Source organism: Gnatocerus cornutus, chromosome 4 (genome assembly GCF_029298725.1).
Source record: "Gnatocerus cornutus isolate USDA-ARS CGAHR chromosome 4, icGnaCorn1.1, whole genome shotgun sequence".
Taxonomy (NCBI): domain Eukaryota; kingdom Metazoa; phylum Arthropoda; class Insecta; order Coleoptera; family Tenebrionidae; genus Gnatocerus; species Gnatocerus cornutus.
Window position 1 is genome coordinate 10,030,721 of NC_142236.1, and position 72,089 is coordinate 10,102,809.

General features: G+C 33.6%; 1 long non-coding RNA gene and 2 pseudogenes across 2 annotated transcripts; 1 reads left to right on the forward strand and 2 right to left on the reverse strand.

The window, feature by feature from the left end:
- Positions 1 to 15,684: 15,684 nt before the first annotated feature.
- On the forward strand, positions 15,685 to 16,945 carry LOC148176389 (uncharacterized). Its single transcript, XR_015769958.1, has 3 exons — positions 15,685 to 15,706; positions 15,770 to 16,436; positions 16,489 to 16,945. It is a non-coding gene; the product is annotated as an uncharacterized LOC148176389 (long non-coding RNA).
- Positions 16,946 to 38,441: 21,496 nt separating this feature from the next.
- Positions 38,442 to 39,356, reverse strand: LOC148176390 (uncharacterized; annotated as a pseudogene). Its single transcript, XR_015769987.1, has 2 exons — positions 39,283 to 39,356; positions 38,442 to 39,232 (listed from the first exon to the last, which is right to left on the reverse strand). The product of XR_015769987.1 is annotated as an uncharacterized LOC148176390 (transcript).
- Positions 39,357 to 45,913: 6,557 nt separating this feature from the next.
- Positions 45,914 to 46,986, reverse strand: LOC148176391 (uncharacterized; annotated as a pseudogene).
- Positions 46,987 to 72,089: the final 25,103 nt, after the last annotated feature.

Genomic DNA, 72,089 nt, shown 5'->3' on the forward strand with positions numbered 1-72,089 from the left:
CGATGTTGCCAAGATCATATTTAGACCGCACTAAAATAGTGCACTTTTTAGTTTGATGATGGAGAATACACTATTCTTGATACCACACTGATTTTCTCGTACTAAAAATTTAGTGCACTAAAGTGTGATTTTTTTTTAGTGTGATTTTGAAAATCGCACCCCATATCCTTTTTATTTCGATCAAGTTTAGATCAAAAAAGCATGTTTTCCGACTCACGGAAACGAGAAAATTTGTTATCAACAATTTTGCAAAAGTGGAGTTGTTCGCAATTCTTCTTGTTTTATCAGAATGAGTAAGTGTGAATCTCTTCCAACAGACGTAGATAAAGCAGCAACAAATTGTAGTTTTATCACTTCTACCAGAAAAATCAAGAATTAAGTATGAACAAGCATATGCTCGTTTACGCGAATGGTGTAATGCGAAAAAAATTCAGAACGAAACGAATGAGAAAGTACTGCTAGCTTATTTCGAGAATTTGTCCAAACGCTACAAGCCTTCAAGTCTTTGGGCGTATTATTCAATGATACGAGCAACTATATCTATAAAGAAAAATGTGGACATAAGTAAATACATTCAGCTGGTGGCGTTTCTGAAAAGAAAATCCGAAGAATATAAACCGAATAAAATCTAATATTTTGACTAAGCAAGATATAACAAAATTTTTACAGAAAGCGAAAGATGAAACATGGCGATTAAGGCAAGTGTCAAGACATTTTTCTTATGGAGAATCCCATGGAAAGTATCGTCTAAATATTCTTATTTTTAAATTTTTTTCTTATTCTCAACTGCTTGTATTTACATTTTCCTCTAAAACTAAGAAACAAACATTGGAAAAAACATTTAATTTAAAAGTTAAAGTACTTGAAAATTCGATAATTTGGGGTAGTTTTACTAATAGAAGTTTATGGGTGGGATTTTGTTTCTGCAACGATACGAGGTACGATATGATGACTTTCAAATCGCTCAATTAATCAAAGCACGGATATTTTTCAATTTTTTTTTGAATTCTATCAATTTATGATAACAATAAATGATTACAATATCAAATGTTGCTTGTTTCTGAACACAAGTAGTATTTTGTAATTAATTTGATTCTACCTCACATCGTAATCGTACCTCTACGATGTCAGCTACGATGTGAGGTTAGAATACATAAATATTATACCACTTTTGCTGAGAAATAAGTAACATTAGATGCTGTCAGGATATTACCTTATCATAAATTCTTACATTAAAGCAAATACAAGAAAATTTTGAAAAAGAAATGCATTTTGAGTAATTTGGTGTTTTGAAGGTCATCGTATCGTACCTCGTATTGTTGCAGAAACAAAATCATACCCTATGTCCGATTTTTGTGAATTTTTAAACTAAGACTTAGTAAAGAACACTTTCAAAAACACTTTCCCGTTAAGTTTAGGTAAATAATTTAGGTCATAGATTTATAAATATTTAAGAAAACTATTTTGAAGGTTGTGCTAATTTTGGGACTTGGAGGTGTGCATGTAGGAAAGAAGAACTAACTTACGTGTACGATAGTAACGTAAAAGACGAAAGAAATGTTTTCTGCATTAAAATACCCAATACGAAAACCAAGATTTCCGCGTTAATTTGTTATAACTTCTGGAGATATTGAAGGAATCAATTTAGTAGAAATAGTTTGAAAATACATAGCACTGCGTCCATCAAGCTGCGATCATGAAAGGTTCTTTGTTGGATATAAAAATGGCAAATGCATAAAACAGGCAGTGGGTATCAACACAATTGGTGCCATGCCAAAAATGTTGCATCTTTTTTAAAACTACCTAATGTAAAAGATTACACCAAACACTGTTTTCGGAGATCATCAACTTCGTTGCTTGCAAATTCAGGAGTGGATATTTTAACAGTCAAAAGACATGGAGGCTGGAAAAGTAACACGGTGGCTGAAGGATATATTGAAACGTCATTTGAAAATAAGAAACAAATTGCTACCAAAATTCTGGGAGTAAAGAATATACAGATGGATGCTTCAAGCAGTAATTTTGAGATCAACAAAATGGAACGAATTGTCCTCTTCTGTAATAAGTTTGTCAAAATGCAAACATGTTGTTAATGTGTACAATAAGTAATGTAAATAGTCCTAAATAATTATTCTTTAATAAAAGTTTTCATGGTAATTTGTCTAAAAAGTCCAAATGTTCTTATCCCACTGCGTGTGGTAATAAAGCTCTTATCTCACTAAAAATGAGTGGGATAAGTGACAATTACCTTACAGTCGCAGATAAACACATTAAATCATTCATTAATAGTACCTAAAAACAAACGATCGCGGAAAAAAGTAACTCAACTTACCAACTTACCAGTTATTTACAAAACACTTTGTATCTTGGGTACTGAACAACTTTTAGCACAACAACCACTTGAAGCCTCTGTAGAACCACATTTTAGTATGTTCTGTTAAAAGGTAAAAAGGTAAAAGTATATATCTATTATATTAATAATTCTATCAACATTCAGCTCAATTCTTAAAAGTAAACTTAATTACCAGGATAATGGAAATATCAATAATCTACATTTATACAGGACTGTCCGGAAAGTGGCGCACCACCTTGAAAGGGGGTAATTGGGTGGTCCTCCAGAGTACCAAAAAAATGTTAAAAAAAATTACAGACTCTATGTTTTCGCAGGAAGACCAAAAGAAAATTAGGAAAATAGCAACATTGCTGAACTTTTCCTCCAATAATTTAAGTTTCTAGTATTCAAAGCCATAGTAACGTTGCTGTTGTATTGTTGGCGTTAGTCAGGTCGGCTCATGAACGAGTAATGTAACTATGGATTCAAGTGAACGATGCCACACTGATGGAGATTGTTGATTCAAAAACCTTGTTAACAGTTTTTAGGCATTTCTTGCAAGATTTTTCCGATTTTCTTTGCACCATGCCTTTACGCAAAATGTCCTTTAGGTAACAAATTCATTTAAACGTAAAATTATTGCACAGAAATTTTTAATCCATCATATCTCGAAAACTTGAAGACATAGATTTTTTTTAACATTTTTCCGGTGATCTATGGCATTGTCCGATGATACAGTTTCACGGTGGTGCGCGACTTTCCGGACACCTTTATATGTAAATGTAATAAAGTTAAAATATTTATCTTCTGGTATATTACAATGGTAACATTAACGATCCCAATGTTAGTTCGATAATCACTCTGGTGTCCCAGAACTCGCGCCCCAGGGAGATAAAACTTATGGAGACAACAATACTGAACCAAAATATCGTAACAAAAAATTTTACCTCAAAAAAATAATCGAGGTTAGACGAAAAAATAGTAGCCAATCTTGCTTCTGAACAGAATTTAAAAATAAACTGTGTTTATTTTTTGTCTGTGCTCCTAAGGTTACAATCGGGCCAAATTTTTGGTTTGTACACAAAATTTGACAAAACTCATGAGTTAGAATTTTACCACTTGGGAATATTTTTCAATTTATAAGTCGCATGCATTATTTTGTCAAAACTTAACAGCTCGAAGCAACGGTGACAGTGACAATGAAAATTGTTTGAAATCTGACTTTATTTACGATTTACTACAAATTTGGACAATAATAGTATATTTTTAGTCCTGAGCATATCTGGTTCAATCTTGAATTTATCATTTTGATCAAGGGATGTAATTCTAATTTTCATCTAGTGACCTTAACTTTGGCCTAATGACGGATCATTGCGGTCCTTAATCTATCTAGTAACTTTAGAAATGCGATTCTAGGGACGCTTGCAGAGTTCTGCGTTGGAACTAGTTTTGTCAGTTTGGGCTTATGAACTACAGCATTTTCCGCGAGTGATAATCAGCCAAAATTTTTTTTTTATCGTTTCATAATTAATAACGATTTTAGGCCGGGACCCTAGTGTTGGCGGGCCCTGTATTATACAATCATATTTGATCTTGCTCAAATTCTTTCAAATAAGGAGTGAGAAATTGCCATAACTAAGATTCTCTTCAATCTATTCCAGGCTTTAAAGTGTTAAAAACTGACACGATTAGGTTAGATTCAACTACAGCCCCCGTGACATTGGGGGTTTCATTACACCCAACCTAAAGTCACAATATTAAGACAGGAAGAGCTTTTCATGTAACGAACAACATTGATAATTTGTCTCTAAATTTGTGGAAAGTCATAAATAATTTCTGGTTTCTGTCAGGTTGACGTAATTGTCAATATTTCAGATATCAACAACAAATCCAATAAGAGTAAAAATGTTACTAGGTGGAGCAGTTCTATACACAATTTCGTGTACAGTCCCAAAATTTGGGCATGTGTTGAAGTTTGGAGCACAGATTCAGTTAAAATATGGTGTAAGAATAGGAAGGAACATTAAAGCCGATTCTCAAAATTTGACTGATTTGTGTTGTCTATTTCTAATTTTGTTTCTTATTAATAAGTGACCTAAAGAAAATCCCCTTCATTGTTTTTTTGAAGAATTTTGTATCTTGCTCGGTTTTCCTTAAAAAATGGAATTTTCAGTTTTTAATTAATGAAAGTCAAATTGTCAAATTTTTAAAACTTGGCAATGTTTTCTTCAAAAACCGAAAAACAAAAAATTGAGTCGTATGGATGGGAATTGAGGTATCATTGAACAAAACTAGAAACTGTGACATTGCTGTTCTGTTAAACATTAATTTAAAAATTCGATCAATTTTTCCAAGGCTGCTAGAAACGACGTCTTGAATATTATATAAAAATATGGGCATAGAAATTGTGCCACTTGAATAATAAATATTCTAATTTTAGTAAACTTTTCTTGAAACTATTCCAAAGTATTTATCTTGTCATTATCCTGGAAATGTTTATGAATTTTTCGTAATTATGTAGGTAGTTGCTTTGTGACCACAGATAATATTACAGCCGCTTCTAATACTCAAATAATTGTAATAGAATATGGAGGGTCGGCATTAGACTACAGTTTTTATCTAACCTACAATGTTTTTTCTAGATTTAATCTACGTAAGAATCTGTCGCTTCTTAACGATTAATATCTTTCAAATCAAATATATACGATTTTTTCTAGTCTCAACTAAAATATTAATGGCTTTCTTTGTTTTGGTCTAAGGATACTTATTTTTGAGCAAATTTGATCTTCAATATTTGATCCAATACAGTACTGTATACAGCACTCTAGTATACGTAAATTTATCAGAATTACTCGTCTTCAACTTCTTTGTTTTGTAGAGTACAGTTTGTGCTTTATATCAACCACTTGCAGAAAGAATTGTCAAGACGCACATAAGACACATACAGGTTTGGCAATTGAAAGATGCTCCAAGAAGAATAGGGAGAATGCAAAAAATGTAACCTATATGTTTTTGTACCAAATTTTGTAGAATATTGTTCAAATGACGCAGTGGTGGACAAATTTTTGAAAAATATATGACGGTTTTGCCAAAATTGGCTAAAGATATTTAAATATTCAGGCGGGACCTAAAACACTTTTTCATTGGTTTGACGTCACATCTCAGCTGCACGCTCCGCCCACTGAGAGAATTCCGTATGCAAAACATTTGTTTAACAGCGTTGCAATTTATAGTTGTTTTTCAAAAGAATTTATACACAATGGAAACGGGATTTCAAAAAGCCGCCACACAAAATTTGAGACACGTAGATGTGCAAATGATATGGGATTTTTTATCAAGAAATCCTAACATTGCGGTGAAAGTGTCGCGGTAACTACATCTTTCTTTAACTTGATATGTCAGTTTACAATGAATGGTTGGATTTTTATTATGCAAGAGAAATACAATTATAATTATTATGTTGATGTTTCTTATTCAACCGATATACTTTCACATTTTTATTCACATTTATCGCATTTACCGCATTTAACGATAATTTCTACGAATACACAGTCAGATTTATTATTTCTTTCTCTCTCATGACACCTTTGTAGAAAAAATAAGGTTTTTACATTTTGATCTATTCTGATTTGATTGAATTTTATTTATGTATAATAACCATCTATTTTTTTCTATATTCGGAAAAGATTCGTATGGAGAATACGCTCTCCGTCATCGCAAGAAAATTTTTAATTCAATAATTTGGTAGAAATTAAATAGGTGGTTTACTGCATTGGATTTTTTATAATCAGACCAAATTAATAACAATAACTGATCCAAAGCTTTTGTTGTTTTATTAATTTTTAAGTTCTATACAATCCTTTATACAGTATGTCCCCAGATTGAGTTCACAAGAAAGAAAAGTTTTACATTTTACAAAAAATGACAACGGCATAACATTTTTACTTAATAAACAGAAAAATCTGCACTTAAAATTTCAAAAGTATTAGTTTGTACTCTTAAAATCAATTTGTTCATCTTTTTATTTATGGAATTTTCTAATCGTAAGTACATAATAGCAGGCTGAGAATTCAAAATATCAAATAGTGCATTAAAGACTAAAGGAAAATTTACTCAATAATGGGTAAGTATTTAAAACTCGGATAATAAATGCAGTTGCATCCGATAAAATACAAAACAGTCGAATTACGAGTTAGAATTATTGAGCTATGTGATGCTGAAAGAGGTGTGGGTTAATCAAATATTTAAAATTGGTTTAAATTAAGGAATAAATTTTATTCTTTTGGCATTTGTGTAAGACGTCAAAAATTGAGACGAAGGTAACAACATTAATGTGAATAAACCTCCCCGCTAACATATGTTTTACTTGACCTTGACTGATTGGTTCCCTTCAACTTATTTGAGGGAAATATCTTTAGTATGCTGGTGGTCGTGATTACGAGCGCTTGGGCGTCAGGGTCGTACTGGCCCATTACGGAGTTGTTAGCTCTACGTCGTTCTGAGCAAGTGTATTCCTCAGTGTTAACCCTTTCCTTCAGGGGCTTTGGCCCCTGGCAGACTCGTGTAAGTTGGAATGGCAGAGCGAGTATAATTCACTATGCTATAAAACCCTTGGCAGACATCTAGATGTAATTCTTGAGCACTGGATCTCCCTTAGTACATGGGTGTGATGGGGATGTGCCCCATCATCTTGGTGGCTGGAACTCTCACACACTTCGTGAGTTGATGCCGCGGGCTGTATATCCCCGAACTATACACCTTTCAGCGACTACGTCGTTAACAAGGAGGTCATCTCCAGAGGGTTGACAGATGGCAACAGTTCGAGCCTAGCATCGCCTGGGGCAAGGGGGTGGGACACCCCTGGTGAGTGTACTTTTCTTTCCTATCCATAATTACAGATAAACAGGTGTTGTTATCTTTTGTTTCGAGTCAATCAATGTGGGCCCAATTCTGGTGGGTCCGGTCCTGACTAAATGTACCGATAGGGTGGTTCAGATGTCTGGTGAGTCGATTAGTAGTTTTGATTGGCCATAGCTAGTACCTGTTAATTAATTTGCGATAATCAACGACATCGAGACCAGTAATGGTCTCACATTTGTTGCAAAATAAAAATAAAAAAGTTCTTTGTTAGTTTTTGTTTTCGATTTTAGAAACACATTCTGATAAGTGTTAATTTAAGCAAAAACCGTGATTTATGTGTAAAATTAAAAATAAAGTTTTTTTTTCCTTTTGCAAATTCAATCCGGGGACATACTGTAGACTACTTTATAGTCGCAACTAAATTGGTAAATTTCTTCGAATAGTTTTTTCGTTAGGCCAATAGATTTTTTTATTAAAACCCCCAACGCTTCAAGTCTTTGAGAAAATGTACAATTGGCAGTTGTTTCGGATATAACAAAAGTCTTCAGTTTAAGCAAAAAATTCATTGTTTTTAAGTTTGTATAAAGCACTTTAATAAATGAAGTCAGTGTATGTAGCATGTGGACTAGAGTTAAAGTCAATCAAAAAATGTAACACCTGCATGTATCATAGATAATAACATAATTAATTACAATAAATTTAAAATATTAGACTTTATAGAAACATCAGACATCAAACATCTCGCGGCCGAAAACCATTTTTTTTCTTCTTATTGTCTTAAGGAACTGTTATAAATATTTTTTCGGGTGCATTAATACTAGCACTTTTACATCCTGGCACAAAACACCACTTCTTTGACCCCATTTTCAATTATAAAGACGGAAATCGAATTAGAGTAATACAAACGCACGGCTCCGCTAAGACGTCACAAAGCTAGCCTCGCTGATAGGTATGTTTTCCAATATTGCTCGACTCGGACTTTTAAAAACGCTTAAAAAATTATAAACAATTTTTTTGCAATTTTTTCATTAGCGACATCATGTTATACGACATGAAAACTATCGATTTTCGTCAAAATTCAAAAATGTGCATTCTCCCTATTCAAAGCAAAGTCAACAAAACGCTTTTTCGGATTACTTTTTATACGATTTTCGCAGTTTTAAGTGAACTATTATTCGTTATCGCATTAGCTTTACCAACCGAGGACGACCAAAAATTCCTGTTTTATATCTCTTTTTTTTTGCTCATTTTGGAAAATGGGCCCAAACTGTATTATGGTGGATAAAGGTAGCAGTTTTACCAATAATCATTTGCTTTGCCATGGGAACACCAGTTTTGACTATTTTTTTACTACGTGTGTCATTTAAGTTTGCGAACGGAAATGCACGTTTATAAAATTTTGAACTTTAATGCGCTTAATAGTGAAAACCAGCAAGAGATTTTAGAAATGCTGACTGATCTTGTTAAGAAGCACAGTCACATCTGCAAGTACAAAAAACAGCGGTTTTTCCGTCGACCGTTCGTTAATAGAGGGCACTATTTTTGGTTTATTAATGATCCTCATTAATAAACAATTTTTCTGTCCTTCTAGTGGCTACATAAGACATTTTATGCCGCTGCGCAATGGACAGTGAATCGTAAGTAATTTTTTCGCATTTTGTTCTGTAATAGTCACTTTAATGAAATCAAAATCGTTTAGTAGTTTGCTACTTTACACTATAGCAACAAATTTGGGTGATCTAATACAAATGAAAAATTCTCAAAAATTATTGTGAACATATTTTTTTTGTAATACAAATTTAATTTTTTTTTATCGAAATATTTAAGAAATGATACAATTTCGGTAAAGCACATTATACTAAAAATGAATTTGCATATAGAATTCAAAAATGCAATAAAGTATAGGGTTTTTCATTTAAAATAAGCAAGTTGACTGCTACTTCCGGCATAATGGGAAGTGTCACGTTAATGTAAATCTATTTATTCGATTCGACTTATCTCTTTAGTTTTGTTCCCAAAATTTTAAATTGTTATCATTAGTATTTTCTGAGAAAAATGTTTACAACAGTTAAGGGCTAATAAAACCCTAACGTTAAGATCTGTTATTTGCCGATCGTTGCATACAAAGAAATTTATTGAATCAAATCTTGGAGTTGACAAAAATTATCAAAAATACAATTCATTTCCAAACACTAAATTTCGTCAAATAATTTAATTAAAATTAATTAAAAGTTTAATCATCGCCCTGATGATGATAACATTGCTATCGAAACGCACGTCAAAATTTTTTGACAAAATTTGGTGTTTGGGAATAAATAGTACTTTTGATAATGACCATTGCATAAACAACAACAATATTTTCCGAGAATTGAGACATTGATAACAACTTTTTTCTTTTTTTTTTCAAAACGGTCGATTCAAAGTAAAATTGGGAAAAACACTAAACTTATTATTCTCCAAACTAGCCTACTCGTCACACACTAGCCTACTAATGGTCACACATTAATTATTGAATATTTTCTTGTTACTGTGTGTACATAATCAGCTAACTCTAAATATATATATACAGGGTGGCCCATCTAAGACTTTCGGGCTCAATATCTTTGTCATTTATGAACGGATTTTTCTAAAATTTAAAATATAATTTCTTGAATAGGTAAGGATGATGTGACATTACCATCGTCATCCTTGTCTTAAAAATGTTAATTTTACTTGTCTTATTTTAAATTTTAATTAGTTAAGATTTATGTCATTTTATAAAACATCAATAATTATCCGAGTGTGCCAAAACTCAACCGTCTAGCTAGTCAAGTTGCCGAGAAAAAGAGAAAAAAGACCCTCAACATTTCCAAAAGATGCAAAATCATAGTCGGCTATGAAAAAAATAATTTCCCACGCCCAATTTTGGACATCCCTGCGTTCGGTCTGTCAATAATCGCTGACGTCAGTGACGTTCTTGACATTTGTAATATTTCTCATTTGAGGTTATGTTTACTTTTGAGCATGATGATGAAAATCATTGATTTAAACTTGCGCAGAACGATTTATCTCGATCTTTTGAAATTGGAAACTAATCACAATGCATCAGGCAACGTTTTGGTGCAAAAAATGCGTAGGCACAAGGAAATGTGAGTAAAAAAACTTGTTGAAAGTTGGTTATCACCAGAAAAATGATTGCAGATTGGTTTGCTATGAGGTGCAACTAGAATTCACGACTTCTTTAGAAATGTCACTGGTTTATTGGAAATGGAAATTCAGTGACACGTATGCAGTGAAGCGATTTGACTCATTTATGATTGCATTTACGTTAAAACAGTTATTTCAATTATGATGGAGACAGAATTAGCTGATTTCATCCTTTTTCGGCAAACTTCTTTACTGCGCTTATAAAATGTATGGTACTAGATACTTTTAACATTTTTCTTTTGTTTAATAATGTCATTAATCCAAAGTAGATTAAGCTCGAAGCTCCAATATGTGAACTGCCGTAGTCAAATAGTCAAAATTGGTTCACAATACGTATGCAATCTAGGACGTAGTGCTGCTATCGAAAAATGCTGGTGCAGTCGGTATAGTTGGTATGCAAAAGTAACGAAGAATGCTGTATCGTTGAGTGGCTTAGAACCTACAACAGCAACGGCAAAGACAAGCTTACCCATGTCAAAACGGAGTTTTTTGGTATTTAGTAGCTATGCGACTAATAAATTCGTATGTTTCAATTATGATTTGTAGAAACAAAGTCGAATCGACAAATGTAGGCACAATTCTGCATACTTTCAAGACCGCCATGCTAAAAGGTGTTATCATGAAAGTTTTTTCAAGTCCAAATTGGTCGTACAGTACCATTAATATTCCGTTTCGAAAGATTAGCAAATGAAACTTTGAATAGGAAACCAACTAATGATACCAAGACGTATAAGTAATATGGAAATCAGAAACATGTACTTACCGACAACTAAGCGGTTTTGGATCACCAAAAACGCATAATAGTGAGTTAGATTTTCTAAGGTCATTGCAAATTGTAGGAACACTGTTTACATCTGATATTTCAGATTCGTGTTTTCGAACTGAATATGCATGATGTTGCGAGTTGTATTTGTTGCTTCAACAAACCTTGCGAACTACCTAACGATCTAGGACCACTATACCCCCTCTATTATCATATGAAAAATGTGCTTGCACGGTATCAAGACAATTTCTCACTAAGAAAGAATAACGAGTCAAAGAAGTAGTGCAAGAAAAAAATGAAACCAAATGACAATGAACATCATTTATAACTGCGTTCTAATGAAAATTGCACACATGATATTTCTAACAAAGTATCGTCGGTCGACTCTTTCTATGGGATAATTTTTTAAACGACCAATTAACTTTATAGCATTGTAACATTCATTAATAACTTGGACGAGTGAAAAAAAGACGAACAAGACTGAAAGCAACACACTGAAAATGATGCAGTACTTCAACACGAACTGTTACTTTAAATGTTGAACCTGTTCTTTCTCATTGAACCGCCAAAAGATGCAAACATGTAAAGGACTCTTATTGACGCCCTATCGTACCCTGCTGCAAGCATTAAGAACGATTGCAGAACGTTCTGGACGGTGTTGTTGACCACCATGAACGACTATGCCACTTGGATTCTTCTAACATGGGTGGATATGTTTGACGGACAGTAACCAAGCTGCTAAAAGTGCAAAACCCTGCTTGTTGATGAATTCGATGAAGAGTCGCCGCAACATTACATGGTAAGTGTTCAGCGAAGGAAAATGACTAGTATCATCGAAGCAATTGTTCCAGTTGAAAGCGACAAGCGATTTGCTCGAACCAAGGGGCCTCAAATTCATTCTTCGCCATCACAGAACATATCCAAAAACTTATGCTGCCCCTAATTGTTTGAGTCCATTTCGTTACAAGAAAGTTCAAGAAATGAGTTGCTAGTAAAAAAAAGCCAAATCTCATCGCATCGCCAACAAGCAAAATGACAGTGACCAAACGCTTACAATATTCCAGCATTATTTGCACTTGTTATAAATGTTCAAAGTACAGACACATGTTGTAACAGTGTAAATATCTGATACATTTGTAAATTTTTGTACATTCGTTCATTACTATTGTAGAAAATATGGTGTTACATTGCTATAATTGTCACTGGTATAGTTTATTCACTGTTAAAACTTTGTACCTTACAATAAAATACCTTGTAACAAATTATTTGTTAATCAAAGTAAAGTAGTTTCCTGAAAAAGGACGAAATCTTGTGATCATCTAATTCTGTCTTCATCATAAATGAGATTACTGTTTTAACGCAAATGCAATCATAAATGAGTCAAATCGCTTCACTGCATACGTGTCACTGAATTTCCATTTCCAATAAACCTGTGACAGTGCTAAAGAAGTCGTAAATACTAGTTGCACCTCATAACGAACCATTCTGCAATCATTTTTCTGGCGACGACCAACTTTCAACAAGTTTTTCGCTCACATTTCCTTGTGCCTATGAAATTTTTGCACCAAAACGCTGTCTGATGCATTGTGATTAGTTTTCAATTTCAAAAGATCGGGATAAATCGTTCTGCGCAAGTTTAAATGAATGATATTCATCATCATGCTTAAAAGTAAACATAACCTCAAACGAGAAATATCACAAATGTCGAGAAACGATGCTAGGTTCAATGCATTGTGATTAGTTACTAAAAGATCGAGATAAAAAATCGTGAATGTGCATGTTTAAATCAATAGTCCTCATCATAATGCTCAAAAATAAACATAACCTCAAATGAATGTCACAAATGTCATGAATGTCACGGATTCATCAACAAGTCAGGGATGTCCAAAATCTAAACTTGCTGTAGAAGTCAATTGTTTCATAGCCGACTATCAGTTAGTATCTTTTGGAAATGTTGAGGTCCTTTTTTGTCTTTTTCTCGGCAACTTGACTTGCTAGACGGTTGATTTTTGGCACACGCGTATAATTATTGCTGTTTTATAAAATGACATAACTTTTAACTAATTAAAATTTAAAATAAGACAAGTAAAATTAACATTTTTAAGACAAGGATGACGCTGGTAATGTCACATCATCCTTACCTATTCAAGAAATTATATTTTAAATTTTGGAAAAATCCGTTCATAAATAACAAAGATATTGAGCCCGAAAGTCTTAGATGGGCCACCTGTATATACAGGGTCCGGCAACACTTGTGTCCACCCCCAAAATCGTCTTTAATTTTAAAAAGAAAATTTTGAAAATTTGCATACGCTTACAGTTGACAAAGCTCTAGAAGCTGACGCAAAAATTTGTTTTTTATCACTTATCGTTTTGGCGTCGCGACGCCTTAAAAATCTAATGTTTAGGTAATTGTGAGGTTTTGTGATATCAACCTATAATTTAATTTTTTTTCAATATAAATGTGTTAAAAATATCTCAGTTGATATTTTAGATTTAATGTGAATTGTATTCAAAATGTGAGGAAAAAGTAGTGTTTTATCAAGTTAGTTTCCAATTTCATTACGTCAAAATTGGGAACTACGTTTACACCGGTCTGTCAACATCTTGTGTCACAAATGACATCTATCCTTTGGTTCGTTTTAGATGGTAACAAAAGTCTTACTTGGTGAAACTGTCGCTTTGTCGATGTTAATTAACGATTTCTGGTGTCCATAAAGTGCAACATGCCCGAGTTAATCAAAATTCACCTTCATATGAGTGAATGAAGTGACTTGTGAAATTTTGGTGTAAACGTAGTTTGTCACTGCACCGTCAAAATGTTGAAAACTAACTTGATAAAACAGCGTTTTTTTCGCAAATTTTAAACACCATTTGCAGTAGATTTAAAATAAAAACTCAAATATTTGTATTACAGTTATGTTGAAAAAAAATTGAATTCGTTAATATTACCGCAAAAACTCAAAAATCGCTAAAAATTATACTTTTTAGGCGTCGCGACGTCAAACAAACCGTGATATCAAAACAAATTTTTGTGTCAGCTTCTAGAGCTTTGTCAACTATAAGCGTATGCAAATTTTCAAAATTTTATCTTTAAAATTAAAGACGATTTTAGGGGTGGACACAAGTGTTGCCGGACCCTGTATATATATATATACAGGGTGGCCCATCTAAGACTTTCGGGCTCAATATCTTTGTCATTTATGAACGGATTTTTCTAAAATTTAAAATATAATTTCTTGAATAGGTAAGGATGATGTGACATTACCAGCGTCATCCTTGTCTTAAAAATGTTAATTTTACTTGTCTTATTTTAAATTTTAATTAGTTAAGATTTATGTCATTTTATAAAACATCAATAATTATCCGAGTGTGCCAAAACTCAACCGTCTAGCTAGTCAAGTTGCCGAGAAAAAGAGAAAAAAGACCCTCAACATTTCCAAAAGATGCAAAATCATAGTCGGCTATGAAAAAAATAATTTCCCACGCCCAATTTTGGACATCCCTGCGTTCGGTCTGTCAATAATCGCTGACGTCAGTGACGTTCTTGACATTTGTAATATTTCTCATTTGAGGTTATGTTTACTTTTGAGCATGATGATGAAAATCATTGATTTAAACTTGCGCAGAACGATTTATCTCGATCTTTTGAAATTGGAAACTAATCACAATGCATCAGGCAACGTTTTGGTGCAAAAAATGCGTAGGCACAAGGAAATGTGAGTAAAAAAACTTGTTGAAAGTTGGTTATCACCAGAAAAATGATTGCAGATTGGTTTGCTATGAGGTGCAACTAGAATTCACGACTTCTTTAGAAATGTCACTGGTTTATTGGAAATGGAAATTCACTGACACGTATGCAGTGAAGCGATTTGACTCATTTATGATTGCATTTACGTTGAAACAGTTATTTCAATTATGATGGAGACAGAATTAGCTGATTTCATCCTTTTTCGGCAAACTTCTTTACTGCGCCTATAAAATGTAGGGTACTAGATACTTTTAACATTTTTCTTTTGTTTAATCATGTCATTAATCCAAAGTAGATTAAGCTCGAAGCTCCAATATGTGAACTGCCGTAGTCAAGAAGTCAAAATTGGTTCACAATACGTATGAAATCTAGGACGTAGTGCTGCTATCGAAAAATGCTGGTGCAGTCGGTATAGTTGGTATGCAAAAGTAACGAAGAATGCTGTATCGTTGAGTGGCTTAGAACCTACAAGAGCAACGGCAAAGACAAGCTTACCCATGTCAAAACGGAGTTTTGTGGTATTTAGTGGCTATGCGACTAATAAATTCGTATGTTTCAATTATGATTTGTAGAAACAAAGTCGAATCGACAAATGTAGGTACAATTCTGCACACTTTCAAGACCGCCATGCTAAAAGGTGTTATCATGAAAGTTTTTTCAAGTCCAAATTGGTCGTACAGTACCATTAATATTTGAATAGGAAACTTTGAATAGGAAACCAACTAATGATACCAAGACGTATAAGTAATATGGAAATCAGATACATGTACTTACCGACAACTAAGCGGTTTAGGATCACCAAAAACGCATAATAGTGAGTTACATTTTCTAAGGTCATTGCAAATTGTAGGAACACTGTTTACATCTGATATTTCAGATTCGTGTTTTTGAACTGAATATGGTGCATGATGTTGCGAGTTGTATTTGTTGCTTCAACAAACCTTGCGAACTACCTAACGATCTAGGACCACTATACCCCTTCTATTATCATATGAAAAATGTGCTTGCACGGTATCAAGACAATTTCTCACTAAGAAAGAATAACGAGTCAAAGAAGTAGTGCAAGAAAAAAATGAAACAAAATGACAATGAACATCATTTATAACTGCGTTCTAATGAAAATTGCACACATGATATTTCTAACAAAGTATCGTCGGTCGACTCTTTCAATGGGATAATTCTTTAAACAACCAATTAATAACTTGGACGAGTGAAAAAAGACGAACAAGACTGAAAGCAACACACTGAAAATGATACTTCAACACGGACTGTTACTTTCAATATTGAACCTGTTTTTTCTCAATGAACCGCCAAAAGATGCAAACATGTAAAGGACTCTTATTGACACCCTATCGTACCCTGCTGCAAGCATTAAGAACGATTGCAGAACGTTCTGGACGGTGTTGTTGACCACCATGAACGACTATGCCACTTGGATTCTTCTAACATGGGTGGATATGTTTGACAGACAGTAACCAAGCTGCTAAAAGTCCAAAACCCTGCTTGTTGATGAATTCGATGAAGAGTCGCCGCAACATTACATGGTAAGTGTTCAGCGAAGGAAAATGACTAGTATCATCGATGCATATGTTCCAGTTGAAAGCGACAAGCGATTTGCTCGGACCAAGGGGCCTCAAATTCATTCTTCGCCATCACAGAACATATCCAAAAACTTATACTGCCCCTAATTGTTTGTGTCCATTTCGTTACAAGAAAGTTCAAGAAATGAGTTGCTAGTAAAAAAAAGCCAAATCTCATCGCATCGCCAACAAGCAAAATGCCAGTGACCAAACGCTTACAATATTCCAGCATTATTTGCACTTGTTATAAATGTTCAAAGTACAGAGACATGTTGTAACAGTGTAAATATCTGATACATTTGTAAATTTTTGTACATTCGTTCATTACTATTGTAGAAAATATGGTGTTACATTGCCATAATTGTCACTGGTATAGTTTATTCACTGTTAAAACTTTGTACCTTACAATAAAATACCTTGTAACAAATTATTTGTTAATCAAAGTAAAGTAGTTTCCTGAAAAAGGACGAAATCTTGTGATCATCTAATTCTGTCTTCATCATAAATGAGATTACTGTTTTAACGCAAATGCAATCATAAATGAGTCAAATCGCTTCACTGCATACGTGTCACTGAATTTCCATTTCCAATAAACCTGTGACAGTGCTAAAGAAGTCGTAAATACTAGTTGCACCTCATAACGAACCATTCTGCAATCATTTTTCTGGTGACGACCAACTTTCAACAAGTTTTTCGCTCACATTTCCTTGTGCCTATGAAATTTTTGCACCAAAACGCTGTCTGATGCATTGTGATTAGTTTTCAATTTCAAAAGATCGGGATAAATCGTTCTGCGCAAGTTTAAATGAATGATATTCATCATCATGCTTAAAAGTAAACATAACCTCAAACGAGAAATATCACAAATGTCGAGAAACGATGCTCGGTTCAACGCATTGTGATTAGTTACTAAAAGATCGAGATAAAAAATCGTGAATGTGCATGTTTAAATCAATAGTCCTCATCATAATGCTCAAAAATAAACATAACCTCAAATGAATGTCACAAATGTCATGAATGTCACGGATTCATCAACAAGTCAGGGATGTCCAAACTCTAAACTCGCTGTAGAAGTCAATTGTTTCATAGCCGACTATCAGTTAGTATCTTTTGGAAATGTTGAGGTCCTTTTTTGTCTTTTTCTCGGCAACTTGACTTGCTAGACGGTTGATTTTTGGCACACGCGTATAATTATTGCTGTTTTATAAAATGACATAACTTTTAACTAATTAAAATTTAAAATAAGACAAGTAAAATTAACATTTTTAAGACAAGGATGACGCTGGTAATGTCACATCATCCTTACCTATTCAAGAAATTATATTTTAAATTTTGGAAAAATCCGTTCATAAATAACAAAGATATTGAGCCCGAAAGTCTTAGATGGGCCACCCTGTATATATCAGTGCGGTGACAAAATGTAGTCGTATTCGTAGAAAAAGTATAGTACGCAACGCGAAGGTAAGGCCAATTACGCACTGGTGAATTGCTTCACTGCGTGCGAAATTGGCTACTTACCATTCTTGTTGCGTAATATACTATAATAAGACTTTTAAACTAAACTTTCAGACATAAGGAGCTTATTATTGCCATCGAAAATTAATTCATAGTCCAGGTCGTTCATTCAGAAATAATTTATTCTCATTATCCTGGTAATTTTCCCAAATTAAATTAAACTACTTCTAGTCGTCTCTGATCGACAAACAGATTTACATTTTTTGTTACCTTTAGAGTTCAGACAATTTCTGTCGATGATGGAAGGTAGAGTGCCACAATTTTTCAAAAAAACATACTAATAGAACATTTTATTTTATTCAGAACCAACACATATGAAAATCTGCCAGTTCCTCACAGTTGACATCTTTTACGTCAAATTGTTTCGTTATTTAGTAATCTTAACTAAAATATTAATGGTTTTGTCAACTTTGCTTCAAGGATACATTTTTTTGGTCAAATTCAATATGCAATATATGATCTAAAAAAGTACGATTTACTGCACCATATTATACGTAAGTTGATGGAATTTACACATAATAATAATAATTTTACTTCTACGCTGCAGCAGAGTGTCAAAAAAGCAAATCACACTGACTGCTCAGGGGTACTAAAGTAATATTTAAGTCGGTTAAAAGTGGCTTGTGAAAAGTTGGTGTAAACGTAGTTTGCCACTGCGCCGTCATAATTTTGATAACTAACTTGGTAAAACAGCGTTTTTTTTTAAGTAATTTGCAGTAGATTTAAAATAAAAACTCAAATATATGTATCACAGTTATGTTGAAAAAAATTGGAGTTTCAGAATATTTCCGTAAAAACTTCAAACGTCCTAGACGTCGCAACGCCAAACTAACCGTCATAAAAAAAACATTTTTTGCGTCATTCTAAAACTTCGTCAACTATGAGCGTTTTGCAAATTTTCAAAATTTTATCTTTAAAGTTAAAGACAATTTTGGGGGTGGACACACGTGTTGCCAGATCCTGTATAAGAAGATTCGAAAATTGGAAGTGACATTGTCAAAGAATTGCCATATGTGTCAGATCAACATTTTTAATTCAATGTATTTTTGGATGGTTTATCGGTCAAAAAACTTTTTACAAATCTCGCACTAAAAAATTTTTACGATTCTCCAGCAATTGCCACAAATTTTACTTAGAAATAACCGATATCTTTCTTTGTAGTACTATTTGGCACTTTCCATTTGAAGTGCAGTTTTCAAGAACCAGTACAGTTAAGAAAACGTTCAGTTTGTAGGTTAAGGTAAACAAATTTCATTTTGACAAATTGACGATACCCCTCTTCTTTAAAACGCCCCAATTAGTACCAACTTTATTAAATTTTACTAACACAATACAATATAATGCTCACTCATGTTTCATGTATATTCGTTGATACTAAAATAGGGGCTTCGCTGTGAATTGAAATAAGGTATACTGTGATGATGGGATTTGGGTACCAAAAATAACTGAAGCCAAGTTCACGGGAAAGTTCTATTGACACTTTCATTTACACACATTTCGGCATTATCAATACATTAATTCTGAACACAATGACTCTGACTATCTATACATTTTACAGCAACTATTTATACAAACAAATTGAGTAGAATCAGCAGATTCACCTGAAATAACCATTACCATATATGCAAGTATTTCGCTAAAGGTAATGGGTATTGAACTCATTACTCAATTGCATTCTCAGCAATTGGTAGAGGTAACTGTCCGCATTGTTGGACTTTACACTATTAGCAAATTTAATATATTTTACCATTACAATACATTTTGGTTTTTCAATTAGTAAATATCTAGAAACACAATTGTTTACATTTTTTATTAAACGAATTCCATTGTCAAAAACATGTTGGACAACGCTTTGTTTAGTGTTTAGTTCAATCATCGCTTTGATGATGGTAGCCTTGCTACCTAAACGGACGTCAGTATTGTTTGACAACCTCTGGTGTGTGGGAAAAAGAGTACATTTTTAGTGTAGTGAATATGTTTCGGTCAAACAATTTTTTTTTATAACACTAAGATACAGAAGCTGACCAGTTCGGTAGAAACTTTTATTCCCAATCAGTTAATAATACATAAGTTTACACCAAGCTCTTCTATCTGCTATTACGGTGATTAACTGTACTCTATTTTTGTTCTGTTCATCATATTCTCGTGCAAGTGCTGCTTCCATGTTTTCCATTTCTGTCATACTTTCCCAACATTTCTTCTCAATTGTGCTTTGCAAATCCTCGACAATCCGTTGGCATTTTCAATAACTGAGTTTTTCTTTGATTTCTGCTTCAGTAACCTATAGAATTTTAACAATATGTAACATATATGTATAGTAACAAATCGAGTTGTGTACAATAATTAAGAAATAATGTACCCGTCTAGATAAGATAAACCTTTGAAGGACTTTCTCAGCGACCGCCATTTTGTTGTGTTGCCGTCAAGACTTTTTGGGATCCAAGACTGCAATTAGATTGCCGTTTGCTAAGTCAAGTAGTGGAAGCAGTTGATGATCTCTCCTGAACTTCTATGAACAGAAAAATTTTGATTTTCATGGCCTCCTCAGTTTAGGAAAAATTAGAATTGACGTACGAAAAATAGTGTCAAACTATAAAAAACAAAAACTTCGTACTTTAGCTTCTAAAAACTTGGTAACTTGACGTCTACATAAATGTAATTTGTTAAAAAAGTTGTTACAATTAACCATGCTTTTCACTTATTCGTGCGACCTATCCCTTATATGTATCTAGGTACTTTAACTTTTAAATTAGAATCAATAAGTTTAGTTTAGTTAATCTGTTTGTGTGAACATGCCACGGCTGTGACATGGGAAGGACACCCTTTCAACAAGAATACTAAGTGATTTATTTCTGCGGTTTACACAATACTTCTGACGATTGCAGACATTTGATTGGCAGAAAACGATCACATGTCAATTTAATATGACGTTAAGAATTAAATCAAAATTAAAGATTTAATTTAACTTCTGTAAATGATTTATTTATTGTTCGACGTTAATTTCATTATTTCTTCGATTTGTTAAACTTTTTTTTTATTTATTCGTCTGCCTGTGTTCAGTAACTTGACTACGACTTAAAAATAAGTTACTTTGCTACCTTATCGACTCCAGCTCTCTCGAAAAGCATAATACCCTCGGAACGGTGTCATCTGTCGTTGATTTTAGTTTTTTTTAAGCGACAAAGTACAGAGAAAAACTTTAACTAAGTATATCAAATATTCATGTTTGATAAAAATTTTTATTCGAACATTAGAAACTCATTACGTCTCCATTATTCAGAGCAAGATCGAAAGACTTAGGGTGAGTCGTGGCTCAAGTTCTGAAGAAACGAGTCCAGTTATGGAAGGTATTGCTAATTTTTGTTTGCATTAACTACTCACTTATTTCAGAGTGTAATTTCATGAAAATTTGCCGATTCTTAACGGTTGGAATTTTTGAAATGAAATATTCCCGATTTTTACTCTCTGCAGTGAAAATCATCTTGCTAGTGTCACTTTTGATTCAAATGTACTTATTTTTGTTCTAGTTTGACCTTCAATATTTTGTTCAGTACAGCACTATATACTTTACCATTTTATATGTAAGTTGTAAGTTGCAAAATTTTGGGTTTTTATCTAGAGAATGTTTTTCAGTGTACAATGTGTTTATTTTCTAAATCACTCACTGACAAGATGATAACCAGAGAATTACCACATTTACAGTTGTGGAAATTTGAAGACGCGCCTATAAGGATTAAAAAAAAACTTAGAAAACACACTTTTCGGGTTTTGATTTACATGATTTTTTGCGTCACGTGTGGGGTGCTATTTGCAGTAGCATTGATTATACCGACGAGAGATGATCAACAGTTTATTTATTTCTTCTATCTGATTTCTATTTGTTTTGGAAAATGGGTACTTATTAAAAAGTTTTTTAGTATGCCCTCACTTCCAAATAATTTTAGGCTGATATTGCAATTTGGTCAGGCAAAACAGTTATACTACCAATATGTATTTACGTCGGAATTACCATTCCAGTTTTTAGTATTTTTTATATCCTTGAGTATGGAAATTTACAAGTAAAAATGCTACTTCATTTTGCCCGAGCGTTAGACTCTGGATACAAAATCTTCGAAGATTCTATATACCAAAAATGTGTTGAAAACAACTTAATTCAATTTGCAAAGTACCACATTCTACTTTCAAAGTATGTGAATCCACGCTCTTTATTTTTTATATCAGTTTGTTTAGACATACGCAGACAATCTTACGACACACTGAAAGTTTTGTACTCCCTTTCTACATCATTGGTATAATTGATGTGGCCAATGTTGCTCTATTCTACTTTGCGGTAAGTTAGCAGAATAGTGTGGCAAGTTTTTCTTACAAAGTATTCTAGTTTGATGGTTCTGTGTCGACACAATATTTCCGCCTAATAACTTTAAGCATGGTCGCTGTCTTAACGGTAGGAGGATTCGCCGAAGTCGGACAAAGAATCGAAAACATTGTATGTTTGAAATGGTACTGTTTCTTCTACTTAAATTTTTCAAAGTCTGTCGAAATTGTAGAAGGATTAAATGAGGTTAAATGGTACCACTGGAATGAAAAAAATAAGATGATATACTTGATTTGCCTGATGAATGCAGCACGAGTGCTTAAAATTAAATGTTCAGCTAATATTTCACCCAACTATAACATGGCACTACTAGTAAACTTTTACCATATTGTGTAATTTTTACTAATTTTTTTTTTTAGTGCATACGTTCATTTTCTTCGGCCTTTTCTGTCTTTTATAATCTGAAGAAGAACTGATTAGGATCATGTTTAATTGTTTGATGTAGTTATTAGACATAGTATATTAGATAGTAAACGCCGACACGTCCTAAAGCATCCCTAAAGCTAATGCGAGTTGTGCTATGAGGTTTCGGCGTGATAGCTGTAGGTACATAATGTATTTTACCTTTAAGAAAAAAATATTAAGCGTCTCTTAGTTGAAATGATCATTGTAACTTTTAGTAATGGCGTATTTTAAAATAAGAAGTAACTAATTTTTACAGAACCACAAAGGAACACTTCAAACTTCACTGCAAATATTAAGTAGTTTACTTTAGAACGTAAAATTTATGCGTTTTCTTGTAGAATTATAGAGCACTCTCCTGCACCATGTTTCATAAAAATAAAAGTTTGTTAAGATGTGTTTTTGTTTCATTATCAGTACGGTCTCAAATCACTGCGCCAAAAGAATATCTGCACTATTTCTGGGGGTGTCAGAACACACAGAAATCTATCTAACGCAAAAAAATATGTAAAAAGATCAATAATTATTGATATTTGTATTATAAATGAGAGAAATTTCGTGTTGAACCGACAGTTTTACCCACAGACCTCGGTTTTTCCGACCGTTTTGTTCCAACTGTTGAAACCGTCGTTCAAAACCGTCGTGCAAGAACGAGATTTGTGGGGCCCTTTAATGGTATTTGTGGTATAAGTGAATAAAAAAGTTGATAAAAAAGAATTTCATCGAACGAAAAAACAGTTACAAAAAAAAACATATAAGATTTTAATCAAGTTAATTTCGCAACTAATTTGACAATTGCTGACATTTGATTGACAAATAATGTTGAGTATTTAACCCTTTAAGGGCCGATTGCAGAAACGCTGATTAAACAACAGACTATAAAATCTTGGATTAAATTTAGTCCTAAACTATATTTTGATCCAATGGCAAAAACGTGGTTTATAGATGAGATTATAGAGAGAAATATCTTGACCCCTTAGGGCCTTATCGCGTAGCGCTCCCCCACCTTCGAGAGGGTGGCAATCTTAACCCCTTTCCACAACTTTCAACTTTTTTAAAAAAACTTTAATTTACTCCGATGAGATTCCGATTTCTTATATCCAGTTTACACCCTCCAACTGTCAGAGGGTAGAGGTGTACTTGTTTAAACAATATAAATGAAATGCACCTTGTGAAATTGCAGGTTGCATTCTAAAAATTTTTATTGAATTTATGGCCATTGTGTTCTTGACTATGGACCAGTATTTTTTAAAAGTAATTACTTTATATGAGATTTTTCAGGAGAATACGTTAAAATCGATATTTTATCTGAAACTGCAGAATGCCCGCTTTTGCCGTTTAACTTTATGCAAACATTCTCGAGGTTTTCTTTAAATTTTCCTTAGGCCCGATTGCAGAAACACGGATTAAATTTTTATTCAAGACTAAAGCTTTAATCTACGATTATACGTCAAATTCGATTGCAGAATAATATTTTTCTATTTCGCGTTCATAATGAAGATATTTCGATACGCGTTTGAGCTTATTTCGGTATCGTAATAGACCAATCCCGTGCCAATATTTCCAGGAACTTATATTTTTCTTAGGTTTGCAGCAGACAAACCGTCAACCTGCCGTCAACGTTGACAATTTAGATTTTGGTTTTGATAAACCATGATAATTCGGGGTAAACCCAACTCATCGAAAACCAGTTCGTCAATTCGTAACTGACATACATCCACAATGGAAACAGTCATTTCGTATGCTATAACAAACAACTCATCTCATACCCAACTTGTCACTATGCTTATTTTGTCTGTTAGTTTTTTTGCGTAGGCAACACATTTTACTTTTCACAAACAACCACTTCTCTAAAGTGATAATAAAATATTTATAATATAAATATTTATAAATATAAATATTTATAATTTATAACATTATTTACATTAATGGCTGGAATTGCTTATGTTCTTGTAATACTAAATAAATTCACAATATACAAAACACCTCTACATTCTAGGCACAGCTTATCCCTTGTTAATATTTTTTAGGTGTCTAGTATTGGTAGTTATGATAACGTTCTATTAGTAGTTCAACAGTTTAGTTTCTTACCTGGATTACAATGCCGATCAAGAGCTGTACCACTTTATTTTGGCCGTCACTGTAATACCAACTTACGGTATGAAACTTACTGGTTTTGGTTTTCAATTTTAGGATCAGGAAAGAACAAAATAGTCTAGGAAATTATTATAAGCATCCAACTCCCCAAAACTTTCCAACAGTTCTTGCGCCAACAAGTCAAATGCATCTAAAATTTTCTCTGGTGGAACAAATGACAGCGCGCAAACGGATTTTAGTATTGTCCTAAAGTCTTCATCATTTCTGTACATCTGCACCATTCCCAGTTCTGCAACTTTTCGCCAGATCGCTTGAGAGAAATGAAAAAATCAACCATGTATATTTATATCGGGAATCAATCTTTTAAAAACATTAATCACCGCTACTTCAAAATCGATTATTACATTTCTTGGTCTTACTGTTGGGCGAATTAAGTCTACCTTTGCCAAAACATTTAGTAAAGCTCTTTCATATGTTGGTTCATTCTTGTTAGGCAAAAATGCGTAGACAAAAGGGACTGTTTTGTTTTTAAAAACCCCATGAATCACCCATAACTGGTACCAAAAATTTGGAGCGCTTTTAAACGTACCATCAACAATCCAAGTATTACATTCAATCAAACGGCTTACATCCGTTGTGCAGCCAAATATTATTATGCGGTTTGCATCTTCGATTCCACTATCGCTAAGAATAAAATTTTCTTCAGCTGCTGTTTATGTAGTGCGCAGACTTGCTGGTATATTAACTTCTGCCAAAGAATGCGGCACAAGTGGAATGGCACCAACCCGTTTGCGTTTCCGGCTGACAGTCTTTTGTAAATTTTTTAATTCTGGCAAGTGAACTTTTACTCCACCGGGTATTCCTTCTAAGCAACTATTTACAAGATCTCGGGGTGTATTACCATTGGTAACAGCTCTTTCTTTGATCGTGCACTTGATCGTGTTACCTTTGTTGGAGATGGGGCATGATTGTGTGTTTTCCCAATTAAAACATTATCAGCTCCATCAGTACTAACAGTTCCCTTACACTTCAAACAGGTTTCATCACACCTCCAATAAATTTTACCATCAGGGCCATCTTTTACTTTATTATAAGAATATTGTTGGAAGATTAATTTTCTGCCGCCTCTTTGCGTTTTAATAAAAGTCGCCATGTTAATGTCACTATAACAGTAATTTTAGTATTTATATTAGGAATATTATTGACTAATTTACCTGTTAACGAATAGGCTACAATGTGTCGACTAGGATAGGTTATTATTCGGACCGTTATAGTTCCACCAAGTTGGTCTGAGCCACCATAAAATCATAAAAATTTGAGTGCTACCACAACTGGACAGCTTGTGGTATTTTTATATTTATGACGAAACAGCTGCCCTAGCCTGGGATGGTGTTCTTATCGCAGGGTGCAAATTTGGGTAAATAAACCCTCATTATATGCACTTGAAAACCTATTCAAGGTGTCCCGTTGCGGTTGTCCGCAAATTTTTATGATTTTATGGTGGCTCAGACGAACTTGGTGGAACTATACGTCTGTTGTACAATTCGCGCCTCTATTAAGTGTCGTTCGACTAGAAGTATTTCGATGAGTTGGGTCAGAGCCAACTATAGCTTACGAGCCTACGCCTAGGAATCGTGACGTCACATCAGTGGCCGTACCGCGCTTCGAAAAATGCATTGGTTTAAAGGGAAAGACGCCGTCCGTACTTCATAAAAAGGCCTCTAAAAACTTCCCACTTGTAAAACTTTTGTAAAATTTTATAAATTATGTTGTGATTTATAATGACAACAGCAAATTTTAAGAAAACAAGCATTTATTCAATCATACATACAATATATAAACCATATTTAAATGAGAAACCAATACACTAGAGCAGATTTTAACAAATCTTTCATCAAAATGTTTAATACACACAACACTACTCTTGTTAGGTACAAAGTTTTTTCTATTTATACACTGTATCCACTTATCTTTCAGAAGTTTATTCTTTGGAAATTGAAAAATCGACACTTTTTCACTTTTATTGTAATTACTTCTACAATTAGGTACACAGCAACTATTTGGCATTTTGATTAAAAAGGTATTACACCTATTATATGTATGTAGACAACAGAATAAGAAAATCAGTTAATTTACAACTTTGGTCACACACCTTGTCTGCCCTTTCGAAATGAAGCAAGTACTAAAAACATTTTCATGAACATGGGAGTATTTATAAAACCCAGAGAAAATGATGGAAAGGGGTATTTTGTCATATTCTGGGAAAAACATTGAAGAAAGAAATTCCGAGATCCTTCTCAACCCAAAAAGTCAGAAAAAGAAGTAAATCTTTAATATTATTCCGAGAAGATTTAATGTAAACATGAATGCTGAATACGTTTCCAGAAATAGAGAAAAATCTGGTCACATTTTTTTCCATTTTTTGTAGAACTAGGAAATAAAATTTTTAGATAGGCATAAAAAAGCTTTGGGTCGATGGTCGATGTCCTTTTTAAGAAAAATACAATGGTTTTTGTATTTCATGATTGAAAGGGTGCAAAGTACCTAACAGTACCTAAATATGGGGCTGTTTGTTCCCGCTTGACCTGCCCTAAATCCGGCACTGCTGTTTAAATTTCAACTTTCAGCATTTATTACACAAAAAAATTATTTGTAAGGTTTCTAGGAAAATCAAGCTTTTAAAACTATTAACCGTGTCCGCCCCAGTAAAAAGTTACAAAAAAAGAAGTAATTCCGTAATATTTTGAGAAGAACATTTAATGATCAGATTCTAAGAACATCCCAAAAATTGTCATTCCAAGCAAAACGCAATTTACAATGTCCAAGTTTGTTAAAATGAAGAAAAAAGACATCTCATTCCCATATTTCCATAAGCCGCAATGGTGACCGTTCGGCCACTGTGCTGACGTCACATCGGGTCTCCGGCCGCTAGGCGTAGGCGTAAGCTATAGTTGGCTCTGGTTGGGTGCATTCGAAAAGGGTCGTAGAGAGTATGTCTAGTAGACGTTTTGGGTGTATATTATTTGTCATTCGACGAACAGTCTTTCGACTAGTTGGGTACAACTCAAATCCGATCAATACACCATTATTTCTTGTTGTACTTGGCTTAATAATTCATCGGAGAAAAACTCTTTGGATGCAAAAGAACTATCATCATCATGATCAACATCTTCGCTCTCTTGGCTCCCTTGCGCTCCGATAAACTCAAAACGTCACACCTGTCAATCTGACTGAAATTGGATTTGGCTACTTCGAATTTTTTCCCGGACATTTTGCAAATGCCAACTACCCTAAAATTCCCTAGATTTCGAAATCAAGTTTTTTCGTTTAAAATAAGGCGAAATAGAAAAAAAAGCGTATGATACTTGTTCATAATGCATTTTGCCGCACTTACTACTTTACGAGACTCCTCGCTGCGCTCGTCGTGCCTTAAAGACGTGCGTGCGGCAAAATGTTCATTATGAAACGCGTTTCATAATATACTATTTAAACATTGATAATAAACTTTTTTTCGATTTTCTTTTTCGGGAATGGTTTCAAAAAACATTCAAATAACACCTACAAAATTACAGATGCCCACTACAATCGATCTTCATATGAAGCACAAACGCTTTTCAGTTTTCATTAAAAGCCAATTCCACAATTTCAACGAATACTTTCGGGAAAGCTTACAGTTTACCAAACGCTCTAGTGCGGTTATGGCTTTGACTTTTTAAATCGTTTACAGCCACTTTACCGCAAACCCCCATAAACATAATAACGCTCAAGTGGTTGGGTTTCATCTGCCTTGAAATAAACCGTAATAAATATTTTTACCCAGCTGGTCAGTTTTACAAATCGAAACAATGAAATTCCTCAAAGTAGCTAGCGTTAATTATTCTGATAGAGCAGTTATTTGAAACTTTAGGTACAATTACAATTATTCTTAATCCTACAAATACAGAAAAAATTCATAAAATGAATAATTTATCTAAAGCGATGAATGATTATCAATTATCATTAATTTTTGAAACTATCTTATTTTTGACGTCTATTTATTGATTGTTATATTTAATAGAGCTGACCGTTGTTTTTTTGGCCGCAAATTTGGACCGTTACAATTTCTTAAAAATAAGTTTGACGATATTATAAATCTAATTAAATGTACAAACGATGTCACACTTAAATTAGTATTGACGTGTGGAAAAATACGCTGTATTTACAACACTAATATTCATTATAATATAATTATTATTATTACTCTCTTAACGACCGACCGAACGTGTACTTGACCCAACTGTAGTCTTCATCTAAGAAGTAACGAGTACCGTCAAGAAAAGTATTCCAACACACTTTTCAGTAAATAATTGCTTTTTTTTTCAAACGTCATAAAAGTGGCACATTATCTAGCTCGATTGTCGGGGTATAAGTTTCACTTATATGCTTAAGCAAAACACAGCACTTTATATGCTTGGGCTTCACCGTAACCATTGAAATGTTTCCATTGCACTATGATTCTGCATGAATTTAATGTTTTTAAAGTAAAATTGAATAATTTTTTACAGTTTGCAAAAAAAATTCGTATATGCCATTCAGAGCAAAAATGGCTTTGTGTGCTTAGCCAGTTAATGCCTGCCTCACTACGTTTGGCAAACAGGCTCAGCACACAAAGCTTCATTTTTACTCTTAATAACATAATATACTAATTTTCAGACCGAAAATGCATAAAAATTTGTCCATTCTTAACATTTTAAATCTATCATTTGAAATATGTTCACCTATAGCTTTCCTGCATTAATCACAATGATATGGGTTTGTTCACGTGGGCGGTGTTAAACCAAACGTACAAAATGACAACAAAAAAATAATTTATTCCTAAACACCAAAATTCGTCAAAAGATGCTGACACGCGTTTCGATAGCAATGCCACTATAATCAGAGCTATATTTAAACTAAAAACGAACAAATAAATTTTCCTCATACAGGGTGTTTTTAAAATACACTATAAAAAATTAAACACTGTCTTTCGCAGCCTTAAGGAACTCAATTGACTATTTTTTATATTTTTTAACGATATAAGAGAAAACACCTTTAACCGCTTACTTGGAACGCTACTGATGAAAATATCCACTTAAAAGAACAAAGCGTGAACTGTTGTTAAGCAATCAAGACTAAATTCTTTAATCCAGTGGCGAACTGGAAATTTTGATTAAATATTTGATTAATTTTATCTCGAAAACGAAAAGACTTCTACCTACAACATTTTTGTCAATTGATTCTACTTGTCTTCACCAACTACCGTGTTTTGTTTAATAGTGTATATCAAAAACAGCCTGTATACTAAAACCGTGTCGACTCGTCCCCTTTGGCGCAGGTAGAGGTTGTCTGAGTTCATTATTTCATTTTTGTTCCTAAATATTTCTAGACTTTCATAAATGTCTAGAAATTTACAATTATATACATTTTTAATTAAACGAAGACAACTTTCATCAATGTGGTTTGGCAACGCTTGATTTTTCGAACCTTCCAAATTTGAGATGAGTTTGATGCTCTTTGAACCATTTTAAAATTGACCTTCTTGTTTGCCCAATATATTTTTGATCTCAATCTTTACAGTTAATTACTTACTTGTTCTTACTTGTCTTTAGAATTACCTAGAAGACTTTGGAGGCTTGGACCCGAAGTAAAAACTACTTTGAGATCCAAACCCTGGAAAATTCTTTCCAGTCTCTTTGTCACTGAAGGTGAGTAAGGCATGGTGACAAAAGAAGTCTTCTCAGGTGTTTTCTGAAAAGTAGAACATTTATTGACCAATTTCTTAAATCTAAATTTTCTAATTATTTTTGTTTAGGAATAAATTGTATTTTTGATAATTTTTCTCAACACCAAGAATTGATCCAATTCATTTCTTTGAAAATGACAACATACTGGATAAACTGTTGTATTGAAAACGTGGGTTATTAGATATAACCTACTCGAAATATCGGCAGGTTTTCGTAACCCACTTATAACATAAAATAGTTTCATGAATCATTAGAAACGATTTAAATGTATTTCCATTACCTAATAATGGTTAGAGTTCGTATTGATCCAATTTCTCTAGACATATGTTTTTTAGTTTTGAATAATAAACAACTTAAGACATGAAAGGTTTTTCAAGTTGCTACTTATTTTCAATTTTCACCAACTAAACTGTTTTAGAGTCAAATTGCATGAAGATTTGTCGTTTTCTAACAAAAGAAATTTTTGAGATGAAATACAATCAAGGCTTTCTCCTCTTCATTAAAATCGGAATAGTGTTGTCACTTTTGATACAAGGATTCCTCTTTTTATACCATTTTGATCTTCAGTATTTAGTTCACTACAGTACCATCTACTCTACTCTTTTATACGTAAGTCGCTGATTTGTTACTCTTTATTTACTATGTTTTTCAGTGTACAATTTGTATGTTATATCAACCAGTAGATCAAACTCACTCAACAATATATTTAAATCAGATATTGTTGTACAAATTAGAAGAAGCACCTCAAAAGATTCAAAAGAAAGTAAAGAAAACTGCTTTTTGGATTACGATTTACATGATCGTGTTGATTTTCTGTGGTATGCTGTTAACTCTTGCCATCATTATACCGACGGAAGATGATGAAAATTTTATCTATTTATTCCCACTAGTAAACGCTAGTTTTGGAAAAGGGGTATTTATCAATTGTTAATAACACTAGTCAACAAATTTTGGAAAAAAATTGCTAATTGTGGAGACGTGGAATAGTTTCTTGATTTTTAATTTGAAGTCCGTTTTGCTCTATCAGGTCAGAGTTCACAGATGTTCTTGAAAATAATTTTTTAGGCGACTTAAACTGCAAATGAAATTTTTAGGCCTTAAGGGTGGAACACCGTAAAGCAAAATTTCAGTTTCCGTAACTATGCAACCCAACTTGCAGTCGAACTGACACCTGTCAATTATCAATAAGGGTGCAAATCCTTTGTAAAAATTTTCTTTTGGAATGTTGTTTTGGGATCCAAATTTCCTACCTAAAACTGCCCTGTCCCGCACCCACCATTGAACACAATAGAGTAAATGCTGTAAAAAATCTTTAACTAGCCGCAAGTGTGTCCTTCAATGCCAGATGTTTGTATCTCTTTGGCTTTTAAATAACTACGAAAGATTTGATGTGTTATTGAATACATAATAGATATTTTGCGAGCTGAGAATTACATACATATAAGGTTCTCATACTTACATCGTGACCTGAGACCTATAAGGTTCTAACTAACATTTGCATTAAATTGATCAGTGATATCTTTTTAATTTATTAAGCATTTATTTGACAAAATGGCTTGATCTATTTAAGTCATTTTGGCTTGTTAAAATATTAACTCACTTCTTTTTTATACATGATAGAAAATGTTTAAAAAAAATCGCAAAACTGACAATTTAAATTTTCACAAAAAATCACTTAGGGCCAGTTTCATAATCAAAATAAAGGAGGCTTTAATTTAAAAGGCAACTTTTAATTTAAAATTGAGTTTCATAATCACACTTTAAATTTAAAGTTGACTTAAAGGACACTTTAACTTAAAGGCTCAATTTCGACTCGTTAAATATCTAAAGCTTCGTTACCTAATGTCATTGCTGACAGAAAAATGAATCGAATATGGAGTTCGTCGAGTAGTTCATCTTCTGACGAAGAATTTATAGTCAAAAGACGAAAAGTTTATAAGAAACGGCGAAATTGTTTTATAGAAATTGATGATATTGATTTTTTTGAAAGATTTCGCTTAACGAAGCCAACCGTCCAAAATTTATTAAATATGATAAAACCTCAAATTGCTTTACCTACAAACAAGTAAGTAGTATTATCTTTAGTGCCTGGACATAAGACAAACTATTTATGTGTTTTGATCTTGCAGAGGTGGTGCAATAGACCCCATAATCCAGTTGTTACTCACTTTGCGATTTTATGCTACAGGGAATATGTTACTAACAGTTGCAGATTTTGTTGGCGTTTCAAAATCGTCAGCTTCTCGAATTGTTAAAAGAGTTTCGGATGCAATAGCGCAATTAAGTCCCAGGTATATCGTAATGAGTAATGATCACAGAGATATGGAACACACCGCCGAGGAGTTTTATGCTATAGCAAGTTTTCCAAAAGTTATTGGAGCTATAGATGGCACTCTCATTAGGATTGATTCACCTGGTGGTGACGACGCTGAAATCTATAGGTGTAGAAAGGACTTTTTTGCTTTAAATGTACAAGCTGTGGGTGATGCCAATTTAAAATTTAAAGATATAGTTGCAAGATGGCCAGGATCAGCGCATGATCAAACCATTTTGAACAACAGTCGATTAAAAAGAAACTTTGAAACTGGATTGTATGGGAGATATCTACTGATTGGTGATAGCGGTTATACACTGAAACCTTATTTAATGACAAAATTGCTTAATGTAACTACTCAACCCGAAAATTTGTATAATGAGTCTATTATTCGTACACGTTGTGTAATTGAACGTCTTTTCGGTGTATGGAAACGCAGATTTCCTATACTTAAATTTGGAATGCGAGTAAAATTAGATACTGTGATGTCAATAATTGTTGCTACAGCAGTTTTACAAAATATTGCTGTAGAAATGAACGATTGGTTTCCGCAAGAGTGGTTTGACGAGATTGAAAATGATGATGCTGAAGATGGTGAGCCAAATAACGACAATGAAAATAATGACATAACAGGACGACGTTTGAGACAATTATTAATAAATGAACACTTTGCTAGACTTTAGTATTAATTACACATAAAAATTGTTAATTGTAGTATAATTAATAACTTTATTATTAATTAAATTAAGAATTTCATATAACATTTTAACATTTTATTTTGACAATAACTGCTGCTCTTTTAATAGAAAATCTAAATCCAACAACTTCATTTTTTTAGTATGTTCTTCTTGGTCTCTCTTTTCCTTTGATTGTCGAATTTCACTTTCTTCCTTAAACATTTTTTTAAGCAATTCCGTCTTTCTTTGGTAGTACTTTTCCTTCGAAAAAAATGCTGGTTTGTCAGTAGCTTTTAATTTTTTGTGGATTGACTTTCTTAAATTTTGTGGTACATATTTACTTCAGTTGATCGTTTTTGTCTCAGTAAAAGTACGATTTCCAGAAATTACTGAATTCTGGAGTTCTTCTTTTCTTTCTGCGTCTGCTATAAAAACATCGCTTTCCATCAAGTTTTCTTGCGGCACATCTAGAGTAACTAAATTCTCAACATTGTCATGCTCAACAACATCATTATCATTAATTACTGCAACATTAGCTGGAGGAACATTATCTGCGCTATCAGCATCACTATCGAAATTTGACATGATACCAACTACAGTTTTTTTGTTAATAATGCGAAGAATCGCCTCACTTACGGGATCTACCATGTTATTACTTGATGGTCCGCCACCGGTACCTTTAAATGTGGTTCTTGCTTCAGCGGCCTGTTTCCTGGCTTTCGATTTTAAATTATCGTATTTTCCTTTTAATTGATCTACGGTTCTCAATGATTCACTCTTGGCGTTAAATTTTTCCGCGATTTTCCGCCAAGCTTCTTCTTTTTCGGTATTTGTTATTTTGTTGCTTACTTTACATTCTATAATGTGTTTATATGGTTCAATACAGTTGGTGAAGCTTAGTTCTTCCTCTTTTGAGAAATTAGAAGAGCGTTTTCTCCGTTTAGCTTCCGACATCTTCTCCCAAATGATAATACCACCATAATACTGACAAATGATATTTATTTGACATAAAATTCAAATTTTGACGGCTAATATTTAAAAGTCAGTGCAGCCAACCGTTACTAAAGGGACGTTATCTAACGAGACAACTAATAATAATTATGAAACAAAAAAAATTAAAGTCTATTTTAAAAGCAACTTTAAACTAAAGTTTCCTTTAACTAAAGTGGCTTTAGGCTTCTGATTATGAAACTGGGCCTTAGAACCTTATAGTTCTCAGATCGCGAATTATGTAACCAGTGGGATAGAGACATCATTATAATTATGAGTGTGGTGAGTTACTGTTAGCCCGAGTCATGTAAAAGCACGAGATTATAAGACCGCTATTCTTCGTGTAAGATACAACGTTTTATCTGCGACTTCATATTAAATTTGCCTACTTTTTTAATTCAAAATAACAATTGCAAAATTTAAAGAAAATTGTTACATCAACTCTAGGTGTTGACAAAAACTATCAAAAATACAATTTATTCCCACCAAATTTCGTCAAAAAATGAGTTTAATTATCGCTCTGATTGCTATCGAAACGCGTGCCAGAATTTTTTGACGAAATTTGGTGTTTAGAAATAAATTCGACAAATAAACTATCTTTCGAATTGCAAATTTTAGTTATTAAAGTTATACGGACTACGGTAAAAACAATAGTATACAATGTACATGTTGAAATAAATGATATGTTTCTATCTACCAGAGAAATTCCTGACAGTAAAAGACGGGTTTTTGTTAAAATTATCACAATCAGATCCAGTTACGATTGAAAAAATTATTCGTACTTAACTAGCGAAAAAGCAAGTAATTTTGCAAGATTTGCAAAATGAGAGATTCAACCAATTCAACGACATTCAGACCATTTTTAGTAAACTACAGAAATGGTGTTAAAATGAAAGGATAAAAATTTTATTTTCGAATAAATTTGGAAACATGTGGTGTAAAAATTGACATAATTTCGAAACAAGAAAAACATTAAAATTTGTATTATCAATTTTATGCATTTTCATATTAAGAGCCGGTTTACAAAATAATTTAAATAAAATTAAGTTAACTTGTTGACTCGAAACCCATGAAGTAAAAATTGTATTTGAAAACTCGGATTCTTTTATGACAGGATGGGTCTCTTCACTGCAGGCATAAAGGGACAGACACCCCATGAAGAGTATTAAGTACTTAACTGCATATCGTAAATCATGCATCCAGAAGAATGTTGAGTTGCCTATCTTCGTAAAAATTGCCCTATTTTGTGATGGACTTTTTTCAGAATAACTAAAAAAGTTGCGACTTTTAAGAAAAAACGGCTTCGTACCATAATGTAAAATAAAAGTTGCTACAACCTCGGCATTTTTTTAAAACGGTACGGCTTATAACTTCTTCTGAAAATGGATTTTAGAATTTAAACGTTTTATTTTTTATAAAAACAATAAACAACTTTTTTCAAAAACCGGCTTTGTACCCTAAAACAAAAGTGTTTCAGCAACTTATTCATATTTCGTTCACCATTCCAACTCATAGGATGTGACCGCAATTTGGATTTTCGTTTTGCATTGCCAAGCGGTATTCTGCCCTTTACGGTGCGGGACCCTTAAAAGCGGCCTAAAAGTGAGTCTTTTCTGGCTGCAAACATTTTCGGCCGATCTATGGTAGCGCCATCTATCCATAGTTTTGCATATTACATTACGATACCGACATTACCCTCAATTTTATAATTATTTGGGTAAAATCAAATCGACAAAGTGCTGTAAAGTACAGCAAAGACGTGTTGAATTATTGAAAATGAACATGTCTAGCAGTGCTCCTGCAACAACATTAAAAAACACATTAAACCTAATTCATACAAATTGTGAAACTACACGTGCTGAAACTGCAAATGTAAATAAGGAAAATATGAACTTTTCTGAAGGATTCATAAATATTTACAATTATTCAGTTGTTATAATTGATTAAATCAATAAATCATAAATACAAATTAATTAACTTGTAAATTTAATGATGTCGCCTAAAAAATCTTGTGTGTAACACGGCCAAAAAGTGTCTTTTTGCCCTTGCCTTCTTTCTGGCCTCGGCTGACGCCTCGGCCATTAAAAAAAGGCTCGGCCAAAAAAGAAACATTTTTTAGCCTTGGTACACAAATAGCTATTTTGGGTGCCAATATACAAACAAATTTTTCAGTTGTCTTTTGAAAAGTTGCAAAGTTAAGCTAATAAGGTTTGAAACGACCTATAAAACTTATCGCTAGGGTTATTATTTCACACGATATTTTTGAAAAACTGATTTGTCGTAAAAATGTCTGTTTTAATTGCAATTTTTCATAAAAAGCATATAACTCAAGAATTTAAATTATTGTAATTGGAAAGACTGAGATCTTGCCTTTTAGTCGCGTGGACAAATTTATTGATATTTCTTATTTAAGTTCAAAAGTCACAAAAGTCAAAACGAAAAACAGTGAGAAGTTTTTCAAAAAATTTTTTTTTTATTAAATAATCGAAATTGTAATTTCTAGACACTTAAATAATTTAATTTTCAAATGAGTTTAATGCTAACAGAATAACATATTTTAGAAGACTTCTTGAAGGTGAAGAGTTGTTAATTTTTTTATGAACCAGTTCTGACCTGATGGCGCAAAACTGACTTGACAAAATTTATTGTCTAGTGTTGTATCTAATTTAAGAGTACAATATTACTTTCAATTAATTTTAGGCCGACATTGTAATTTGGTGTTGGAAAATCGTCATGTTACCTGCAATTTTTTATACCATTTTTTATTTCGTTTCCCACATCGCCTTACAACAAGAAATGCTAATTCATCAGATCAATAGTTTAAACTCTTCATCGAAACTTTTCGGTAACTGTACGTACCAAAGAACGATTACCAGAAAATTAGTGCAATTTGTTAAGTATCACGTCCAATTTTCCACGTACGACAATCTTCTATTTGTTTTACTTCAATCTATTTGTAAGATTTTTTTCAGTCAACTCTTCAAACTTTTGAGAACAAGCAGAAATTTGGTACTTCCTTTCCAAATTGTCGGTACAATCGAAGTGGTTAATGTCGCTCTATTTTATTTTGCGGTGAGTTTTTGGAACCATATTTCAACTTTTATTCGAATATTCTTAGTTTGATGGCACCTTATCTTCACAATATTTTCGTCTAGTAACAATAGCTTTAGTGGTTTTCTTCACATTAGGAGGATTTGCAGTCAGCGGTCAGATGGTAGAAGATACTGAACGGTTGAAATAGTACTTTTTTTTCTATTTTTATTTTTCAAAGTCTGTAAAAATTTTAGAAACATTGCATCGAGTCCAATAGTACCACTGGAATGAAACAAATAAGAAAATCTATTTGATTTGTATAATAAATGCATCTTCTTTGTTTAAAATAAAGTTTTCTGAAAATATTTCAGTTAACTACAACATGGCAGTCCAAGTGAATTGTGAAAATTCTTTTTTTCACTAGTAGTAATTAAAGTGGAGATTATTTACCGATTTTTATATTGAAAAGCTGCGTTTTATCACCTAGGTTAAAAATGATTATGACATTTGGCACATTATTAACCTTGGTTAAAAAAGTACAAAAAATAAAGTTATGCCTTTAAAAAACCTCCAATTGCAAAACTTAGAGATAGTTTAACCTAGTAGAATGTGTATCGTTTCCATCTATTATTTCAAATGTGATTCCAAAATTGCGGTAACAGAATTTTTAAGACTTTCGTAAATGCCTTTCACTTGGGGATTTTAATTAAAGCAGGTTGGCAGTGCACGTGATTGGTTTGACATTTGATTTGACAGATTATGTGTGCTGATCATGCAGACTTGACTAATTCAAGATGTAATGAACAAACTTAATAAATTTAATAATTCAACACAACAGGATTATATTTATACATTATTTATAATAAATGTTGATAGTGCTGTGATGGCAGATCAACTTAACGCCGGTATTTAACGATGTTGTATTTTCCGAGTTCAACGATGTGCCAGCTGGAAGGTTGATTTCACGAACACTGTGAAAAATTGTCTCAGTTTCTGGTGTCGATGTGGATGGCATGGAGTTAGCATATACAGCATCTTCTGTTGTCGATGTAGATGGCGTGGGATTCTCGTATACAGCAGCTTCTGCTGCTGATGTGGAAGGTGTTACTTGTTGAACCATACCGGCAATTCTTTTTTTCTCCTCAAGGGACTCCTCAATATAGCCCTCCGCTACTGTTGCGGACTTCCACCCTCCATGGCGCTTCAATGAGAGAAGATCTCCTCCATTTTCTACTAGTATTGTGGCTGAAGTGCGTCGGAACGAGTGACCTGTGTAACTCGCAGCATTTGAGAGTTTAAGAAAGGAAGCTATTATTTTTGGCATTTTACTAATAGTATTGTGGCCTATGTTTTGTTTGGTGGGTTTACCTCCTCGAAAGCCAATGAACACCTTTGGCATGTCTGGCACAGGTCTATATCTCATTCGCTGTATTCATCCATAATGGGTCTGTTATTACAAATTTTCGAGAGCTGCCATTTTTTGAATTAGGAATGTTGATTATAATTATATCATCCCGTATGTCGACATCACTCATATGCATGTTACAGAGTTCGTCTGTGCGGCAAGCTCCAGCAACTCCAATGGTTAGAACCGCCTATGGTAAAGAGGATTATTGAAGTTTGCTATAAACTATTGGATAGTTACCTTGGTTGATAAAAAAGCTACATCTGGAGCGTCTCTTAGAAATGTCGAGATTTCATTTCTAGAAAACACAGAGGATTTTTTTCGGTGTGTAGTTACCATTTTGCCTTTTTAGGAACGTTATTACTTTAGGAAATTTTGCGATATTGACTTGTTCGTTCAATAATATTGTTGATTTCAACATGGAATACAAAGCCCACAAACTTGAAGACATTTTTGTTCGTGCTTGTACCTCCATAAACACCAGCATAACACTTTCTGTCGTTTTGAAAACGCTATTTTCCCTGCACCAATGTTGGTAGTTTTCATACGCTTTTAAATAAGTTTTTCTGGATTTTTCTGGAAGCAAACTGGACTCCAGGGTCTTCGCCTGTTCTTTAATTTTAGGAGGAGTACAGGTAATTACATCACTCATCTTGAAAAAATGTTGAAAGATTTGCCAGACGATTGACAAAATTAAGCTGAAAATTGTTGATTTGTAAGTCACTCTTGACTTCTACTTCATCCGCATTATATTATTATACATAACATGTTCCTTACCTTAAGTTTTGATGAATCGTAGCACCAGTAATAAGTATTTTTAATGCGCAATAAATATTTTTTTAGAGAAACGTCAATTAAAACAAAAGAAGTATTTCAAGCGACTAATTTCTAATTTCTCATTTCTCCTGATACAAGGTCTTAGTGAAAAGGTGTGTTTCTTAAATAATATTAAAATATTATTAGTTGTAACAAACTTGAAAAAGGCATGAAGGTTTTTGTGGAAAACTTCTACTAGTGAAAAAAATAGTATATCCACCTTGATTGAGATGGCAATTATAACCCTCGCGTCTTATAAAACCTCGGTGCTGCGCACCTCGGTTTTATAACCTTGACGCTCGGGTTAATAATTAAAGTCATCTCAACCTTGGTAGATAATATACTATTTACTAAGCGTTCATTGAGGCTTTTGTTTTAGATGGTACATGCATTTTTCTCAGCTGTGTCCGTCTTGTACAGGTTGAAAAAGAATTGAATGCTGGAATAGTTTTTTAGATTCTAAACGCATCCAAAATCTACAACTTTTTTCGATTGGCGACAAATGTCAGTATCAATTTGAACGATATTGAAAACACGATTGCAGCCGTGAGGATTTGAATTTAAGTGGCACTACGCCTAGTGTGCAACATAGTTTCCAAACTGTAACAAACTTTCCTAGGGCACGGAAATTATTTTTATGTGTAAAAAATGGGTGTAAAGTGTAAATTAGGAAAAATAGCATAAAAAACTCGTTTGATAAAACTTAAAACACTCGTCCTTTCCAGCACTCGAGCTAGAAGCCTGGACTCGTGTTTTAATAAACTCGTTTTTATCCAAATTTTCCTTATGTGCATAATAATAATTTCGAATCTACTAAAGCATCCGATGTGGAAATGGCTGTAACCGCATTCAAAGTAAACGCGAAAATAGCTTTTCTACTTTGCGTTAACAATATTTTCAACGCTTTCAACGCGTCTGCGTTTCACAATAAAGACAATTGTTTTTATTATACAAAGTGTTTATAAATGTTTCTAGCATCAAGGGGAGCTTTGGAATTCCTGTCATGCGCTATTTTGCCGCGTTGTTTTCTCATAGTGTATATAACTATGTTCACAATTATTTCAAATGCCACTTACGTCTACGACTTTTCAGTTACGGTTTTGTGTCAAAATTTTAGATTTTCAGCCTTCAAACCACAACTTGAACAGTTTGTTTTCAAAACTAACTTTGTTCAATGATTGAGGTTAACTTCAAATGTCAGTTGAAAAAACAAAACCCACATTTGTAACGAGCGGCAAATTTATTTGACATTTCATAGCCACCCTTGATGCTAGAAACATTTATAAACACCTTGTAGCACGCAAAACAGTAACGTTTTTGGTTATGTTGTCTATGCCGACACGCGAACGTTGAACCAAAATCTCAATGATGATCATCATCATGATTATGAACATGTGGGTTTAGCGAAAATGAACCAGAAGAAAGACAAACGTTATAATACCTAATTTTGCAAAATTAAGCAGAAAACGACAGTGATTATTTAAATTGAAATATTTTCTTTGAAATTTTTTTTACCAACCGAACTTGTCAAAAATTCCTAATCGAAAATAATTTCTTTCAAATGCATTTTTTAAATTTATTTACAAAGTAGGAAAAATAGTATATTACACTCATTTCATACGACGACTTGTAGCACTTATTCGATTTAGTCAAAATTTATTCGGGCTACAATACTCGCGTACTCGCCTAATAAAATATGTGTAATAATGTACTATTGTTATAACAACAAATTATATTTAAGAAACGAATGTTATAAGTGGAAAGAACGAGTATTGTAATTTTTCCTATAATATTTGATTATCAAATCCATTTTTTTGTATATGTTGCTATGGTATGGTAATGAAGCTATTAACGCAATCCAAGCAAATACGGCAATAGCACTGTTACCACAGTAAATTACGAAATAGTAATCTTTGAAAAGCGAAGCCAAAGAAATGAATCATCTCTGCTGATTTTGTTGAAAAATTAGGAATAAGTAAAATTTAGTGCAAACGTTCTGGCACACTCTGTATAATAAATATCTTGTAGCAACTTCTTATACAGAACCGTGCAAACACAAAAGCAAACGGCAGCTTTACGGCGGAGAGCATTTAGGGCGAAGTAAGGATTCTTTTAAATTTCCAAAACCAGGCAGATAAAAGGTATTGGGCGCCACTGCGGTTTAACACTATCAGCAACCCCCGCAGAAGGTCACTGAAATAAGACTGAATTAAATGAAAATTACTAAAACAAAAATTGTCTATTAATGTACTCTACATGGTTGGTTAAATTCTGACTAAATCGAGATAATGTAAAATTGCTAAAGTCAGGACATCTGTGAAGCAGGTCCTGATCGAACAATTTATCTAGTAACTAAAGATTCAGATCTGTACCTTTTACAAAATGAAAATAAAATGAAAATACACAAAAGACACGAGCTTAACGATACGGCATGTGTCGCTCACTCACATGTCGGTAAGGGCATTAAAACTGCCTACCAACTCGCCCTTCTAAGTCGATAGGAATTACAAGTACAGGTAATTTAATCTCAAAAGGCGTCGGTGCAACTTAGCTTGACTTGAGGTTCTTGAACGCAAAACTAAAGGGTACCACTTATCTTTGGTGTTGCCTGGATCGCTGGCAATGGGCCGAGGACGACGGCATCCGCAAAAAGGATCGGGACACCCGAAAAGTTGGATGATATTCCTATGTCCTCATGGCGTTCAATGGAATTGGAATTTCAAGCGGTATGGCGACTAATATTGGTATTCTCCCAAAGCAACGTGAAATTCGGGTGGAAAGTTGTAGCACTTCCACTAGCTGAAATTCTGAGGCGGTAACATGTGGTTGATCCGCTGCCTCAAGGCGGCCACAATAGAAAAATAATTCCTAACACGGATACAATGCTTGATAAACGGAATAAGCGGTAATTAAACAAAAATTTATCTCATACTGACAAAACTAACGTTTCAGTTTTTGAGATGATAGCTCTACTCTGGCTACGATGTTATCGCCGTGATGTTTTATGATCCCAAGCATCTGAAGAAGTCCCTAAAGTACTTCATTATTGATTATGCTCTTCTTCACCGGCAAATTTTGAAATGCTACACCATATTAATATACAGGTGTCTCTGAACTCGCGCTCCAGAGAGCAAGAGAGGGTGCCGGCAGCAATATCGATGGTAAATCCCGGGAGCTTATTTTTGAGGTGGAGTAGGCAACGAGAGTGTATTGTTCATATGACCAATGGACATATGTGTCCATAGTTACCAATTTTCAAATTTTGTTTAGCTTCGAAATTGGCTACCGTTTTTTCGTCTTAACTCGATTATTTTGTAAGCTAAAAAATTTTTGTTTTGAAATTTTGGTTCAGAATTGTCTTTATAAGCCCTTTCTTTCTGGGGCGCGAGTTCTGGGACACTTGTATATAAAAAATACTCTTAATTCAAACAAATAATTATGTATTTCGATTGTCCCATTTAAACATAATTAAATTGACTGTCACGAAAATGTGAATATTTTATTTTAATTTCTCGAATTTCAATTTCACATCATTTGTTGATTTTGAAAAAGATGTCATATAAACTCATTATAGACCACTATGTTTATGAAAATGTAAAAAGTTTTAAAATACATACAATAGAATTATGTTTTATTTATTCTTCTTTTTCTTTCTCATTGAAACCTATTGTAAATCACATTTTCAGCACATTTTGTTGCTAACACAAAGCGTTATCATGAACGCAAAACAAAGCAATCTTGTCTTTTGATTTATAAAATCAAATTCCTTGATACAGCCGGGGACACAAAATCAAAGTCATTTTTCTGACATTTCAAAAATTTGAGTGTAATTTGCGCATTATTATCATCAAAGTATTGACATGTTGTTAATTATCAATTATCATGACTGCAATATGCCGATAAAACTAGAATTGTCTCTTTTAGTACAGATCAATATGATCTACAGTCAGATCCTTGCAATATTGGCAATACCGAAAATTCTAGCTATGTAGTTTGGGACACGGAATTTTAAACGACTTGTCATTTAAATTTCATAATTATGGATTGAAGAAGAAAAGTTTAATGCCAAAATTAAAGATTTCTGTGCAATAATTATAGGTTCAAATGAATTTGTTAACAAGATTTTTGAATTAACAATCTTGATCAGTGTGGCATCGTTCACTTGAAACCATAGTTACATTACTACTCGTTCATGAGCCGATCTGACTAACGCCAACAAAACAACAGCAACTACTATGGCTTTCAATACTCGAAATTTAAATTATTGGGGGAACAGTTCAGCAATGTTGCCATTTTCCAAATTTTCTTTTAGTGCTCCTGCGAAAACAGATCAATAATTGGTTGTCCACATATGGAAAACATGGAGGCAGTCAAGAACTATACAGAGATGTGACGATACATGAAATCACACATTGGAAAAGAAATTGCCAGGCAGCATGTGTGTATAGGGTCGTTTACAAAATCAAGAATAGGACGGAAATCAGCATTCCACTTCCAGATAATGAAGAAGATTTTAAAAAAATGTTTAGTCGTATTACTAAAATGGTTCTTGGAATGCTTGTGGTCGAAAAAAAATTAGATCCACTTGCAGCCAAGATTTTACAATTAATACACTTAGAAGACAGAGCCTTACAATCCTGTACAGAATGATCGGAGGAACAGCGCGGACAAGTTATGTCCTTTTTACAGTTTTTTGTTATTTTGTCCATAGTGTTCGTTGAGGTCTACGATTGATTGCTGAATGATTTTCCATCTGTTTACTTACCGTTGGCTTCGTTCTGCTAGTCTTTACGATCACTTCCATTCTTTGTTTTGATTCGGATAACCCCAAATTTTCACCTGTCAAGGGGTCACCTTCTCGATGACGAAATGTGACGTAGAACCGAAGAAGCGATAGCAGCCATTCTGGTTCCGGTAGATCACTTGCGGTTTAGATTTCGAGTCATACGGTACTCCAAAGTTTTTCGATATTTTTGAGTTTTGAGAGTGACTTAGTGGCCTTTTTGACTTGATTGCTACGTTGCTATCTGGATGGGTCACTAAGATTCCTGGAGGAGAGCGGGATTTGTCGGGGCTCGAGATCGAATAAATCCACCGCGAGGTGAACCACGTGGAGAACTTTAAGGCCGCTTTCCATCGTAGTAAGTAAAATATTCCAGTGTATTCATCTTCCTAAGGGTATTTTCCACCCTAGGGCCTTCTATTCTCTGCTGTTCTTTTTCTTTTTTTTCCTCCCCTTTTGGTTAGGAGTGCGAACTGGAATTTCGTAGTTTGGATTGTTGCCGTTTGACCGAGCTGTACAACCTCTTCCCTTTTTGGATTCTGGAAGGCTCACCACTCAGGAGCATCTGAAGAAGAGTTGGTAGGAGGAGCTGTTGGGGCGCCTGTAGGAGTCAAGGTCAGATCGTTTTATCCACGTTTTTGTTCGAGTCATCGTTATCAACGCCATCGTGTCATCGTTATCAACGCCATCGTGTCATCGTTTGTGTTAACTTTTGTTTTCTGGTAGGAGTTTACGGCTTCACCGTAACCGTCCTTGTTAATTGGAATATAGTGGTTGGGAGATTACAGCTTCACTGTAATCAACCGTTTTACATCTAGTATTTTATTTTATTTTGTTTTTTATTACTAGTACAGACGTTCTTTGTAAGTCGGGACCCGGTAATAGCGAATTTTGAAAGATTTAACTGTTGCGCGAAATCTCGATGTACCGTCGGCTTGCGCAAGCGTTCGGGTTACAGCGAAACGTCGTAATCTAAAACAGCAACGATTGCTGGTGTAAAGACAACGTCCATTTTAGTACTGTTTTTTTCCCCTGTTTTTTCTTTAGGTTTTACAAGTGTGTTTTTTGAATATATTCGTCCCTTGTTAGTTTCTCTTTTTTTTTCTTCCTCGTTCGGGTAAGCTACATCGAGTACTTTGGGTCCGGGTACTCGCAAGTCGTAGCCGGAGGATCCTGGCGCCCTCAAGATTATCGGGTCGGTGAGTTTTAACGAACCCACCCAGACTGAGCTACCGGCGTAGATTTGTAACCAGCCGGCCCGAGCGACTTTAGTCAGTCAGTTTGTTTTTTTTTGTAGTTTTTTGCGTGACAAGAGGTATGGTTAAAACCATTGCACGTGTAACATCTGCGCACATCAACAGCGTCATAAATAGTACAGGGATTTAACCCCACTAGTCAATGACCCACACTTAAGGCCCTATTGTAGGTGGAAATATCCACCTCCAAGAGGGCTTGAGATACTGTCTGATTCTTTTTCAATGGAGAGAAGCCCAACAAACAGCAAGAAGAATCAGCATTAAAGATAACATCATTTTAACTTTTAATGTACGTTAGCATATTGTTCTCCCCAATAACGTTTGAGATACCAGCTATTCTAATACGAAGTAAAAACTTCCTAACTTCCCGTATTTCATAATTAAAAGATAAACTTTTGTCAAAAACCAGTTATTTAAATTTATCCGCATCATCGAACCCAATCAGTACGCCGCCATCCTTAAGGTTCTTCACTTTGCCTATCTTAAAATTAGATTCCATCAAGTTAATATTAGCAATTAAATCCGACTTTGTCGTTGCGATAGTTTAATTTTTGTTTTTAGGCTTAATAACTAATGATTTTTGTGAATTTGTAGCCACCTTATTTGCATATGAAAATTTTACTGCAGCACCAACTTGATTCCCTCTAGAATCCCCAATCGAGTTTGGTTTGGTACACAAGAAGGAAATGTTGTTACGAAGCTGAACATTTTCATTACGCAAAGCAATGATTTCATCTTTAAACTCAGAGATCATACCTGTCAGTGCAGTGACATGCTTGATAATCGCATTATCGATTATTGTTTCAAGATTAATTTGCGAGGTTGACAATAGCGAAGAACCGGCTTCCTGTGAGAAAAAAATTAAGCCTGCCACATTAGTGTTTGATCCGAAACTAATTCTAGCATTAGTTTTCTCCCTACAGCTCGAACACTGCCATGTTGCAAGTTTCCCTTCACATTCCATTCGATCAAATGCATTTTCTGTGAGCCCCCACAGGTCAGTTGAAAATTTGCCATACACGTTCTGCAAGAAACATATGACACCGTTCGGGAAATCGTTCTAACACACTTGAAACAATTGATGGTCATCTCAATAACAAATCAATAACTTTAATAATGGAACAGCAGAGACCTGACCCCCCTAAACAGGGGGTTAGGTACGAAAAAAAATACAGAAATCCAAGCTGCGAAAGGGCAGTTAAACAAGCAATAGACAGTGCTATAGAACTACCCTGGCTCCCTTAAGGGCAAGCTTGAATTACCACGACTTAAAATTTCGTACGTGCCCACTAAATGATAAAATTTACGATAAGCAAACGACGAAAACCCATAAAAAGAACAGCACAAGAAGTGTAGACAAACCGAAACAAATAAAAAGAGCACTGATTACACTTATTTACACGACTTAACAATTAAATTAATAATCCACAATAATTACCAATAAACGATTTCACCTACGACACACGACCACGATCACGATGATAAACCGAAAGATCTTCATAATGGAAAGTGCACGTTTAAAACAAATGAGATTTGATTTTATTACTCAAATCAGATCGTACCGCCAGCAAGGACGGCCAGTGATATACATGATACATGGTACGACACTCACGGCGTTGTTAAAAAAGTTTTATCTGATGGATCGGCGAACTGTGTTTTGACTACTCCAAGCCGGGGAAAACCAATAATAATCCTATCCCCTGGAAGTGAAAATGGATGGGTGCAAGGTAGTTTGTTGCTTTCGGCAAAAAATATAACGAACTGTTCAGCGGATTACCACCCGGACATGGGCAGCCTTTTATTCGAATAAAAGAAAATCGGAAAAAACCTGTAAGAAATGCCTGAAAACTGTTAACAATCTTGATCAGTGTGGCATCGTTCACATGAAACCATAGTTATATTACTCGTTCATGAGGCGACCTGACTAACGCCAACAATACAACAGCAACGTTATGGTTATAAATACTCGAAACTTAAATTATTGGGGACACAGTTCAGCAATGTTGCCATTTTCCAAATTTTCTTTTGGTACTCTTGCGAAAACAGAAAGTCTGGAATTAACCACCCAATTACCCCCTTTCAAGGTGGTGCGCCACTTCTCGGACACTGTATGTGTCTATTTGTCTTTTAATGTATAAATAATTTAGACAAATTGCCGTGGATAATTGGTTGTCCACATATGGAAAACATGGAGGCCGTCGAGAACTATACAGAGATGTGACGATACATGAAATAACACATTGGAAAAGAAATTGCCAGCCAGCATGTGTGTATAGAGTCGTTTACAAAATCAAGAATAGGACGGAAATCAGCATTCCATTTCCAGATAATGAGGAAGATTTAAAAAAAATGTTTCATCGTATTACTGAAATGGTTTTTGGAATGTTTGTGGTCGAAAAAAAAATAGTAATGATAGAGTTTACGCATCAGTAAGCTATACCCCTGCTCGTTGTGCATGCAATGTGCAGGATTTTGATATGGTCGCAGAGGAGCCTCGTATGCGATCTATAATTACAGAGGTATCTAGTTATTTTTGCAAGATGAAGTTGTAATTTGGATAATTTCATAAATGATAAATAATAAATATTTATTATATAAGAGTGTAAGGACGCAAATTATTCTCGCCAAAAATCAGTTATTCTCGAGATCGTAGATCGAGAGAATAAGATTTTTGGAGTGAATAATTTGTCCTTACACTTGAATATAATACTAGATTTTATCCAAAGCCTCTGTTGGTTGCAATTAAGGCATTAAAAGAATTGACAGAAGTGACAGCAGTGATAAATTTTTAGTGTTTAGAAAGCCATGCTTGCATTGTTGTCATAGAAATGTAGCATAATTTTCTTTAAAGTATTTAGAGAGTAAAAGAGTACTTTATTTGTCCAAAATAAGTGAATAAAGTACTACTTTATTAGTGCATTTTGGTTAAAAGTATTATGTATGTATGTTTGTTTGCTTGGAAAAGTTTATATCCCTAAATTTAAAGGAGAATATTATCTACAATTGAATTTAAAATCAAAAATCAAGTTTTTTTAAATTAATCCTGATAAAGAAGAATTTGAATTGTTACAAAAAATATCTCGTGAAGGACAAATCAATATCACACAAACAATGTGTTCCTCATAATTGTTTAAACAACATTGATTTTATCAATACATCTTAAACGCCAAGCCAGTAGAGTTCATAGTTTGAAACAAGTAAAACAGTATCAGCTGACTCAAGCAGTACCAGCAGGTACGCTACTGAAGACACGCAAGCGCGCGAGCAGCATTGTTTTAAACTTCTGTTCTGCGTTCCTTTATGGCTGTGTACCTCTTTAGAAAAACAGACTCTAGTACATCAAGCTAATAGTTAAGTTTAACGAAAATATTGCTCACAATATACAGGGTGTCCCAGAACTCATGCCTAGTCGAAAACCGGGAATATCGGGAAAAGGTGTAAATGTGTAAATTGCTGAAAAAAAAGTTCCAGCTCCAACAGAAACTGAGAAAAGACATGACAAAGTTGACCAATCACAAGGCCGCGTGGAGATGGTCTGGAGGATACACTGGCGTGTTGCTAAGAAACCAGTTTAAATTTTCTCCTTTGAATTTTGTATGAACAATCTGGTCCACTATAAATTTCACTGACGTTAGAATGACAGGCTTCAATAAATCTAACTCATATTGAACTTAGTGTGCAGAAACGGCTTAGCGTACTTTAGAAATTGACTAGAGGGTTGAAGACTACTGGTTGACGAGCGTTGAATGACAAGAGACGCACTTGGAGGACAACTGACAGTGAAAATCCAAGTGGAGTGTGAAACGGCGTTTCTTTTGGTTTCCCTTGCTTGTTGGTTTCCTAGTTGGTGTTTGGTGGTAACAAATGTCCTAAAACGGTTCAGGAGTACTCGGCGGCAGAATGCCTCGAAATGCGTCTTATTTTTGAAGAGTGCTATCGAAATTAGTATTAGCAGCAAGGATGTTTTCCAGGTCGTGATTATTGTCCGGACAACAAAACGATTCTTAGTGTTGTTTCTCGGGCTGGACACACTGATCAGTTATTAACAGATCGGCGCGAAGTTGGTGGAGCAAGACAGGCCAGAACTGTTGAAAATGAAGAAGCCGTTTTGGAAGCGGTTGATGAACATTCCACGCAAAGTATCTGAACTCTGGCACGCCAGTTAGAAATCGGAAAATCTTCTGTACAAAAAAATCTCGCGATAGATCACCGGCACCCGTACCATGTCAAAGTTTGGTTAGTAGAGCTCATCTGTGTGTCCAAAATAATGGTGGTTTGTTCAAGTATTTGATTTAACTATTACATGATGTGCCTTGTTCTGTTTCTTGTTGTAATAAAAGGGTTCTTTTTAGAACCGTCATTGTGTGGTTTTTATCTGTCAAATTGACATTAGATGTCAGTTATAAAAATGTAGTGGACCAAATCAATTTTCCTTTTTAGGATTTAATTATGAAACCTAGCAACGTTAATATTATTTGTGCTTGAGCGTCTGGGATTGGTCAGTTTCATTAAGCAATTTCTCAATTTTACAAATTGCATTTTTGGCGTCCTGATTGCTGTCGGCATCCGCCCTTTTTCGGCTAGGCGTGAGTTCTGGGACACCTGTATTTTTCCCTAGTTTCTATCCACCTCGGCTTATGTCCTCCTCCTTGGCCTGTTTTAACGAAGTTAGAAACAAGATTGCAGATCTATCTACTTTATTACCATTGCAATGGGGCATTCATCAAACCCCACTGGCGATAGTAGTTAGCCACATTAACATCATTAATAATATTCCAATTATTGATAAAGCTATTGTGCTTGAAAAAGAGAAGACAGAGATACTGGTTAACAATAAAGTAGGCCGCCCACTTTGTAAAACCTTATCAACTTTAGAGGACTTATTACAACTTGTCCAGACATTGTAAGTTACAACGATTTGCAGTGGAACTGGAATATCTGGTAAATTTAACAAATTCTGTCAAGGTAACAATTCCAGAATAAACACCAAGCGTTGCCACCAATGTGCTCTATTAGGAAAAAGATTATTAAAAGCATCCAAACGAACGCAAAAGCAGAACCAAAACCTTGTTCTGCCGAAACAGAAACAAAACCGTCAATGCAGGCAACAAAAGAAGCAAGTTTGTGAAAAGAAGACAAACATCCACACCCTTGAAGAAGTCTTTCTAGACTTCCCGAGAGTCAAAAACTGGTGGTTCAAACGGCTTCCAAGAGAGTAAAAATATTCGTGCATTCTAATTAGAATTAAAAGTCCCAAGTTGTATCGCCACTTAAGAACACGAGAGCTGCTTCTATTGCCTGCTCCAAGCACGTTAGCAGGATACATTCGGCACATTGACAGCAGTTATGGGTTTCGCCAATAGAAATGAGAAACTAACTGGGAGATCATGTGCTTGTGATTGCGTTCCAGTCTCTTGCGGAAAAGCAGATGCAAACCCTTGGTTGGTTCTTAACAAAAGCCAACATCTCAGGAAATATTCTTTCAAAACTTATTCTAGAAGCAACAACTCTGTGTGAAGCAGCAGGATTATTTGTGGATGTTGTAACGTCGGTTGGAGCTACATGAAACCGGTCGATGCGGAAGCATTTGGAGGCAAGAAACCTTGATTCACCGTGGTGCATGCATCCATGCAATGATCATTGACAATTAAGAATGTGTTCTGATTTTGTTCATTTATTGAAATGCATCAGAAATAGGCTTGTTGCAAAGAAGCAATTTTATGTTCCAAATTGGCTCACTTTGAAAGATTGTTGGAGTATGATGCAAACCATGAATTCAAATTAGCCCCCAAACTGATAGTAAATCATGTGGATCCCCAAAATCATGAAAAGATGACAAGTCGGTTTGCATTTCAGCTCCTCAGCAATACTGTTTCGGATGCTCTAACAATTTTGAAATGCTAAAACACTCCAGGCTTTAAAGATGTTAGTAGTAAGGGGGGCCCATTAGTGGATTAATTAAAGGTCAATTAAGGTCAATCAAAGGTCAATTAAAGGTCAATCAAAGGTCAATTAATTAATTAATTAATTAATTAGCGCTTTAATTAGGCTAATGAATTTTTAATTGTTTTTTAATTGGATATTAATTAGATATCAAAGTGAAAGTTGAATTAATTAGATCAATTAATTTGATTACGTAATTAGGTCAAGGTCAATTAAAATAATTGAGTAATCAAAATTGATAATGACAAATTGATAATGACTCATAATTAAATAGATATAAAAGAGAAAGTTTTAATTGACCTTGACCAATTCAATACATGTGGTTGCATAACCTGGTGAAAGTTTTTAAGTGACCTTGATCAGATAAGCAGCGGGAAATTTGAAAAAGGGTGACAAAATTTGAATTTGTTGAAGTAAAAGTTGCGGGAAATTTAAATTATAAAATGGCGGGGAATTCAAAAACCAGAAATTGTGGAAAATAAAAGTCACTTATACATGTGGTTGCATAACCTGGTGAAAGTTAAACAGCGGGAAATTTGAATTTTGAAAAAAGGTGGCAAAATTTGAATTTGTTAATTCACATCAATTGCGGGAAATTTGAAATTAAATTTGAGGGGATTGAATGTTGTTGAGAAATTAAAAAAAAATGTGAAATGGTGGGAAATAAAAATCACTTTATAATGAAATTTTATTGATTTTCATCTGTACTATTCCCGCTATCATCTGAATCGTCCTCATCATCATCTTCTTCTTCGGTTTCCATTCTGACCTCGTCAATAAATTCATCTTCGAAGCATATCTCCGTCGCTTCCTCCTCATCCACGAGATTAGTGTTGCACCTATAGCACCGGAGCTCCATTTTTTTTATCCCAGTGTTGATGAATGTTTTCAACATAAAGTAGCGCTTTTCTTTTTATGCACCACAAGCATATGGGATTACTCACCGAATCCATATAATATTTGTAACAATATTCTGGAACGAGGTTGTATTAGGTAAAGATAATAGACTTGTTTGACTTACCTTGATGTTCAGCCATTTCAACAGAAACACTTGAAACTTTAAATTAAAAAAAAAACAAATTGAAGATCTGTACCCTCAAGCTCACAGAGGTGGCTCAAAACTAAATACTGTCTAACCGATTCTCACCCCTCTACACCCAAAAGATGTCATTAGGCAGGTTGTAATTACCTGGCATTCTATTGAATAGAAAGTTGTAAATGGTAGTGATGATTTTGTCTTTCCCTTAAAATATTTTGATTTGGGCGAAATTTAATTTAGTTTACCAGCACAGGTTCGTCAGCACCAAGTAAGTTTTTTTTTTTCAGTTTGTTACAATGACTTTACTTGTAAACGTTTCAGAATGAAGCCGTCGTACACTAGTTTGGAAAGAGAGTACATGATTAGAAAAAATAATTATATTAGAAAAATGAAAATCTTGAAACACGATATAAAAATGTACAAGATAACTAAATTATTTGCCAAAATGAAGTTATACGAATAAAAATGGAGTAATTGCAGCATTTGATGATCATAATAATTGCCTATTTAAAAAGGGGAAAGAAGTTTTTATTCATTTCGATTAGAAATTTAGTCATGCCCATTACGACTACAGTTAACGATCAAATAATGATGTATCAAGGAGAAATTAATTTGATAGCAAATTAGAAAGTCATAATTAATTAATTATACTGGAAAGTGTTTTAACGATAAATTAAGGACGAAATAATGAGAAATTAGTAGGGAATAAAGAAATTTTTTTTGGATCCCTCATAAATAGCAGCTGTAAGACAGAGCCCTTCATTCTCTGAGTTCTTCGTCATTTTTAAAACTGGACGAATTTTTTTTTTAACAAATTTACTACAAGAAGTCAATGTGAGGACCAACTTCTACCCTGATTACAACATGTTTGTGATGGGTGTACAGTCTGTTTCACGAACTTATCCTGATCTCTCATAAAAGCGTTCAGAGCAAGAAATGAAGTGCGTTTATGGTTTCATCTCTTTCTATCCGATAACTGAAGCTAAAGCAAATCAAGAACGTATAACATTAAGCTTGTGTTTCTCTTTGTTCTTTTCCAATTTAAGAAGTAAAGAGAGACAGAAGCTCTCAAATATGCCGAGTGTTAGATCAGCTCTCAGGGTGCAACTAGGAATGCGAACACCGACAACAAGAGAACACAAAAATCACTAAAGAATTACACAAAATTTATTCTAAGAAAACATAAAAAAATTACCTACATGTAAGTTCACTTGAGTACCTGGGAGATTAGTACCCGTGACTCACTGAACCTGACTTTTAACAAAATAATGAGAATTTAAATTTTTAAACATAAAGCAATATTTGACAGCGTACTTTGTCAAATATAGACAGAGCGGGATGTCGGTACTTGAACCCTACTCTTAAATTTTTATGAGAGATCGGGATAAGTTGGTGAAATAGACTGTAGCAATGAGCTATTCACAAGAATTCTCTCGTATCATATGAAAACGCTGTTCTATCACTCATACAAAAGGAGTACGAATGCAAACCCATTCTCTACGAGGTATTTTTTTGAAACTACCTTGTACGCTAGCCCGTGATATGCGTAACAAGATACAGTATTTTGAAGAATTTAATAGATACGTTTAAAACTATTTCAACAATGTAAATAAATGTATTAAGAATTTATTTTTTTTATTTTTTATGATGCCCTTCACTCATTTGTCAAATGACATGCGCTGAAACAACACTAACACAAATCAGAAATAATAATAACAACAGCATGGTCAGTTGTCGGGTCAGTTATTAATTAGCAACTGCTGTTTGCTCTGCGACCATTTGCTAAAAATCATGGACTTACGGTTTAAAACTCCTTTTAAAGCGATTGTTGCTGGACCAACTGCCTGTGAAAAATCTTATTTTATAAAACGTTTTGTAAAATATTTTGATTCAATGTGTGATTCAGATTTTGAAGAAATTATATGGTGTTACGATGAATGGCAGCCTCTATATGAAGTAAAAGAAGAAGCTTTTGATAAGACCATGTCGATAAAGTATTACCAAGGAATTCCTAATAATTTAATAATAAAGGAGTAGTAATAATAATTACTACATTTAAAATGAATGTCTTGTTGCAATAATTATTATTTACCGTTACAGAAAAATTATTACGTCACGTCAAAAAAAAAAAAATATATTAAGACGTTGAGGTCCTCGACAGTAATAAAACATTTTTATTACTATTATTTAAATCAACATTTTAAGAACCAAATGTTATAGCTATCTAAAATTATTTTTTGAAACACGTAAAACAATGTCTCCTTATGCCCTGCTAAATCTTAATACAGGGTGATTTTTTAAAAACGGCAGGCGTTGTAGAATTTTTATTTATGAACCGATTTCAAAAATTTAAAAAACAAATTAAATGGTTTTTAATTTCCTATAAACTGATGATTTTAAAAAATTTCTAATTGTCTTAGTATCTTTTGGGCGACACTCAACTTTCTTATTTTAAATTGACACCCATATTTTTTTCATAATTTAGAAGATATTAATTTTCTTGATTCAGAAAATGTGTAAAATGTTCTACTTTTACAAAAAATATTTAAAAAAAAAATATCAAAAATGAAAAAATTTAGGCAATAAAAGTTAATAAAATCTAGGTGCGTGCTGTCAAATAACACAATATCGTTATTGTAATGTCAAAAAGCAGCAAATAACAGAAAGAACAAGTTTTCTTTCAACAAGATGGGGCTACACCTTACAATGCACAATGCATTTCTCGTAGGTGTCAATTGTGCAATAAAAAAAAAACGGGATGGCGTTTCAACAGTATTTTAATTAAATTAGGTAGTTGTTTTTTCTAATTTGTAATTATTATTGTCTTTTGTTGTTAATAATTTAAAAAAGAATGCCGTTCTTCATCAAAGAAGATATCACGAAATTTATTAAAGAAGCCAGTGACGAAACATATTTATTAATGAAGGTATTTTGCGTCTAGTTTATTTAATATTAATAAGTATAGAATTCTCAGTGGAATAAGGTTATATGCCCTCCTTAAACCTATTTAACTTTGTTTACGAGGTAGCCACCCACCATAATTTGTACCATTGTTAAAATGATGGGGCCGCTTGTAAATCAAAGGCCTGCTGTATTCCGTGGAAACAGCCAGATAGATAGCCAGACAAGAATTTTTAATTTATGATGGGGGTAGTTTGGATACTTTCACCTATTGAAAAAGGAATGACTCCACAACAATAGCGTAAGCAATATAACCTTAGGAAACTGGGAATACTAATTTCGAAATATTTCAGACAACTTTAATTTTGGGAGTAAGTTGCGCTTGTCGTCGAGAAGAACTGATGAAAATGACTGTTGATGACATTCAAGATGTTGGGACCGTTTTGATTGTTGATGTTTCGAATAGTAAAAATCACTGCGAAAAAACTTTTACTGTTTCAAATTCGGAGAACATTGAAATCCAGAGGAAGTACAGAGCTTATTATTGTTATAAATTAAATTATGGTCTTTGTAATTTAGAAAGAGAATAAACTTTGACATTATTTTGTTAACAGTGTTTTTTCGTATATTTTAGTAATGTTCAAATGCGGTATGTTTGAGACTAACAAAATGCTCAAAACAACTTTGAATTTTATTGATCAAAATCTGTTGCAAAAGCATAGGCCAAAGACTAAAATCGACATTGAACTGCATCATTTTTTATCAATAGTTTTTTTTTTGAGCGAGCATATGGATAGCATAAGACCACCAGTGGGGAACAGTTTCCCATCGGCAACAGACAGCAAAACTGTGACATTTAGCGAATACTCACTTTGCAAAAAAGTATTTACTGTATTAAAAATGCCGGCGACAATAGATGCTTAGCGCGTGCCCTCGTTGTGGCAAAGCATTTTTCCGGGTCAGTTGCCAAAAAAAGCGGTACTCGCGGTAAGGAAATGCCAGCCATACGCTTTTGCATCGAGGCTGGTGTTGATTTATCCAACGGTGGAGAATACCGTCACATTCAGAGGCTACAGAAGCACCCGAATGAATACACTGTCGTGGTTTATACGTGTCGGGAAGGAAAAAAGTCTTTATTTTGAAGGACATAGGGAATCGAGTCGAAAATGTTTAAACCTGATTTTGGAAAACGGATACTTCAATGTGATTTTAAGTTTGACGGATGCATTTCCTACGAGCTATTTTGTAAAAGATATCGAGTTCGCTGTAGAGTTAGTTAAAAAAAAAACACAGTAAAAAATGTCCGTACATTTGTAATAGTTATTTATTTCATTAGGCTAGAAAATGGTCTTGGAAATGCTCGGAAAGTATTGAAATCCGAGCCCGGTGGGAAATAGCTCGTAGGAAATGCATCCGTCAAACTTAAAATCACATTGAAGTATCCGTTTTCCAAAATCAGGTTTAAACATTTTCGACTCGATTCCCTATGTCCTTCAAAATAAAGACTTTTTTCCTTCCCGACACGTATAAACCACGACAGTGTATTCATTCGGGTGCTTCTGTAGCCTCTGAATGTGACGGTATTCTCCACCGTTGGATAAATCAACACCAGCCTCGATGCAAAAGCGTATGGCTGGCATTTCCTTACCGCGAGTACCGCTTTTTTTGGCAACTGACCCGGAAAAATGCTTTGCCACAACGAGGGCACGCGCTAAGCATCTATTGTCGCCGGCATTTTTAATACAGTAAATACTTTTTTGCAAAGTGAGTATTCGCTAAATGTCACAGTTTTGCTGTCTGTTGCCGATGGGAAACTGTTCCCCACTGGTGGTCTTATGCTATCCATATGCTCGCTCAAAAAAAAAACTATTGATAAAAAATGATGCAGTTCAATGTCGATTTTAGTCTTTGGCCTATGCTTTTGCAACAGATTTTGATCAATAAAATTCAAAGTTGTTTTGAGCATTTTGTTAGTCTCAAACATACCGCATTTGAACATTACTAAAATATACGAAAAAACACTGTTAACAAAATAATGTCAAAGTTTATTCTCTTTCTAAATTACAAAGACCATAATTTAATTTATAACAATAATAAGCTCTGTACTTCCTCTGGATTTCAATGTTCTCCGAATTTGAAACAGTAAAAGTTTTTTCGCAGTGATTTTTACTATTCGAAACATCAACAATCAAAACGGTCCCAACATCTTGAATGTCATCAACAGTCATTTTCATCAGTTCTTCTCGACGACAAGCGCAACTTACTCCCAAAATTAAAGTTGTCTGAAATATTTCGAAATTAGTATTCCCAGTTTCCTAAGGTTATATTGCTTACGCTATTGTTGTGGAGTCATTCCTTTTTCAATAGGTGAAAGTATCCAAACTACCCCCATCATAAATTAAAAATTCTTGTCTGGCTATCTATCTGGCTGTTTCCACGGAATACAGCAGGCCTTTGATTTACAAGCGGCCCCATCATTTTAACAATGGTACAAATTATGGTGGGTGGCTACCTCGTAAACAAAGTTAAATAGGTTTAAGGAGGGCATATAACCTTATTCCACTGAGAATTCTATACTTATTAATATTAAATAAACTAGACGCAAAATACCTTCATTAATAAATATGTTTCGTCACTGGCTTCTTTAATAAATTTCGTGATATCTTCTTTGATGAAGAACGGCATTCTTTTTTAAATTATTAACAACAAAAGACAATAATAATTACAAATTAGAAAAAACAACTACCTAATTTAATTAAAATACTGTTGAAACGCCATCCCGTTTTTTTTTTTTTTTATTTTATTGCACAATTGACACCTACGAGAAATGCATTGTGCATTGTAAGGTGTAGCCCCATCTTGTTGAAAGAAAACTTGTTCTTTCTGTTATTTGCTGCTTTTTGACATTACAATAACGATATTGTGTTATTTGACAGTACGCACCTAGATTTTATTAACTTTTATTGCCTAAATTTTTTCATTTTTGATATTTTTTTTAAATATTTTTTGTAAAAGTAGAACATTTTACACATTTTCTGAATCAAGAAAATTAATATCTTCTAAATTATGAAAAAAAAATATGGGTGTCAATTTAAAATAAGAAAGTTGAGTATCGCCCAAAAGATACTAAGACAATTAGAAATTTTTTAAAATCATCAGTTTATAGGAAATTAAAAACCATTTAATTTGTTTTTTAAATTTTTGAAATCGGTTCATAAATAAAAATTCTACAACGCCTGCCGTTTTTAAAAAATCACCCTGTATTAAGATTTAGCAGGGCATAAGGAGACATTGTTTTACGTGTTTCAAAAAATAATTTTAGATAGCTATAACATTTGGTTCTTATAATGTTGATTTAAATAATAGTAATAAAAATGTTTTATTACTGTCGAGGACCTCAACATCTTAATATTTTTTTTTTTTGACGTGACGTAATAATTTTTCTGTAACGGTAAATAATAATTATTGCAACAAGACATTCATTTTAAATGTAGTAATTATTATTACTACTCCTTTATTATTAAATTATTAGGAATTCCTTGGTAATACTTTATCGACATGGTCTTATCAGAAGCTTCTTCTTTTACTTCATATAGAGGCTGCCATTCATCGTAACATCATATAATTTCTTCAAAATCTGAATCTCACATTGAATCAAAATATTTTGCAAAACGTTTTATGAAATAAGATTTTTCACAGGCAGTTGGTCCAGCAACAATCGCTAAATAAACTAGACGCAAAATACCTTCATTAATAAATATGTTTCGTCACTGGCTTCTTTAATAAATTTCGTGATATCTTCTTTGATGAAGAACGGCATTCATTTTTAAATTATTAATAACTAAAGACAATAATAATTACAAATTAGAAAAAACAACTACCTAATTTAATTAAAATACTGTTGAAACGCCATCCCGTTTTTTTTTTATTGCACAATTGACACCTACGAGAAATGCATTGTGCATTGTAAGGTGTAGCCCCATCTTGTTGAAAGAAAACTTGTTCTTTCTGTTATTTGCTGCTTTTTGACATTACAATAACGATATTGTGTTATTTGACAGCACGCACCTAGATTTTATTAACTTTTATTGCCTAAATTTTTTCATTTTTGATATTTTTTTTTTAAATATTTTTTGTAAAAGTAGAACATTTTACACATTTTCTGAATCAAGAAAATTAATATCTTCTAAATTATGAAAAAAATATGGGTGTCAATTTAAAATAAGAAAGTTGAGTGTCGCCCAAAAGATACTAAGACAATTAGAAATTTTTTAAAATCATCAGTTTATAGGAAATTAAAAACCATTTAATTTGTTTTTTAAATTTTTGAAATCGGTTCATAAATAAAAATTCTACAACGCCTGCCGTTTTTAAAAAATCACCCTGTATTAAGATTTAGCAGGGCATAAGGAGACATTGTTTTACGTGTTTCAAAAAATAATTTTAGATAGCTATAACATTTGGTTCTTAAAATGTTGATTTAAATAATAGTAATAAAAATGTTTTATTACTGTCGAGGACCTCAACGTCTTAATATATTTTTTTTTTTTTGACGTGACGTAATAATTTTTCTGTAACGGTAAATAATAATTATTGCAACAAGACATTCATTTTAAATGTAGTAATTATTATTACTACTCCTTTATTATTAAATTATTAGGAATTCCTTGGTAATACTTTATCGACATGGTCTTATCAAAAGCTTCTTCTTTTACTTCATATAGAGGCTGCCATTCATCGTAACACCATATAATTTCTTCAAAATCTGAATCACACATTGAATCAAAATATTTTACAAAACGTTTTATAAAATAAGATTTTTCACAGGCAGTTGGTCCAGCAACAATCGCTTTAAAAGGAGTTTTAAACCGTAAGTCCATGATTTTTAGCAAATGGTCGCAGAGCAAACAGCAGTTGCTAATTAATAACTGACCCGACAACTGACCATGCTGTTGTTATTATTATTTCTGATTTGTGTTAGTGTTGTTTCAGCGCATGTCATTTGACAAATGAGTGAAGGGCATCATAAAAAATAAAAAAAATAAATTCTTAATACATTTATTTACATTGTTGAAATAGTTTTAAACGTATCTATTAAATTCTTCAAAATACTGTATCTTGTTACGCATATCACGGGCTAGCGTACAAGGTAGTTTCAAAAAAATACCTCGTAGAGAATGGGTTTGCATTCGTACTCCTTTTGTATGAGTGATAGAACAGCGTTTTCATATGATACGAGAGAATTCTTGTGAATAGCTCATTGCTACAGTCTATTTCACCAACTTATCCCGATCTCTCATAAAAATTTAAGAGTAGGGTTCAAGTACCGACATCCCGCTCTGTCTATATTTGACAAAGTACGCTGTCAAATATTGCTTTATGTTTAAAAATTTAAATTCTCATTATTTTGTTAAAAGTCAGGTTCAGTGAGTCACGGGTACTAATCTCCCAGGTACTCAAGTGAACTTACATGTAGGTAATTTTTTTATGTTTTCTTAGAATAAATTTTGTGTAATTCTTTAGTGATTTTTGTGTTCTCTTGTTGTCGGTGTTCGCATTCCTAGTTGCACCCTGAGAGCTGATCTAACACTCGGCATATTTGAGAGCTTCTGTCTCTCTTTACTTCTTAAATTGGAAAAGAACAAAGAGAAACACAAGCTTAATGTTATACGTTCTTGATTTGCTTTAGCTTCAGTTATCGGATAGAAAGAGATGAAACCATAAACGCACTTCATTTCTTGCTCTGAACGCTTTTATGAGAGATCAGGATAAGTTCGTGAAACAGACTGTACACCCATCACAAACATGTTGTAATCAGGGTAGAAGTTGGTCCTCACATTGACTTCTTGTAGTAAATTTGTTAAAAAAAAAATTCGTCCAGTTTTAAAAATGACGAAGAACTCAGAGAATGAAGGGCTCTGTCTTACAGCTGCTATTTATGAGGGATCCAAAAAAAATTTCTTTATTCCCTACTAATTTCTCATTATTTCGTCCTTAATTTATCGTTAAAACACTTTCCAGTATAATTAATTAATTATGACTTTCTAATTTGCTATCAAATTAATTTCTCCTTGATACATCATTATTTGATCGTTAACTGTAGTCGTAATGGGCATGACTAAATTTCTAATCGAAATGAATAAAAACTTCTTTCCCCTTTTTAAATAGGCAATTATTATGATCATCAAATGCTGCAATTACTCCATTTTTATTCGTATAACTTCATTTTGGCAAATAATTTAGTTATCTTGTACATTTTTATATCGTGTTTCAAGATTTTCATTTTTCTAATATAATTATTTTTTCTAATCATGTACTCTCTTTCCAAACTAGTGTACGACGGCTTCATTCTGAAACGTTTACAAGTAAAGTCATTGTAACAAACTGAAAAAAAAAAACTTACTTGGTGCTGACGAACCTGTGCTGGTAAACTAAATTAAATTTCGCCCAAATCAAAATATTTTAAGGGAAAGACAAAATCATCACTACCATTTACAACTTTCTATTCAATAGAATGCCAGGTAATTACAACCTGCCTAATGACATCTTTTGGGTGTAGAGGGGTGAGAATCGGTTAGACAGTATTTAGTTTTGAGCCACCTCTGTGAGCTTGAGGGTACAGATCTTCAATTTGTTTTTTTTTTAATTTAAAGTTTCAAGTGTTTCTGTTGAAATGGCTGAACATCAAGGTAAGTCAAACAAGTCTATTATCTTTACCTAATACAACCTCGTTCCAGAATATTGTTACAAATATTATATGGATTCGGTGAGTAATCCCATATGCTTGTGGTGCATAAAAAGAAAAGCGCTACTTTATGTTGAAAACATTCATCAACACTGGGATAAAAAAAATGGAGCTCCGGTGCTATAGGTGCAACACTAATCTCGTGGATGAGGAGGAAGCGACGGAGATATGCTTCGAAGATGAATTTATTGACGAGGTCAGAATGGAAACCGAAGAAGAAGATGATGATGAGGACGATTCAGATGATAGCGGGAATAGTACAGATGAAAATCAATAAAATTTCATTATAAAGTGATTTTTATTTCCCACCATTTCACATTTTTTTTTAATTTCTCAACAACATTCAATCCCCTCAAATTTAATTTCAAATTTCCCGCAATTGATGTGAATTAACAAATTCAAATTTTGCCACCTTTTTTCAAAATTCAAATTTCCCGCTGTTTAACTTTCACCAGGTTATGCAACCACATGTATAAGTGACTTTTATTTTCCACAATTTCTGGTTTTTGAATTCCCCGCCATTTTATAATTTAAATTTCCCGCAACTTTTACTTCAACAAATTCAAATTTTGTCACCCTTTTTCAAATTTCCCGCTGCTTATCTGATCAAGGTCACTTAAAAACTTTCACCAGGTTATGCAACCACATGTATTGAATTGGTCAAGGTCAATTAAAACTTTCTCTTTTATATCTATTTAATTATGAGTCATTATCAATTTGTCATTATCAATTTTGATTACTCAATTATTTTAATTGACCTTGACCTAATTACGTAATCAAATTAATTGATCTAATTAATTCAACTTTCACTTTGATATCTAATTAATATCCAATTAAAAAACAATTAAAAATTCATTAGCCTAATTAAAGCGCTAATTAATTAATTAATTAATTAATTGACCTTTGATTGACCTTTAATTGACCTTTGATTGACCTTAATTGACCTTTAATTAATCACTAATGGGCCCCCCTTACTACTGATGTTGACCTAACAGTTCAGTTTTGCAAACGAATTAATAATTTGGCCGTCATCCTAAACTCGACTTTGCCTTTGAATGGTCTTAAACTAAATTCAGATAATCAAAGGGAATTGGAAGATTTTCTAATTTTTTTGGAGTTGTGGGAGTTTTGTGCAGAACCGGAATACAGAACCGGCTCTACAGCCGATGAAATAAAGGCGACCATTAGCACCACTTTTGACCTTTTAAAAAGTACTGCTGTACTGCACTTAATTTTAAATATTTGATGACGTCCCGGATAAATCAAGATTCACTGGAACTTTTTTTTGGTTTCTTACGTGAATGTGGAGGTCCCAATAACAACCCTGAATCTTTCTCAAATGGGTCAAATTTTTAGACTGATGTCCCTCTATTCACTTGTTAAACCACTTAGAGGCAGTAATGTTACTGGTGGAGAGATGCTTGAAACGTTGTTAGGCAACTCAGAGGATCTTTTTAATTATGGCTGTGTTGAAAGTACAGATTTAACAAAACATTATATAGATCTTCAATTGGACAGCATATTAGACAATGAGATTAATTCTCAGAGTGTCTGACATTTGAAGATAGTGAAGAAGCTTTCCCGTATCTTTGTGGGTATATAGCCCGAAAACATAAAACAGACAGATGTCCACTATGTGTTGATACGTTAATTGGTGATGGAATTGAGTCATTTAATACCTTCGTTTTTTTGAGAAGTCGGGGGCATTTGGTCTTTCCTTCAAGAAAACTTTTGGAACTCATGCAAGAGGTAGAGGCAGTCATAAACAAAGTACTGAAAGAAGATCAATATGTTGATTGAACTAATATAAAGGTTAGACAGGACAAAAATTCGACACTATGTTGGATCCATCGAGCACAAATTTGAAATGACAAAAAAAAGTTATTTATTCCTTCTTAATGCTCAGAATGAGTATTTCTTTCAAAAAGGAAAATAAACGACGAAGTGGGGAGATGAAGGATTTTAAAAAAATTGACAAATTGGCAAAGCTAGTGTAATTTTTCGTCCCCGGTGGACATTGAGACGGAGAGAGGTTTTAGTGGGTAAAAATCTCACAGTCCATCTTGCACTCGAGATCTTCGCAGATGAAGGTTTCCCATTGTCTCTCGTAAAACAAAGAAAAAAACAAAAAAAAATCAAAAGGTAAGAACTCTTTTCTTTAAATTTTATGAAATGGTCATGAAAAACTTACCATTAAATTATACTCATGTTCAATTGAAGTACATACATTTAAACATCTCGTATGCTAGAAAACTATCGTTTCGAATTGCAAACAATTTGGATTGTTGTTGAAACCCCCACGACTTCTTACTAAACTGAAAAATGTTTCAATGTGATCTTGGCTTACTTTAAACGTTAATAAATACTTGAGTGAAGTTATGCAGAAACCATCCAACCCACAAAATTGCAAAAAATGAACAAATACGATTTTATATACCTACTAATACACCTTTTTTTATTATAAAAGATCCATTCAATCAGTATCCTAATTCTTAAGGCCACAATTTGAACCGTGCGGTACTAACTTTTAAAACCATTATTAATTTTAGCAGAAAATATCCAACCCACATGCTCCCTTTTTGCTGTTTACGGTCTAAACGATCAAATGAGAAATCAGTGACTATTTATACTTTTGAAAAAATTTCAAAAAACGTACCATTTGATTATTTTTCAATTTAAACTGTCTTAACGGAAGTACATTTGTTGGAGAAGATGTTGGTTACAGCGTCCAAACGTCAGATTTTGAAATTGGGGTAATATGATTTCTCTGTTGTGGATATTATTGTTAATTATTATAACAATTAATAAACTCCAAACGCGTTAAAAACGTTTTTATTTTTTATGCAAAAAATCTAACCCCCAAAATATCAAGAAATTCATGTAAAGTGTTGAAAATATCCTCGAAAATAACATAAAGGTTTGTTTAGAAAAGTGTCTCAAAGGCAGAGAAAACATTACAGTAAACTTTACTTGTTCATTAGTCTTTTAAACTTAAAAAATATTTTTTGGCCTCATAAATTGTAAACGTCAAATTAACATTCAATTGACATCTTCGGAAACACTTGATTTACAACCGCCTTGGACGTTTACACACGCCGTGCGGTAAAAATTGCCCAAATCGTCTGCTCTTCAGATGCGTTTATAAATTAAAATCACTTTACCATAATGAGGATTGATCACCAAAGTGGAATCTACCTAAATTAATATCTCAATTAAGACAATATTTCTATTTTTAAAGTAATATTAAAAGGTTTTTTATACTGCGCCATCTTGTGTACTTTTTGTGTACCAACTACAAAATTGACAGAATTGACAGATGATGAAATTTATAAATGTCAGATGTGACAGTTTTCATGAATTATGAAAAACCTAATTATTGAAATTAAAATTTTTCGGCCAAAAAGTTTAATACAACTCTTGTGCGTTAACCATTTTACAGCGCGAAATCAGTTTGTAGCACGACGGCTATGCCAACTGCAAACTGATTTCGCGCTGTAAAATGTAAGTTACCACACGCGGCTGAAAATAACTATTCAAATCTTTAAGGTCGATTATCTCAAAACTATGTCAATGTGGGTTGGATGTGTTTTGCATAACTGCGCTCACTTACGGCCTTGTGTTTTTAAATCGTCGTACAGACAAAACATATTTGTTAGGCAAATTATAAACCCAAGAAAGCCTGTTTTCCTACCTGATTTAATTAGCGACGTGTTTTCGTTATCTTTTAATGCTGCTAGGTAATCAATTATATACGTACTTGCAGATTTTAAGTAGTTATAATTTTTACTATTGAGCGCAACATAATGACTTTTTTTTCTAATGAAAAAGATAGCGAACATTGAGCATGTCAAACGCATTACTTACATGTAAAGAATTCTTAAGGTTATATTGCTTACGCTATTGTTGTGGAGTCATTCCTCTTTCAATAGGCGAAATTATCCAAACTATCCCCATCATAAATTAAAAATTCTTGCCTGGCTACCTAGTTTAGGGCCAGTTTCATAATCTAATTTAAAAGCTCCTTTAGCTTAAAGGGACTTTTAACTCAAAAATTTTGTTTCATAATCTTAAATGTTCCTTTAAATCCTCCTTTAACTTAAAGGACCGACATCGACCATTTAACTGATAAAAGGCGCCTTTAAAGCAATTCTAACCTCAAAAACTGCTCACATTTGTGGTTCGGATCTACTAATTCTTTGATACATCTACGTAAATTGACTTTTTAGTTAATACATTTAATATTTATAATTTCTAGAACCAACCGGTTGCCACACTTCATTAAATTTGTTTAAAAATGTATTAAATAGAAAATGCTGTTTCCTTCAACTTTTTGTCTTTATTGGCTGACCATCGAACAAATCTAAAAGATCTCATCCACGATGAGACATTTTCATAAAATTTTGGTCTCACATAACGAAAATCATTGTGAAAAGTATGAAATTTGTTCGTCTTGCTATTTATAAGATAATCGGAATACTAAAAGTAGCCTCAAATACCTAAAAACATCCCTTGCATTTTTGCTCCAAATCTTGAAGTACCAAAAATTAATAACAGGTACCATAAATTTATTATTCCAACACTATATACATGTTCAAACATGTACTTAGTAGCTATGTAAAAAAAAATTCACTTAAGAATACTACATACTATCCATATTCAAACAGAATATTCAAAGTTTCCGGTTGATTATACGAACATTAACACGAAACTCCCTATTTTTAGTGAAGTTTAGAATGTGATTTCCCCTAAAAGCGCTTTTAGTTAAAAATTCGTCTGTCACTGCTTATGAAACAGCGGGCCGCTTTAAAGGAGCTGTTAGCGTAAAGGTGCCTTCTGTTAAAGGCGCTTTTAAGGCCCGATTATGAAACTGGCCCTTACATTTGGCTGTTTTCCCGGATTACAGCAGGCCTTTGATTTACAAGCGTCCCCATCATTTTAACAATGGTACAAATTATGGTGGGTGGCTACCTCATAAACGAAGTTAAATAGTTTTATAATATAACCTTATTCCACTGGGAATACAATACAAACTTTACTGTTGGCAAGGCCTCAGAGAAATGTGACACTTTTGTCGATAAGTAAACTAAAGCTCTATTAACGCTTTTTGGGCTTCAAGATGACTTAGAAATGCTTGGTATATTATAGAAGTATATGTCAGTCCTTCGCTAGAGTGTCGTTATCTATGTGAGGTTTTATCTGGTCCCAAAAATCGGACACATTTTGACAGTACAGTGTTGACGTACCAGTCTAATATGTATCTTGCCTGGATGCATGCATTCACGCTGATAGGGGTTAATTCTTTTTTGGCCTTATGAATTAATTAACGCCAAATTAACATTCAAATGACATCTTCGGAAACATTATATTTACAAGCGCCGTGCGGTAAAAACTGCTCAAATCGTCTGCTCTTCAGATGCGTTTATAAATCACTTTGAAGATTGATTACCAAAGTGGTATCTAAAGTCCACCAACACCGCACTCTTCTAGCACTTTACAACCGGTAACACCGTCGATGGTGACTTTTTGGTGATAAAATCAAATAGGTTAGCTGCCTAATTGACAATTTGATTTCACAAAACGGCCTTTTCGGAGTCTTTTCACTATTTAATCCTTTGATTTGCCATCCAACTCCATAATTTTCAGAAATGTCAAAAATTTGACAATTATTTTCTCACCAAAAATCTCCCTAGGCAACGTTGCCGGTTGTAATGCAGGGGAAGATTGCGGTGTTGGTAGTTTAAAAAAAAACGGACTTTAAATTATTATGTTAATTAAGACAATACTTCTATTTTTCAAGTCAGATTAAAACATTATTTTATACAGCGCCATTTTGTGTACTTTTTGTACACCAACTACAGAATGAACAGAATTGACAGATGACAAAATTTATAAATGTCAGACGTGACAGTTCTTATGAATTATGAAAAACCCAATTATTGATAATTTTTCGGCCAAAAAGTTTAATACAACTCTTGCGTTAACCATTTCACAGCGCTCAATCATTAAAGCACTCCGGCTACGCCGTCGTGCTTCAAACTGATTTCGCGCTGTAAAATGTAAGTTACCACACGCGACTGTAAATAACAATTATCTTGCTCGCTCGAATAGCAATTATTGTTTTCTTTGCTGCGCTAAACTTTTTGTCTATTAATCGGTCTTGGATTCACCAAAAATCCATGTTTCATGATATGTGTGAGAAATAAAAAATGCAAGAATCTCTTTTTCGTTCGGTGTCCTGCACTTCCTAATAAATTTAATCCCTTCCATCGGGTGTCAATTGCCTTAACTTCATACAGGGTGTAAAAGAAGTAAGTACATTAAATTAAACTGGTTGTAGATTTCGATAAACAAACAAGTTTTTTCTCTTCGGTTTTCTAAAATTCTCAAGTAATTTCTAAAAAAATTACCCGAGACTTCTTCAATTTGGTCCGTAATATGCTGGTTGCGTTGGGTGCTTATATTTACATTTTCGTACGCAACAACGGCAACGTGACACCAACCTGGTCCGCAAAAACGTGGTGCATAAAAAACGTATCTGTTGAATTTACGTTCCTTTGTGCGTTTAAATAAATTTAATATTTAAAATTTCGGAAATTATGGACAACAACAAATTCTGTCAACGCGATTGTTTTTTGACTAAAAAAAACAAGAAATCTTACTTTATACGTGTGGATGAAACTTCACCAGTCCATGAATGGAATTAAAGAAAGGTGTTTAAAGTGACCATTATTATTTTGCACGTCTCATATCATCATCTTTCCATGTGAAGCTTTTCAGCCTCTCCGCAAATCGGTTAACTCAAGATTTGAAAAATGAATCATTTATTGAGATTTAAACACTTTCATTATCCGTAAAACAATCTGTCTTCGACGGCTGCAAAATTACAACTAAAGAATTCATGAAATCACGTGATAAAATCGATAAAAACGTTCAGTTTTTTTTTACGTGGCTGAGGCTTGTCGACTACCTGCAATGTTTACATTTTTTACTTGTGTCCACCCCTAAAATCGTCTTTAATTTTAAAGATAAAATTTTAGAAATATGGATAACGCTCAGAGTTGACAAAGCTCTAGAAGCTGACGTAAAAATTGATTTTTTATCACGGGTTGGTTGGCGTCGCGACGTTTAAGAAGTATAATTTTTACCGATTTTTGAGTTTTTGCGGAAATATTCGCGAATTCAATTTTTTTCAACATAAACTGTGATATAAATAACTGACTTTTTATTTTAAATCTAATGCACATTGTGTTTAAAATTTGCGAAAAAAACGTTGTTTTATCAAGTTAGTTTTCAAAATTATGACGGCGCAGCGGCACACTACGTTTACACCAAAATTTCACAAGTCACTTCATTCATTCTTATAAAGGTTCATTTTGATTAACACGGGCATGTTGCACTTTATGGACACCAGAAATCGTTAATTAACATCGACAAAGCGACAATTTCACCAAGTAAGACTTTTGTTACAATCTAAAGCGAACCAAAGGATAGATGTCATTTGTGACACAAGATGTTGACAGATGGGTGTAAACGTAGTTCCCAATTTTGACGTAATGAAATTGGAAACTAACTTGATAAAACCGCATTTTTTTCTCAAATTTTGAAGACAATTTGCATTGAATCTAAAATAACAGCTGAGATATTCTTTACACATTTATATTGAAAAAAAATTAAATTAGGGGATGATATCACAAACTCTCACATTTAACTAAAAATTACATTTTTAAGGCGTCGCGAGGCCAAACTAGAAACTGTAATAATAGTGCTCCGAAAATAATTAAATTTATAATGCGATCAATCTTTCCAAGGCTGGTTGAGATGACGTTTTCAATTAATGTAGAAAAATGAGCATTGACATTGTACCGCATAAATAATAAATACGCTAACTTTAGGTTACTTCTCAGAAAACAGTTAAAAAGTATTTATCCTTCCATTGTCTGGTGTACTCATGAATTGTTTCAATGACTGTAGTTTCTTTGTGACGCCAGACAATATTACGCTTGCTTCTAATAATCAAACGGTTGTAATATAATATGGACGGTTAGCATCATACACCAATTTCTAAACAACGTATAAACTAACATACAATATTTTTTTTAGATTCAAACTACATTAAAATTTGTCGCTTCTTAACGATTGATATCTTTCAAATCAAACGTTTAAGGTTTTTTCTAGTCTCAGCTAAAATATTAATGGTTTTAGCTAGTTTGTTCCAAGGATTCTTCTTTTCGAACAAATTTGATCTTCAATATTTGATCCAGTACGGTACTGTATACTGCACTTTATTATACGTAAGTCCATCAAATGTAATTTATTCGTCCTCAACTTCTTCGTTTTGTAGAGTACAGTTTGTGCTTTATATCAACCACTTGCTGAAAGTATCGTCAGAACGCACATAGAGCACATACAGGTTTGGCAACTGAAAGATGCCCCAAGAAGAGTTCAGAAAAAAGTCAATGAAACACTTTTTTGGGTTACCTTTTATATGATTTTCTCGGTTTTAAGTGGATTCGTATTCGTTATCGCACTGGCTCTACAAACAGAGGACGACAAAAAATTCCTGTTTTATGTGTCTTTTATTTTTGTGCATTTTGGAAAATGGGCCCCAAGTGTATTGTGCTGGCTGAAGGTGACAGTTTTACCAATCATTATATACTTCGCAATGGGAACACCAGTTTTCACTGTTTTTTACTACAACTGCCATTTTAGATTGCAAACAGAAATGCTCGTTTATAAAATATAGGACTTAAATGTGCTTAATAGTGAAAACCAGCAAGAGACTTTAGAAAAGCTAACAGATCTTGTTAAGAAGCACAGCCATATATGCAAGTACGAAAAACAGCTGTCTTTCCCACGACCGTTAATTAACGGGGATCATTATTGAACGATTGTTGCTCCAAAATCGTTTATTATTGACCCTCATTAATGAACGAGTTTTTATGTGTTGCTGGCGACCACCATAAAAAACGCGATTTGAGTGGCAAAAGTCTCCACAGCTATTTCGTCAAAATTTTTAATTTTTTGAGCGTCTGTTAAACGCTGGTAAATGATTTTTTCATTTTCCTGCATTTTCTCAAAATTTGACAAAAATAATCTGAAGTTCCATTTCGCAAGTTGTTGCAAAAATAGTAATTTTCTAAGTGCGTCATTAAAGCATTGTTCTTCAATTGATTCCGATGTTTTCAGCGACTTTTTATAGCACTTGACTGTTATAGAATTAGTTTTATTGATCTCGAGAAAAAATTTTACGCAATTGATAGACACCTCAACTCACGAAACAGTGCTTTAATGAGATTCTTAACGGAAATACACATAAAATAGTTAATTAAAAAACGAGTTTTATGAAGCGCGGATTAAAACACGAATACAGGTTTCTAGTACAAATGCTTTGAGTTTAATAAAACGAGTGTTTTTTGTGTCTATTATCATTACATATTAAATCTAACTCATTTTACAAAATTTGTTGACGTTGTTGTGGTAAACGCAGTTTTTAACGCATCCGATGCGAAAACAGTCTGTTAACGCACTCAAACAAATGCAGAAATAGCTGTTACCACAATAAAT